The sequence below is a fragment of the Mixophyes fleayi genome, chromosome 2, assembly GCF_038048845.1.
Source record: "Mixophyes fleayi isolate aMixFle1 chromosome 2, aMixFle1.hap1, whole genome shotgun sequence".
In the NCBI taxonomy this organism is placed as follows: domain Eukaryota; kingdom Metazoa; phylum Chordata; class Amphibia; order Anura; family Limnodynastidae; genus Mixophyes; species Mixophyes fleayi.
In genome coordinates, this window is record NC_134403.1 from 202,998,261 (window position 1) to 203,070,349 (window position 72,089).

The 72,089-nt window shown below is 39.6% G+C and overlaps 1 protein-coding gene across 1 annotated transcript; it reads left to right on the plus strand.

Moving 5' to 3' along the window:
• Window positions 1-4,536: 4,536 nt before the first annotated feature.
• On the plus strand, window positions 4,537-59,939 carry NCMAP (non-compact myelin associated protein). The gene is made up of 4 exons (XM_075195372.1): window positions 4,537-4,901; window positions 48,085-48,174; window positions 50,099-50,183; window positions 58,027-59,939. Exons 1-4 carry the CDS (start codon window positions 4,853-4,855, stop codon window positions 58,160-58,162), a joined length of 360 nt encoding a protein of 119 aa, XP_075051473.1. The 5' UTR covers window positions 4,537-4,852; the 3' UTR covers window positions 58,163-59,939.
• Window positions 59,940-72,089: the final 12,150 nt, after the last annotated feature.

A 72,089-nucleotide genomic window follows, 5' to 3' on the forward strand; every position in this document is an offset into this window, starting at 1 on the left:
TAGGCACCCCGGAGGTCAATTTTAGAAAAAATGGTGGCTGATTTGAGTTGGTCAAATAATACGGAAATCAGAGGAAGAGGATATGTATTCTTGACCGTGATTTTATTCAAACCGCGATAGTCAATGCAGGGCCGCAAGCACGAAGAAGCACCCTGCTCCCACAGGAGATTTTTGAAGGCCGAATGAATCCTTTTTGGAGATTCTCCTTCACGTATTGTTCCATAGCTTGAGTCTCAGGAATAGAGAGAGAGTATAAATGACCTTTAGGCAACTTAGAGCCAGGAATTAGGTCGATTGCATAATCATACTCCCGATGAGGAGGGAGAGAATCTGCCTTTTTTTTAGAAAATACATCACAGATTTCTTGGTATGGAGCGGGAACAGGTTCCAGGTCAGGCTGAAGAACTCGGAGAGGTAAAATCAAGCAAGTAGACGAACACTCAGGACTCCAATGAAGGATCTCCCCCTTCTTCCAGTGGATGAGGGGATTATGGCTTTGAAGCCAAGGATACCCTAGAATCAACGGAGCAGAGGGGCACGAGATCAAGAAAAATGGAATTCAGTATTAAGGGCACCCAGAGACAACTGAATAGGAGGAGTCTTGGCGAGAATTTTGCCCCCAGATAGGGGATTACCATCCAATCCATACACAGTGATGCTTGTTTTCAAGTTGATGGAAGGAATTCCGAGTCTGAGCCAACTGGATATCCAAGAAGTTACCCGCTGCAACACAGTCAAGGAAAGTGGAGACATTAGTTGATTGAGGACAAAAGACTAGACGTGCCAGAATCAGAAGGGAGTTTTCTGAAGAGATTATTTAGAGACCTAGGCTCACCTCTTCTCCAGCGCCTAGGGCTTGCTGTTTCCGGATTATTAGGGCAGGCCCGGAGTAGATGACCCTTGTTGCCGCAAAACACGCAGAGTCCCAGAGAGCGTCCTCATGAACGTTCCTCATGAGAGAGATGGTAGGCACCTAACTGCATGGGCTCTGGAGCGTCCAGCAGAGTGAAGTAAGGAACTGGCGGGGAGCCAGAAGGAATACATCCATCATTTTCTGCTTTTCTCTCCTTGAACCTATGGTCAATCTTAATTACCAACTGCATTAGGTTTTCAAGAGAAGTCAGTGTAGGGTACTGCACTAATGCATCCTTTATTTGCTCAGAGACCTAGGCGGAATAGACTCCGGAGAGCAGGGTTGTTCCATTCACTGTCCGTGGACCATCGCCTAAGCTCAGTGCAGTATTCTTGTAAGTGCGTCGTCCTTGTTGCAGGGCTCTAAGATGAGACTCTCTCGAGGCCACTCTGTCTGGATCATCATAAAGAATACCCAACACATTGAAGAAGGTGTCAAGTGACTGCAGAGGGGGACTTGTGGGCGGAGGCCGAATGCCCAGGACTAAGGATTACCCTGGAGCAGGGAGATAATGATGCCGACTCTTTGCTGCTCAGAGCCAGAAGAGCGTGGTCTCAAGTGGAAGTAGAGTTTACAACTCTCCTTAAAATTGCGAAAAGAAGCCCTGTCAGCGAAGAAGCGATCAGGTAGATTCAATTTGGGCTCCATTGCAGGACCTGAAGAGCCTTGCTGGGCTTGCGAGGCTCTGGAGGCTTCTTCCTGGGCACACAAACGTTGAGCCAGGCTGTGGACCATTTGTAATAGGGTCTGGATCTGGCCTGCCAGGACTTGGACTGGAGAGTGGTTCGTCCCGCTTTCATCTATGGAAGCGAACTCTTCCAAAACTTCACGGTCGGTTATAATGTTATGACTATCAGTATGATCATAAACTTGTAGAACAAGATGGAGAGGTCTTCACCTATAGCAGCCGCCTTTCCCAGTAGAGCTTGACGCGCTCACAGGTACTCGGATGCCCCCAGGTTTTATACTCAGAGTAGTACAAGTTTATGAAATGTACCGTAGCAATGGAAGGTGCATAGTCAGGAAACAGGCCGAGGTCTCAGGTCCGAGTCAGATACTGTGGTCAGGAACAGGCAAGATGTCAGGGCTGGCAGCAAACAAGGAGAGTCCAGAGGTCAGGGGCACAGGCAGAGAATCAAAGTCCAGCAAACGAAGCTAAAGGTCAAACATGGGTAGATCAATATTAGAAGATACAGACCAGAGGAGCTGGTCAGGTAACAGAAGCTGCAAACTATAACCTTCAGGGAGGCTAAGCCCTACCTGCTTTTTTTACACAGATGAGCCAATAGAAAGACAGCCCCCACACATGCAGAAATCAGCCCAGCAGGCTGTTAATGAATGGGTCCCTTGATGCGCACGCGTCCGGCTGTCAGATTAGCTGGGCCATGGCGATGAGAGAAGGAAGCGTCCTGGCTGTTGCCCTGGTAACAGCCGGGATGTGTGGGTGGAAGTGACGTCCCGGTTGTCATGGTGATGGCCGGGGCGCCAGAGAGAGACATGAGCGAGCCCCGGTGGGCAGAAGAGCCGCGGCTCATGACATTAACCTTATAAAAACTAGATACCATCTGTAATAAATTTTATAAGAATTTTCTTTAATCAAGTTAGAGATAGAGAACCTATCCCTAATCCTGATCCACATTTCATCATCTGTAGGGGTCCAAGATCTAGCTCCCATTCAAGTTCATGTCCCAACGAGAATTCTGCAGCAGCAGATCTACATAAATAGTAGAGAATGGAGCTCATACTCTGTCTATAAGAAGTATAACAACATAGTCTCTAGATAGGGGTTAGGCCCCGAAGCAATGTTTTGTAAGTTGCAACTTCGATCTTACAATTTCAGGTTACTGCCGACCACAGAATTTGTTTCTTTAGTTTAAGAACAATGGTCACAATACCAACACATCTTCCTGAGTCACCAGCTTATAGTTTCCCACTTCTTTTTAATGAATCACACAGAGTAATGATATGCTCCTATTAAACAATTTTTTTGCTCTTAGCTTAGTGGCATACTGCCACTTTCATTAGTAATGTGCGCTGAGCGCAGAAAGAGCCAGGTGGCTACTGATAATGTGCCCCTAGGATTTTATAAACATGTCTCTACTATGTGACTCATCCTTTAATACCGCTTCATGCAGTACTTTAAACTGATCATGTCAAATATAAGATACTTTTTTTTTAATCTTCTTGATTCTTACTGTTTTGCACATCCAGTGACTGTTCATTTATGAGCACATTTTTGTAATTCATTGCTTCTAGGCCAAAACTGTTATATTGCAATGTTCTGTGTTTTCTTGTTTTTTCTGTTCTTAAGAAAAGATCAAGGGCTAGATTTACTAAACTGCGGGTTTGAAAAAGTGGAGATGTTGCCTATAGCAACAATCAGATTCTAGCTATCATTTATTTAGTGCACTCTTCAAAATGACAGCTAGAAACTGATTGTTTGCTATAGGCAACGTCTCCACTTTTGCAAACCTGCAGTTTAGTAAATATACCCCCAAGGCTTTCTATGGTGATGCACCTAGATCAAGAAAATGTTCAAGTTATTTTCTATATCAGCTGCAGAATAGGGCTGCATGGCATTTACTGCACTAGGTTTCACTGGCCGATTCCAATAGTGACACATCTGATTCTATCACAAGGGTTCAGTAAAGGATCTAGTTATTGCCAAGAATAACCTTTGCCTTGCTTCCAACTATTATTAAGTGTGCTGCTACATTATGGGCCACTTATCTAGTAAGATCCCCAAAGCAGGGCCATAATTAAGGCTGTATGAGAGGATGCAACACTGTTTATGAATATTTTAGGTTCATTTGATTAAAATTGAGGGCTAGGGAGGTGGCATCTTTCCTTCTCGTGCCAGGCGCCACAATTTTAAGTTACGACTCTGCCCCAAAGGACAAGGTCAAGTGTTGCCACTGTACCCCTGACCACATGAATGACACCTTTGAATTATGTCCGTTCACATCTCTAAGTAACATATCTTTGTGAGAATTGTAGTATGGCATTTCAGGGCAAAAACTGTCATCTTCGAACTTCAAAGTGTTTCTCTCCTCACTTCCTATAACTACACAGACATATTTTAAGGTGGAATGTGCTTGTTATTGAGAGTGACTGCCTTTGTCAAACCTTTCAAAATATACAGGAACTTGCTTAACTCATACTTGTGTGTGTACATGCAGTATTTTGTGCAGCTGTATTATACATACTACCACATTTTTGGACTCACAACAACACTTATTTTAACATCATTTTTATTCATAACATGCTTTTCTGTTCTCTCAGCCACCCTGCCTTTTAAATCTGTGATTCTAATAAACATGGTTCTATTTTTAATTTAGAAACAGGAGAGGTGCTTGTTCAACCACCAGTCTGGAATTCGGCTGAACAAAAAAATGCCACAAATATCACAGTTTTACAGGAACAAAGAAGTGTTTTGTAATCTCACCTATAATAGTAACTGAGACTTTTTGTATAGAAATGTATAAACTGTTGTCTGAACAGTGGAGCAAGTAAACAGCATAAATTTTAGTAAAAATCATGACAGTTTAGCAATGATACTGTAAGCGGCATGGGGTGGGTCTGTGGTTCAGGCAATTACCCAGAGGGAGGTGGGAGTAGAATCAGCCGTCTGTCTGCAGCTACTGATTTACAGAATACACAGTGGACAGGAGTGAAGGAGGAGGAGAGAGAGATTATTAAAGAACAAAAAAAGTCATAGTACACCTGAACAAGGAGTGGTTGAGCCTGAAAAACAGGATCACATTATAGTTTCAATATGGCGTTTTAACAAACTCTGGTGAAAAGGCACTTCATATAATCTTTTACTGATATTCAGAGACTGCCATCAGAGCTTTCACATAAGGGCTGAACACTGGGGATCATCATGTTGAAAAGGAAGAAGTTGTGTTGAGTGGAAGCATTAAAAAAAAATCTCTCCCTATGTTTAGAGAGGTGAGAACATCAATACGCCTGCTAGTTGTAATTGGAGGTAAGTTATCTACTCTGTTTTATATTGTAAGATTTGTACTGTTATTACACTTTTGTTCAGTATGAAACCTGTAGTATGTTTTATTTTATTGTAATCAGTTTAAAGAACCTCTGACTTTATGTTAGTTATGGTAAAAACAACAATATCTACTCATTTCTCCTGAGACCACAGTGCCTTAAGTGTAAAAATCTCTTTTAAACAAAACTTCCTGGTTATAGAATCTAGTTAGCTTTCTTGGGACATGCCCAAGCTTTAATCACTGTGTATTACTTTTAGGAAAATAGTGATAACAATTCACAATAAGGAATGGTCTATACATATCACCCTTGTTGGATCGGATCATTTACATTCTATGGAGAAAGTCTAGACAGTTGTCATCTATAGTCTTGAATAATATAAGTTTCTAATAAAAAAAAAAAGGCTGTATGAATGTGTGCATTGTAAAAAACAAACATTATTTTTCTCTAATAACATATTGTGTAAATGTTTATAATTTTTTTTTAAAAAAGAAACAAAATTATGTTTGTTATTTCTCTTTGAAATTGTATAATATTTAACTTTCATTAAGCATAATCCATCAAGAGAACTGTGCTGTTATATTGTGATACATTACACCTGTTTTGCTTTATGCTCAAAATTATTGGCTATGCTAGAAAATCTCCAGGAAGTGTGTGTCCTCTATCTTAATAAAAATATAACTTTGACACCTGAGGAATAATACAGATCTACCCTATTTAATGGAACAGGCTGCTTATTTATTACTATAAGCTCAATAACCATAGCAACCTATCATATATTTGCTTTAATTTGTCTAACTTACACTAGAAAATGTAGGGTGACCAAGCTAATTGGTTGCTAAGAGATGCTGCATATTGGCACTGATATTAAATAACTCTTATTGTCTCATGAAAAACAAATATCAGATGCAGCAGCTATATGTAGTGTGTGAGGATCATTTATGAATGGATAGCGCTGTGCAACCCAGTCCTGTCTGCGGTTTTGCGCAGTTGCGTAGGTCTCATAGCCACCACGGAAGAGCCTTCTCTGTAAGGTGCTGGCTTTTATACATATGCAGTTGTATTATCTGCATGATGGACAGATCACATTCACATCCATAATAATTTAGGAACAACTGTACAGATGGAGGATTATAAAGGTGTTAAGACAAGGTTTTTTTTTTTTTCTGCGTTCAAGATCATTTAAAAGCGGTACATAGATAAACTTGAATTGCACAGAGATGCAAAACATTTGGCAGCGCCATAACTAGGGCTGTGCGACAGGGGCGACCACCCAGGGCGCAACGCTAAAGGGGGCGCAATTTAGGAATATTTTAGGTTAATTTGGTTAAAATTGAGGGCTAGGGGGGCGGCATTTGTCTTTCTCGCCCCAGGCGCTAGAATTCTAAGTTACGGCTCTGCATTTGTGCCACATAAATCTCCAACTCTGAGGGGGAGATGACCATGATTTCATTGCAGCGCTGTAACACAATCTCAGCACACAAGACCTGTCTAACTGGTGCTACACAGCAAATATTACAAAGTTGACGCTTGAACTAAAGACGAGCTTCTGCTTTCCATTGCAAAGAGAATATTAGAATTTCCTGTTAAGAAATCAGGAAGATTTCAATTTAACGAAGAGCAAGCAGAATTTTGGCAGTGTTCTGACTTTTTAATGAACAAACTGCACTCTTATGTCTAAGGGGAAGTGTGGGGCAATCCGTGCAATGGTCACACAAACGGTACATTCATACACATTGGGGTCTGGATCTAGGCTTAGGCAGAAGGTGCAATGGCAGTAATAGAGATGCAACCATTTTCATTGTGACATCTGTTTGAAAATAACCCCCTGTATAGTTTTTGAGGCATTAACTCATTCCTTGTAGTTGACAAAGTGTTACATAGGACAGAACTATAAACAGTGCCTTCATTAGGTTTTTATTTAAGGGAAAATGGGTTTCCAGGAACAATTTTGACAATTTTACGTTTCAGTGTCAATAAATATCCCTAGAAGATAGCTTCACATTTCACAAAAGTTGTTTTATATGGGGGAAGTGGTTTTCCAGAGAATCACACAGTTCACTTTCATACCCCATGCTATACAGGCTGTTTTCCCACATTTGACTTCCCTCTCAATTGGTCTCACTTAATGAAAAACATGTTGCCCTGTAAAGATCTTCAGATGAATTGAGAAGATTCTATAGGTTAGGAGAAAGCATTTGGGTACAATCAAAATCATTGCCAGCTGACAGTTTTCTGGTCTATAAATGGCATTTTAAGAGTGGTTCAAGTAAATTAACCCTAATGCTGACTTCAGAAACTAGCAATATAGAGACTGATATAATGTATTTTAGTTTCAGAAAAGTAGATGCTAGTGTACGTGTGTATATTGACATGTTTTTTTTTCTTGGTTATAAACCTAAAAGTACTTTGATCCCAAGTGTCACTAGAGTGCATCATTAAAGATAAGGCAAAATGGTTGCCTATTGTAGATATGAAACTGTGCAGACGCATTTAAAACTGCTCAATAGAATCTGTAAACCAAGGGCTAAACATTCCATTTATTGTTGTGTTAGCGATATGTTGGTGTTTTAGATTTTGATATAAAAATAGACTAGTAAAAATGGACTTATCTTGTGAGTTATTGAGTTATTGTGATGTAGATTGATGGACATTTTTGGACCAAAATTTCTCTGTTCCACCTTCATCCTAAAAGATCTCTGCTCTCTGTATTGATTGCTTAGAAAAAGTCTCCATTACCTTCCGATTGGCTTCCACATTTATAACAACATTAACCCTGTAGATTATTATGTGTTTTGTGCTTTTGTGCGGATATGTAGCTATGTATCCAGTGATTTTGTGAATATTTCTAAACACAAGTTAAAAGCCTAATTTATATAATAAACTAAACCTTAAGCATCCATTTGAAGTGATGGAAGATAAATGTGGTTATGAAACGTGTTTATACCTTGCATCCAACACTTCCATATGGACTTCTAGTTATACAACCTTATGAGGAACACAAAAATGGTTGCTGTGTACCAATATATCTTAATATATAAAGCCACAAAGGCATCACAAAATGCAAAGTGGATATAAGTATTTAGCGTTTTAAAGCAATGCAATCACTTTTGGTGTACAGTGATGGACATGTAAATATGTAAGGGAAGAAGGATGGGTAACAACACCTGCAACTTGTTTCAAGGATATGTTTTTGTAATCTGCTACAGCATGCTGAAACTTTTTCAATGATGATATTACCACAAATTAAGCGACGTGTCTATTTTTTCTATATACCGTTTTTCAACATGTATAAGACGCCCCCATGTATAAGACGCACCTTAATTTTGTCCCCGAAATTTGAAAAAAAAAATATTACAGTAGCTGTCAAAAAAGGCAGGAAGAGTGTAATGGCCGGCTGCTCTGATTGTGATCAGCACACTCTCCCTGCAATTGCCCCCCCCTGCTGCCACTCTGCCTGGATCCCCGCTGCCACTCTGCCTGTCCCCTGCCTGCTGGATCCCCGCTGCCACTCTCTGCCTGTCCCCCGCCTGCTGGATCCCCGCTGCCACTCTGCCTGTCCCGCGCCTGCTGGATCCCTGCTGCCACTCTCTGCCTGTCCCCTGCCTGCTGGATCCCTGCAGCCACTCTCTGCCTGTCTCCCGCCTGCTGGATCCCTGCTGCCACTCTCTGCCTGTCCCCCGTCTGCTGGATCCCCACTGCCACTCTCTGCCTGTCCCCCGCCTGCTGGATCCCGACTGCCACTCTGCCTGTCCCCCGCCTGCTGGATCCCTGCTACCACTCTGCCTGTCCCCCTCCTCCTGGATCCCCCCCGCTGCCACTGTAATGCTGCCCCGCTCCCCCTCGATTCCCCCCCCCCCGCTGCCCCTGTAATGCTGCCCCCCCCCCCCCTGCATCCCCGCTACCCCTGTATAAGACGCACCCAAGTTTTAGACCCACAATTTTTGGGAAAAAGGTGCGCCTTATACATGGGGAAATATGGTATTTCTGGAAAGTATTGCACATGTCAATGTAACTTGTCATGTTGTTTAATGTAGGTTCCTTTATGAGACAGTTAAGGCTCCCATGCATATGTGTGACCAAATTGAACATATAATTATAAAGTTACACTATTTTGGCTACACATGTAAGCACTTGTGGTTTCCACAAGAAAGGTCTTCCCCAAAATAGATCTCCACACAGAACAAATTTCTACTATAGCTGTTCTCCCCAATTTCTAGATTCTCCTCTCCTGTTCTGGTAGTTCCGTATCATATCATAAATGCTCTGGACAATGCCTAAAAATCATACTTCCAATCTTTCATCTTTGCTCAGGCTTCTAACCCCAAACACCTTTTTAATGCTGGTATCTTTCCAGAATCGTTCAAGCAAGGAAAAACCATACATGCTTCTTGAGGCGTTTGCCTACACTCGCCTCACATACTTCCTTTCTTTATTTTCCTCATAAAAAATATCTCCTAATTCGACCTTTCTTCTAAGTGCAAGATCTGCATCTCTCAACCACTGCTCCCATTCCTGGTTACAGGATAATTTTCGGCACCTACTGTGGAATTCCATTCCTCACACAACAAAACTTTCCTCTAGCCTTCAAACCTTTTCCCAGAAAATTCACCTCTTCTGGCAAGGCTATGACATTCCCAAACCACCCTTTTTAACCTCCCATGGCTATTCAATGCGATCACCAGCCATCTATAAAATTGCATGTATTCTCAACCTTCTGACCCCTATATCAATATTGCTTTGTGACTGATTCACATAGCCCCACTTAGCACTATTTCCCTTTGCAATCTGGCTGGCCCAGTATGTAATATTTGAAACTTAATGTATCAAACGCCTATTTTCCTATAGCTATATCCAGTTTTGTTTTATTACTGAGTTTGTACCCATTTGTAAAACATTATAGAATATGATGATGCGATATAAATACATAAAATACTTAATAAAATATATCCCTTTCTCTCATTCAGTAATGCTATATTATTGTAACTCATTTATATTATAATACATAAATACTTGCGTGAATATATATATTGTACTTTAATTACTTTTCACTGGATTCCATTTTGATAGTTTTAACTTTGTTATACTTTTGGCTTAAGGGGGGTGGAGCTTTTGTCATGTAATGTATCATGTGACACCATCACTTGCTTGGAATGATATATATCCTCAAGACTTTACACAGTTTGATGTAATCTATGAAGTTGCACTCTTCATAGATTACAGTTTGATGTAATCTATGAAGAGTGCAACTTCTCCAAAACATAAAATTAAGGCTTCTAAAACCATTGTTTGTATTGGTCTATCTCTTGCTCACGTGATCTGTGTCAGTATATTACAGCTTACTTACCTATTTGCACCAGAATAGTAATAACTCCAGTGGTGTACACATTTTATCTGCTTAATATGTTGCACAAAAAAGTTTTACATTGTTACTTTTTTATTCTTGTGGATATTTTTTAACTGTTGCAACTGTGTCTCTTTTTTACTGTTGATTCTCTCCTTAACCCTTAATCTGGAAACACACTGATGCAATTATCGTGTAGATCACGTAATAAAGGATAGTTTTGATCAGATATTGCATTAGTGTGTATGCTCCCACCATCATGTGGAAGTGTGCATGCATTCAGCACCAGCAGTATAGTCAGATATCTATAGAGAGTACAAAGTCACAATCCTTTCAGCAGATTGTTATGAAAGAAGAACATCACAGATCTGAAGGTAAATCATGTAGGTGCATAGACATAAATCTGCATGCTCATCGGGACTTTCAGTCGTTGGTAAAATCTTCACAGAAATCACATCTGAAGTAATTTTCTATAGTGTGCACCCAGATTTAGTCTCAAAGCTCCGTTACTATCTCTGTGCAGCAAACATCCTTTTATCAAACTATAACTAACTGTTATCTAAAGTCTAGTTAGCATAAGCCAGGCTGCAAACTGAATGGATTAAGTTATATATTAATGTGAAACTTAGCTACCCCTGTAAAAACATAAGTGAACATGTACACACCAATTCCATATCAAGAAAATTAAGATCAAAATGTCAACTGGGCGTTTTATATTTGTAATGTTAATAGCAGTTCAGTGACTTATATTTAAGCGCATAAAGCAAAGAACAATACTTTTTTTCATGCATATAAACAAAACATTCAAACACTAGACACAACTTCTGTTATATGCAGAGGAGATGAGTTGGTCATATTGGATTTGTTTTATACATCCAAATACCTGACATATGTTGCCAACAAATTCATCCATGTATTTTGCCGGGTCAACATGATGCAAAGAGAAAAGGGTATCCTGTCTATTTTATCCTCTCCATCTCCATGTTGCTGTAATTTATTGTCCCCCTAGATCAGTTTTCCAATCCCTTGGCAACTTTGCTGCCTGGCTCACTTATTTCCTATGCTTTGACCTGCCTACTCTCATACTATGCGATTTCAACATTCCCATTGATAATCCCATTGTCTCTTCTGCCACTAAACGTCTTTTACATATCTCCTCCTTTAGACTCTCGCAGTGTACCTCATCTCCCACTCACTGTGATGGGCACTCCCTTGACCTTGTCTTCTCCCGCTACTGCTCCATCTCTAGTTTCTCCAACATAGCCTTCCCACTCTCCAGCCACAACCTCCTTTCCTTCAGCTTCACCTTACCTCATGCCCTCCCCCCTGCACCCAAATTCACACGTACACAATGAACCTAAGTAGTCTTAAACCAATCCACTTCTCATTTTCACTAAAACAGCTACTTTCTTCTATGACTACATTGTCCTGCCCTAATCAGGCTGCCTCTTTCTATAACAAAACACTCACTTCAGCCCTAGACAATGTAGCTCCAGCTACCACACATAGGGGTATATTTACTAAACGGTGGGTTTGAAAAAGTGGAGATGTTGCCGATAGCAACCAATCAGATTCTAGCTCTCATTTAGTTAGTACATTCTACAAAATGACTAAATCTGATTTTTTGCTATAGGTAACATCTCCACAAACCCGCAGTTTAGTAAATATACCCCATAGTCTCCGATGAGCTAACCCCCAACCATGGCACACCAAATAGATGCGCTACCTTCAAGTGTTCCCACACTGCAGAGCACCACTGGAAGAAATCTCGTTCCTATCGTTCTGTCCTCCACTATAAATTCATCTTCTCATCTTACAGCACTGCCCTTTAAATTTCCAAACAAACATATTCTAAATCTTTAATATCCACCCAGTCGTCTAACCTATGTCGCCTCTTTGCCACCTTCAACTTGCTTCTCTGCCCACCTGCACCTCCTTTCCCTTCCTCCCCCTCACAGCCCATGATTTTGCCACCTACTTCAAAGACACCATTTGACAAGATATTTCCTCATGCCAAATTCCACACACTCAACCCAATCTATCCACCTTCCTCTTGACCCTATTCCCTCCCAACTTTCCTGATTCCCCTCCCTCCACTGCATGCCCACCTTAAGCTCACCTCTTCAACTTGTCTCTCGTCATTGGCACATTTCCAGCCTCCTTTAAACATGTGCTCATATCACCATTTCTACAGAAATCACTCGATTCAGCCTCTTTTCAACTACCACCCTATTTCTCTCCTCTTTGACTCCAAAATTCTTGAGCGATTGGTATACAACACGTGACTCACTCCTTTCACTCCATTCTCGACTCTCTGCAACCAGGTTTCTGCAATCAACATTCTAGTGAAACTACTCTCACAAAATTGATCAATGATATAGTTACTGCTAATTCTAAGGGTGTTGACACAGTTGATCACCCTCTTCTAATACACAACCTTCAGTCCATTGGCCTTTGTCACGCTGTTCTTTCCTGGTTCACTTCCTGCCTATTGAACTGCTGCTTTAGTGTTATCTTGCGGAACTAATTTGCTCATTCAGGTCCTCATTTAGAGGCGGACGCAATTAGACTAAAATTGTAAGTGTAAATTGCATACTCTAATTTACACAGTATTTAGAGTGGCACTAATCTTAAGATCCGTGCTACTTAGAATACTGTGCAAATTGCACAATCACGCCTCTTTATCTGCCTTATGGGTCAGTCTGTAAGTGTATCATGCTCAGCGGATAATTAAATAAAAATAAAATAAATAAATACATTGTTCTTCCTCCCAAACAACATAAGGGTTAGGGTTATGCTGTTCGGGACAGGGTACACACCTTTTTATTTAATATAATTATTCTTTACAAAGTCGGAGTGCAAACTGAGACGGATCTTTGGCCAAAAGTACTTTTTGCGCTGAACAAAAGGTCTTGCGTCCGACTCTACATGAGCCCTCTAGTCTCCAGTACCATCTCTACGCTGATGACACCCAAAGCTATCTCTCTTCCCTAATCTTTCCCCTTCTGTGCTATCTTGTGTAACCAACTGTCTTTCTGCTATCGCCACATATATGTCCAAACGCTACCTAAAACTCAACATATCCAAAACATAACTCATCATCTTCCCTTCTTGCAGAGTCACCTCAAATATCCTTCACTATCAATAACACCACAATTTCCTCAGTCTCCCAAGCCCGCTGCCTTGGTGTCACACTTGACTCCGCCTTCTATTTTTTTCCTCACATCCAGACTCTCTCCTAGTCCTGTCGACTCCACTTTAGAAACAATGCCAGAATACACCCTTTTCTTACCTAACATGCTGCTAAAACTCTTATCCATTCTCTCATCATCTCCCATCTTGACTCTTGCAATCTCCTACTATATAGCATTCCCGCAACCCATATATCCACACTTCATTCCATCCTAAAAGCTGCTGCAAGACTGATCTTCCACTCTCACCACCGCTCCACATTTGCTGCACCACTGTGTCCTCCAGATGCCAATTCAAAATATTCACCCTTCCCTACAAAGCCCTGAATAACACCACCCCTTCATACATCTCAAATTTCATATCAAAATACTCTTCCTCCTGTCCTCTTAGATATATCTCACTCCCGACTACAAGACTCTCGTGCTGCCAACCACTTATGAAATTCCCTACCATCCTCAATCAGGTTTTCCCACAGCCTTCAAATCTTTAGACACTCTCTGAAAACCCATCTTTTCTTTAGAGCTTACCTTATCCACGATGATACTACTCACACTAATGCACCCTGACAATTGTCAATCTCCACTCTGAGCCACACTCGCTCCTCTTGTTTCAGCTGTGCCCTCTTTCACTTAGAATGTAAGCTATCTAATAAGCAGGGCCCTATATACTCTTTATTTTCATGTCTGCATTAATGTTGTTTACCTTTTATATTATGTATTTCTTGTCTCCCCTACTGCGCGGTGCTGTGGAGCACTGTAACACGTTACAAATCTACGACAATATATAATTATGATAATAATAATCTTGTGCTGTGTTTATCATTCATCCACGGCCTGGACAAAACTGTTCAGGTGGGTTTGGTGGTGAAGGGGGACCGGGGTGAGATTAATGGCTCTATGCTATTACTTTTACCTTTTTGTATTATGTGGTGGAGGGGGCAATACAAATGCCTGGGAGCATATCTTAGTATATGATCATCATAAAATATTATAATGAAGTTTAATAAAGTTTAACAGCAGCAGGAAGGACAAAGATGCCTGCTGTTGATATACAAGGTGCTAATGTTAGCAAATCAGTGTTTCAGCTCTTTTTTTGTGTTTTTCTACTTTGGAAATATACTTTTTTATAGGGAATTTTGTTTTTACTGAAATCTTTGCATGCAAACAGATTATTAAAAACAGATTCATATTTTTTTCATAAACACAAATTAAAGGACGGATTCAGTTTTATCAAAAAATATTCGCACAATATTACCTACCTATCTCTCCATCTAGTGTCAGCAGATCCTTCTATTGTCTGGCTGCTCTTCTCATGTTGCTAGAAACGACCATAAATAATACTGAGCAGTTTAAATGACAATCCTCTTGTGACATGACACTGATTTTCTCAACCAATTAATAGCAACAGTGTCAATAGCACGCCAACTGTGCTGCTCTACTCTCCTTGTCCTGTGAATCAAGATGAAGTTTTGGGATCAAGATCTATCACTAGTGAATACCTCTAACCAGGGGATAAAAATAAATCACTGGGAATACAAGTCAATGCCCTCTGTAAGCCCCACTCTGCTTTCATCAGTATGCATGGGAACCACACATAAGCAGTGAAGACCCGTCTTGGATTTCACTTCTGGAGCTGGAAGCCCAAACAGTGCTTCACTGTCATATGCAATCCCTGTGCATGTTTAGAACAGCCATCTGCTGCTCCAATCTGCAAATCCCTACATTGGCTCCCCATTCCCTCCAGAATTCAATGAAAACTGCTCAACCTCATGTACAAAGCCCTTACCAACACTTCCTCTTCCTATATCTTTGCTTTTGTGTGGCGTTACACCCCAACTCGACCTTTCCACTCTGCCTCTGACCTACACCCTTACTCCCCTCCAATAACTACCTCTCACTCCAGCCTCCAAGACTTTTCTTGTGCTGCTCATCAGCTTTGGAGCTCCCTGCCTCGCCCAACCAGACTTTCAACCACCATCCAATCTTTCAAGAGCTCTCTCAAAACCCACTTCATCACTTTTTCCATTCTAGACTACTTGCTCCACTCCCGTGCCCACTCGTGTCCCATTTGCTCCTACTGTCTCTGCTTTCCCCCCTCCCTCTAGACTATAAGCTCTGACAGGCAGGGACCTCTCAAACTTATGTCTCATGTCTGTAACCTCTTTGTCTACCTCGTATGAACCTGTTTTTTTTTTGTTTAATTTCTTGTGTGATTGTTTTGATGTTATGGTTAGTTTGTATATAGGGAATTTGTACTTGTGTGCTACTTGTTTGTACTTTTATGACTTTTACTTGTTTCACGTGTTTTTCTATTATGTCTAATTGGTATTCATGCATGACGACTGTCCAAAGCTGCAGAATTTCTAGTGCCATACAAATGAACAATGAAGATGATGATGATAATTAGGCAAGTTAGGTTGCAGGGACAAGGTGATTATTAGGAGAATAAGGAAAATAAATAAAAATTCTGTAGGGCTTTCCCTGTAGAAACATAATAGTGTGCCTTGGTGATACTGGTTAATCTATCCCCCAGTCATCATCATCAGCCGTCTTCATTAGTTTCTGATTTTTAAGTTTTGTTTTTCTTTAATCAAACCTATCATACCTATAAATATTTTGAAGGTTCTTTTTTTCAATCAGAAGTAGGTATATGTTATTACTGTAATCCTAAACTGTATTAGAAGCAGGGGGATTCAAATTATTTTCCTCTAACCATCAAGTAGGGGAGACAGAAAGGGAGAAGGATAGCAATACAGGGATGTTTTTAGGTGAGAGGAGAGGGGTGGTTCAGAAGCACTAGGCATGTCCCAGTCTAAGACATCCATATCCACATTGTGATGTGGCCCAGGCCTAAGAAACCACAGAAATAAAACAGGATCCAAGTTCAGACACAGAAGACAATTTTAATGTCAGCCCCGGTTCAGCAAAAGTCAGGCTTACCCAGCAGCAAATCAGTATAGAGGAGGATAGTACAAATACAAAGCCAATGTCAGGACTGGGAGTTAACAGACAAAATCAGGAGCAAAGTAGAGCCAAAACACGAGAGAACAACAAGTCACAGCACACCCAGATACCAAACCTATCACAGGCACAGCACAGCATGTTCTCTAGATATATTGACTCATAATCCCTATCCATTACTCACAAGTATGCACATGTCGGGGCATCCCAGTACGGTAGGTCATAGCACCAAATGCTCATCATACAATCATTCATTGCCTGCAATGCATGTGCACCAACCATCTGAACCCAGCGAATGGTCAAATGCATCTGCATTGGAGTGACAAATCAAATCTATAGCCACAAATCTGAAGTGAATTTGCAAAACGTTGTTATTAGGTTGCACTTTGGGGGAAAATCAGCACTTATGAGTGTTGGGCTGTATTTCAGCTTGAAAACAGTTGATATTTCACACACAGTCCTCGCTATTTCCCTTATGTGTTAAGTGATTATAGATGTGGTTACCTAAGATTTGTTGCAACAAATGAGTCAGAACCGGGTGACAGAGTTCCTGTGTGATAACAGTTGCAGTTGCTCAAGGTCTGATATAATAAATTAATCAGAGTTGTGTGTGAGTAAAGATTGGCTGGGATTCCTGTTGTAGAGAACAGAAATGTTTAAAGAGGGGTTTTTTTTCTATAAAGTGTTGCAAGTAAGAGAAGACAATTAATTTCAAATAATCTTAAAACACCATTACAGTGTTGCAACTCGAGATGAGCAAGTTACTGTGAAAGTTACAAGCCATTTTACAAAGGTGTAAATACAACATTTTTTGTCTGTCTTTCTACTTCATTTGCCCCTGTGATGTCTGACTCTGAATTAATTGTGTGACCGATATGCTAATTGTTTACTTATACACATGTGATTCCTACTTTTTGGGGGGACCCAGGTGAGAAGAGTGAGAGGAGGAGACAGGTATAGATTGAGAAGGAGCAGTTGGAAATGTAGGAGGTAAACCAGGGGAGGGTGATGTCACGGAAGCCAATGCAGAAGGAAAGTGTGGTCAATAGTGTTAAAAGCTGCAGAGATATCCAGAAGGATGAGCAAGTGACTGTTAGTTTTGGTGAAAAATAAAGGACCTGATTCATCAAGGCAGGCATACTGCGCGCAATGTATGTATGTTTTAAAACGCCTGTAAATCAGGAATATGTACGCCAGAATTCAACAAGGAATGGATGTGAAGATATGTGCGGTGATGAAAACAGGTGAAGGTCTTCTGTGCTCTACTAGACAAGACACTGCGGGATACATCCAGTATATAAATGGAATATCAAATGATAAAAGCAAAACAAACAAAAACGACCTATTTAACTAGTGTCACTTAAAACATTAAAAAATGAAAAAGTGTTTTGCTTTTTTCATGAAATACATTAGTATGTTATGAATGTCTGCTACAAGGCCACCATCAGTGTGGTACAGGGAATACAGCAGTATGGGGCCCAACAGCAGATTGGGGCCCCGCCAGACCTGGGCCCAAACAAATTTAGTAGTGGAGGTGGCCTCCGAAGTGAATTAAGGAAGTTAGCGAGCATCCTTTCTAGGCAGCAACTGCTCCTGAGATGTGAGAGGTGCTGTGGGGAGAGACCTATGCGCGTAATTAAGGATGCGGCAGCGGGTCCCCTTGCAGGCAGCATGTCTGCCACTACTCTCAAGATGTCAGGCCCCACAGTTACCACCATTTGCTTCAGAGCCGCAACAAGACGGAGCGGCTTCAGGCAGAAACGCTGACGTCATGTAATTATTAACGTCACAGAGCTGTCAATAGAGAGGAGTCGAAAGGAGATAGTAATAAAGTTCAGAGAGGTAAGTAAACTACTGCAGGGTTTAGATGAAACCGGGTATGAGGGGTGACTGTAGAGAATGGCGGAGAAGGCTAATGTTGGGTAAAAAATAATTTAAAAATGAAGGTGGACCCTGGATGTTACATTTGTACTGGGCCCCACAATTTCTGGTGGCAGACCTCGTCTGCAATACATACATTTTTACAGTTGCTCCTGACTGCAAACACATATAATATAATGCATACACAGCCGTCAATATTAGTAAACGGCACTTAGACCAAACCTGTAGCTGGAGCAAGAGATGCGGCTGAAAAACAAGTACCTGAGAGATGCCCAGAGTTTGAATCAGACACTGCTGGGTGTGCACGAGATTGGCACACCTTTACTATGCATTGAATACAGGCAAATGCCCCTTCCCTGCCCTGTTCCCTCCTTGAAATCATAGGCTGTAGTAAGTGTCTTTTGCGCTTAAAGCTGAACTGAATGTGGCTGCATTCTGTGGTGTATGGTCTGGTTCTGAGCGCGCGCAGAGTGATTTTGCAGATTGTACACATAAAATCGTTGTTTATGTCCCTTGATGAATCAGGCCCAAAAACTCAAGGGGGTAAATATATTAACATGCGGGTTCTTCAACACCCGCGAGTTCAGCGTCTTCGGCGATTAAATTTAAAGCGGCGCTGCATTGTAAAGGGAAACTTCCCTTTACAAGGCAGCGCCGCTTTAAATTTAATCGCCGAAGACGCTGAACTCGCGGGTGTTGAAGAACCCGCATGTTAATACATTTACCCCCAGGTCTCTTTAATAAATTTTAATCTAGGTGCAAAATTTACATGTAACCACAGCAACTACTTAGCTTTTATTTGTCTAGTGCAAGTTAGACAAAGAAAGTTAGCGACTGAAAGTTTGCGCCTGAATCATAGTTGCCTGCTCTCCCAGAATGTCTGGAAGAACTCCTGGAAGTGTAGTAACTGGCCTACAAGGTGTGAATGGTATAATCATTGTGTGCGGCAACAGTATTTTCACTACATCTCTTTCTTGCCCCTTTCCATTTGAAAAAATGAGGCCTCAACACACTAGTCCTCAACACACTAACAGCTGCCAGAAGCTCAATAATGATAATAATAATACTAAGGTAGCAAAATAAAATAAAGCAAACTTTCCTTGGTATAAAAGTAAAATCACAAGCTCTACAGACAATAATATTCATAATAAAAACACAAGGTACCTGTGATTATATTTAATCCAGGAGAAGGTCAGACACATTTTAAAGCAAATTGAATAGTTTATATAGATTAAGACTTCAATCATAGAAGTTGGACAATTTGTTTGAACAAATGGATTGGGGGATTAAGGTTTAAAACAAAGACTTTTTTAAACCTTAATCCTCAAACCATATCTGTAATTATAGATGGGACATTGGGATGTATGGGTCAATGCCAGAATCTGAATATTCCCAAAAGGTTCTTATAATCAGCGGAGCAATTTAAATCAAATTTGCATAATGAGGAAACAGGATGGGAGGATGGGGACATTTTTTAAGAGGACAGATTCCAATGAACTTCTGAGAAATTTTAAACTGGGTACACACTACAGAAATTTCGACCAACTTTTTATGCAGAGCGATTTTACATGCGATCAATGATCCGATCGCTCGGTCCATGGACTGCATACACACTAGCCTTGTTTAGGACGATAAAGGGAAGAGCGGACGTCCCTTTAGCGACTTTTTACAGCCATGTTGTTGTGAGCAATGACTGTAATTTCGTACTCACTGTTGTGGAAGTTTATACACACTACACAGCAGAAACGAGATTGGACCGAAAATATTAAACAGTACGACCAACCAAATGAGGCGATAATCGTCCATTTGAGCAGACTTTCGACCATCGTGTCACTGCACATACTGACCCGACTTTTGAACGAGCGGTCGTATGTCGGCTGTTTGAGCCGATTATTGGATGAAAACAGTGTAGTGTGTACCCAGCTTAAGCTATTTGTTTTGCAATGATGGTATCTAGAGCTCCTTAAGCTATAGTATGTGCATTGCTTCTAAATCCACATGAGAATGAGAATATTAGCTGTTGTGTTTCCACATCTAAAGACACTCTTATCTAAGGAAGGTCTTTCTATCTCACATATGTACAAAGATCAGTCTTACTTTGTTTTGTTGATCTTCCATATGTATGTTCTACATGCTGTCCATGCACGGTCATATCTGGTAATTGGGCTTGAACAAAATGTAAACAAACGTGTGTCTAGTTCACCACCCACATAGGTGACCACACTGAAGAGATAACATGAGGCCTAGTTAGAGCAGGGCACATTTTCTGCTAGTTATTATTATTATTACCATTCATTTATATAGCGTCACTAATTCCGCAGCGCTGTACAGAGAACTCACTCAACATCAGTCCCTTCCCCATTGGGGCTTACAGTCTAAATTCCCTAACACAGACAGACAGACAGAGACAGAGAGACACACACACACACACACAGACTAGGATTAATTTGTTAGCAGCCAATTGACCTACCAGTATGATTTCGGAGTGTGGGAGGAAACCGGAGCACCCGGAGGAAACCCACGCAAACACAGGGAGAACATACAGACTCATTACAGATAAGGCCATGGTCAGGAATTGAACTCATGACCCCAGTGCTGTAAGGCAGAAGTGCTAACTAAGTTGTTTTTGATCCACACATACAACAATTTGGAACCAATTTGGCTCGTTAAACAGACTGATCTCCAGACCCAAATTACTGCGTCTGTGCAGCATAATATGTATAGAAGAGAAGGATTTACAATCATTTATCTTTTCTTTAGTATGTTACAGTATATTGAAGGGATTAATGATACTCCATGTATATAGTATATACCATTGTGTGGTTCTTGAAACAAAAGAGTTCTAGATCTCACTAGATATACAAATCACTGGTTAGCTTCTTGCTAAATAGCTTAATAGTTGAGATGAAGCAGGAACTAACAGGCATGTGGCAAGAAGCTGATCTCTGTATTGCAGATCTTATTCTATATTTTTATCACTGCTTATCTGACATTATCAAAAAAGCTGAAATTTACAATTACAGAAAATATTGTGACAAGTTAATATACAAGCTGCATATCTGTGCATATCTCAAAGGAGCCATTACCACTGTACACTGCAAAGGAAAGCTGATAGTTGTGACTCATTAACCTGGTTGGATTTTGTACAGAGTCTAAACAGCAAACTGAAATATGGGCATCAGAAATGGAAAGTGTATGACTACAGTGCTGGTCATGCAATAAAGAAATCTTATAAAGTTCATTTATTTATCTATTTACTTCAAACATACTTTCAGAACATGTTTTGCAAAATGCAGCAAGTCACAAATACATGTATTAACCATACTTGCCTACTTTTGGCAAGTTGTATCTGGGAGAGGGGCGTGTCTAGAGGGCGGGCGTGGCCACACGCGTCATTTTGATGACGTGATTCACCGTGAATCGCGTCATTTTAGCCCCGCAATTGCGGGATGCGCAAGAAACTTGCCAGCTCTCCCGGGAGTCCGTGAGACCGACCCGAAATTTGGGAGTCTCCGGGACATTCCGGGAGAGTTGGCAAGTATGGTATTAACTTTTGTGTACATATAAAACATAGAGACATTTAGCTAGGACTTTATCCTGACATTTCAGTGATTTTTTTTTCTTGAGAGAATGCTAACATATACTTGCAGTATTTTATTGAACTCTTATCACATACGTCTATGGGTGCATTTAGGCGAGTGCTAACAGGAAGTTTGCTCATGTCTGTATAAAAAAAACACAAGAAAAACTAAGATTATAGATTATTGTACCAGGGGGCTCATGTTAAAGCAGAAGTCAGTGTAACTCAGAGAGCAGACCAAAAGACTGGAAAAAATCTCATGTCATTTTTATGGAATTTCAATGTGAACTGTGATCTTCACTTCTGCCGGTTTAAATCGGATTCAAGTACTGGTGCAGCAACTGCATTATGTGTTATGGCGGTTTTGTCATGTCTTATTTCCATGCACAATGCAACATAAAACATATAGTGACATCGCTCACTGGAATGCGAACCAATAAATTCTTAGTTCTAATATATGATCTGTATTGGGGCTAACACACACACAGAGTAGCAGATTATGCGGTAGATGGGGTAACCACCTAGAGTACTAAAGTCGCCTCCTTTGCCCAGTTGTACCTGCAGGGGACTGATATACTGAAATACTATGGGGTCTATAAATCAAGCTAATTTGGCACTTAAAAGATGCGGAAATGGCTGTTTCTGCATCTTTTATGTATAGTTGCCATGCATCATCATCATCATCAGCTATTTATATAGCGCTACTAATTCCGCAGTGCTGTACAGAGAAATCACTCACATCAGTCCCTGCCCCATTGGAGCTTACAGTCTAAACTCCCTAACACACAGAGACAGAGAGGGAGAAAGAGACTAGGGTCAATTTGATAGCAGCCAGTTAACCTAATAGTATGTTTTTAGAATGTGGGAGGAAACCGGAGCACCTGGAGGAAACCCACGCACACACAGGGAGAACATACAAACTCCACACAGGTAAGGCCATGGTCGGGAATTGAACTCATGACCCTAGTGCTGTGAGGCAGAAGTGCTAGCCACTAAGCCATCGTGCTGCCCACGACTAACGAAGGAGATTTCATAGGCAAATACCGTGCAGTATCACAGTCCCCGTAGATTAATATGGGGACTGCAATGTTCTGCAATGCATGAAGCTTTGAAAAGCTTTCCATTGCACCTGTAGTTTTCTACGGGATTGTGCTAAAGCCTCTCTGGCTTCCTAGAAACCGATACCGTGGAAGTGCTGTGCCCGGCCGCATTAAAGTGCCGGTAAGCAGGAAAAAGTAATCACATCACAGGGGTCACTTCGCCTGGGCTCCCAGAGTAGCCCCGGCATGATGCATTTCAGCGGTACATAAATATGCATCACTGCGATCTGCAGCGAGGTATATTAGCTGGCACCGCATTTTATTAATGCATATACCCCTATGAGAGGTGGGAAGGGGTCAAAGCAGATGTCTCATCCTCTACCAGCTCTTACCCTTCTGCAGTGTTTGGTGGAGACAGTATCATAGGGCTGCACTGCTGCCATGTGTGGTCTGTGCACAGGTCTAGTGAAGTCATCAGCAGGAGCCACAACACAGAGTTATTTCCCACAAAGAGGAGCAGCTGTGTGAAAGGTTGTGAGAAAGACTGAAGCTCTCCTCCACTGGACACTGCGTATGGGTGTGTGTGGAGGGAGATATGAAAGTGTGGAGGTAGTGGTGCTGGAAGGAGAGATTGATAAGGGAAAAGTGGGACTCCACTACATGACCCTTCTTGTCACAAATTGATGTGGTGATGCCACTTTGTATCAATGTTGAGAGTCTCCATGTGTGCACAGGTCACCCCAGGTCTAGGAGGGGAGTGCGTGGGCAGCAACAGATGAATTGCATTTTAATAACATTTTAATAACAAAGGTTGGAAGGTTGGTTTTTGCTGTCCCATACTGATATCTTAATATTTCTACTCTGAAACAACACTGGGTAAAGAAATCACTATTCATCGTTGCTGAACTGATCAGTGTTCAGGAGTTTTCTGTTGACATCAATTGCCTAAACCACCAGATTACTCAAATTTAACGGCTGTGATTTTTTTTTGTGGGGAACCATAAGCTCACCTACTTACAGGGAAAACATGTTCCCACAAGAAGGAATCCTAGATCAACAAAATGCATAGATAAACCTGACTTTTGCATTTACCTTAACACTGGACTACCAGGTCCTGCTAGATAATTAAAGGTACAACAAAAACATGTTGATATGTTCTTGTTGGTAATGTTTAAAATACTCTCTTATATTACAAAAAAGTAATCTTGAATGATAGGGTTCACATCCATGGTACACTAAAGGTGAGCTGTGTTCAGCTACTTACTGACACTTCACATCAAATAGTGAATTATTCTCTGTAGAGAAGTACACAGGGAACATTAGGAGCTTGTTCACACCTATGTACTGTTAAACCGCTTTTCAGCTGCTAACACCTCAAAAGCACGTAAAAAAATGTATGATTAATAGTATGATTAGTTTTTTTATTGGCTCATTCCCACCATTGCATTCCAGAATATTAATACCGCTCCCATAAGTTATTGTGTACTTCCAAGACAATAGATTGAATTGGTAAGAGAGTAAACCGTAAAAAAACAAATGAAAACATCTTAGAAATGCATCACTAACATATGCATAAGATTTCAGGTGGTTTTACCCTTTTTTCCAATGTACAAGTGTGAACGAGCCCTGTAAGGCACAGCGACAACTAGAAAATGCTGCAAGGAGTTATTTCTTATGATCAACACATTATTTTTGGCATTCGGCAAGTAATTTACTTCCTAGCAGATTCACTGCGAGATAAAGAGTTTATTAATTTTCAAACCTTTGCCTCTCAATTTATAGGTATGACTCTTGCATGTGCCGTACTTTATAAAGACAATAACAAAAACATAAGTAACATTATAGCTGAGCTAGTGACTTAATGGTCATTTTGTTTTATTGTATCACTATGTGTGTGTTTTTTTTTAGCACTAAGCAGATGATGTAGATCAGAATTACATACAATATCACAAGATTTTACATAAAATTACAGAACAAATTTAGTACCTTTCGAAAGAGAGGCCTCTATTTTCTGTCAAAATATTACAGGGAGGCGATTCTTTGCCAAATCAGAGAGAGTATTCATTATTTAAACAGTACTCCACAGCTGTATTCAATTGCTGGGTGTCTTTCACAACCCACTTGTAAAAAAATTCAGGAAATTTGATACAAACATAATACAAAAATGTTTTCCTGCCCTGCAAACAAACTTGCGCCTTCTTGATTCAGTAGCAAATCTTCTACATCCTCGGTTAAGCATAACAGTGTACTTATTCACAAGCATAAATCATTTTAAATAAGAAGTATTTTAGCTATATAAACTGATGTGAGATAAGAGCTGTGTGCGCACAGTAACACTTGGATTTACATAAGAGTTTTATTTTTTTAATATCACATGTTGATTTATTTTCATATTGATCAGTAGTGTTGGTTGTTGGTTTCTTAACGGGACAATTCAATTTGGGCGTTTTTATTCTAGGAATAACACGGCCTGCGCACTATTACCGTTACTTTGGTAAAAGAGCACAGTATTACCGTTAATACTATAATTTTAACGCTGATTTGGGTTATCTGGGTGAAAATTACGGTATAACTGCTATTAGCGCTGTGTTATTCCTTCACGAATGTGGCCGAATTGAATCATCCCTACAAAGTGTCTTTTCAGATACTAATAAAGATATTTTTAACTTGTCACTAAAGTCACTGGGGGTTATTTGCTAACATAACATTTAAGTGCACATGTGCATTAATGCATAGCAATCAGGCTTTTGCTTTCATTGTTCAACTTGCACTAAACAGATTGATGCCAATTGCTGATAGGTTACTATGGTTTAGTGACATGTGTAACTCAATACAATATTTAGTAAATAACATATATCACTATGAGCAGATACAATGCTTGCTTGGGAAGATCTTGCTAGCAGCATTTACCCCAAATCATAAGTTTTTCTAATGCCTTTTACAGCTTAAGCTTGTGCATATAAAGTGTTCCTATTTTAATGGGAAACAAGGACACCCATTTCATGGGATTACTATCCCCTGTGAGAATACAGGGGTTAGTATACAGTTGTGATCTCTGTGATTTGGCATTTCAGTTAGATGGTTAAAGGTGAGGGTGTAATTTATCGAGTTATATAGTAGCAGTGGCGCACGCAGGGGGGTTTCTGGGTCTCCAGAAACCCCTCCCCTCCGCTAACTAAGTACCCCACAAAGCGGCAGGGTACTATTCAGCAGCCGCGGTGCTGTCAAAGAAGCGTCCATGGCGGTCCTGTATTACAGCACCGCCACGGACGCTTCTTTGACAGCGCCGCGGCTGCTGTATAGTACAGAGCTGCCAAAACGCAGCTGCAGCGCTCTCAAGTTTTTTTTTGGGGGGTGGGGGGGAAACCTCCCCCCCTAACAATCCTGTGTGCGCTCTTGAGTAGTGGCCTGTGCATAAACTAATGTGATCAATCTATTTAAGAATAATATTAGTGTAAAAGTATGTAATACAATGGGAGTATGTTTACGTTTAGTGCACTAATTATATAAACAGATCATATGTTTCTTATTGGGTTCAATAATCCATGTTTTTTCTCTTCTCTATTTCTATTTTTGGAGAACAGAACAGATGCATTTAACCAAACACCTATGTGCATTGATCCAATATGTATCTGTACATAAACCAGTAGTACAGTACGATGCCGTACATATATGTATTCCCTGCTTAGCAGCACTGCACATAGAGCAAACATTCACACCCCAATCTGCATGAAACGGACCATTTTTCCGGTTTCTTTATGTGCCCTTTAGGTCTTTAACATTGCAGTTCCCGCAAACGGGTAGAAAAGGGGCAAAGTCTGAATTAAGTATTGCTTTCTCCCTCCTTCTTCATTAAATGTAACTTTTCTTAATTTTTTTCCATGAATAGTACTTTTCATGCTCATGTTAATTCATTTAACATTGTAAAACACAATTTAATTGTGTTTATTTCAAGAGACATATTTAGAATGGTTTATTTCTGCTCTACCACTTATGTGTCTTATATTGACCCTGGCCAAGGACACAAACCCCACTGAAGGTAGCAGTTACCACTTCTGAGCAGGTATTAAAATCAATTTGTCTTGCACAGTGCAAAGCCTTGAACACATAAAAAATTGCTCCATGTCTAGTAAACCAGATCATGTAAAACAAAATCTCATTTCTGTATCTCACACTGCATATGATTCACAATTGCAACTGGAATGTTATGTACACAGAACTCCACGATTTGCCCATCTCTGCACATACATTCAAGCACGACAGGATGAGGTCTGTAAAAAGCTACAAGCAGTTTAATGATACCACGTAAGAGGAAAGTGGCTTCTGTTGCACTATATTACTATTTTGTAAAAGATTGAATAGGATCCTGGGCACTCAACATTACCAAAAGGTCATTTTATTGTATTGCTGATACTTCACTTCAACAAATATTAATGGCATACTGAACTAAAACAAATGCTGTATACAGAACTAAACAAGTGATATTTATTATTCTGTTATCAAACATGTATGTGAATGTGTGTGAATACATTTTTTGTAGTTAACATGTAGAAACATTTATGTATCTATTTTTTTGAAGGCTGCACGGTGGCTTAGTGGTTAGCACTTCTACCTCACAGCACTGGGGTCATGAGTTCAATTCCCGACCATGGCCTTATCTGTGTGGAGTTTGTATGTTCTCCCCGTGCTTGCGTGGGTTTCCTCCAGGTGCTCCAGTTTCCTCCCACACTCCAAAAACATACTGGTAGGTTATTTGGCTGCTATTAAATTGCCCTTAGTCTCTCTCAGTCTGTGTGTGTGTTAGGTAATTTAGACTATAAGCTCCAATGGGGCAAGTACTGATGTGAATGAGTTCTCTCTCTGCACAGCGCTGCGGAATCTGTGGTGCTATATAAATTATTGATGATGATGATAATAAATTAGTGAGAGCAACCAGTATTTAAGCTGGTATTACTTTTTAGTACATATGATTAAAACTTCCATGAGCCTCAAACCAAAATAACAATCTGCATTTTCAGACTAGTTTGTCTGCTTCACTTAATTCCTGTAAAAAAAATTTTTTTTTTTTTTTTATAAAAATAATAATAAATGTATTTGTTATAACAATAACAATTGAAATAAAAATTGGAAGGCACCTAGAAGACCTATTTTATTAATAGAGTTGAGAAGCTACACCTCTCCCTTTCCCCCATCCCACCTTGTTATCCCTGTCTTGGTGTTGTTATATAATGCTGGAAAAGAAGTAAATTTGTAATTTATTCCTGATTCCACGAGCTCTCCGACCATCCTATTCAAATATCTCCTAGCGCTCTGTGCACTTGTATGGTTATACTTTAGTAAGTAGTAGAAGAACGACTTGTTACGGGTACAGGTTCTATGCAGTTACTTTATCCCAATTGATGGACACCACGGTTAAAAAATATAAAAAAGAGATAGCGAAGTTGTCTGCCCACTCAATCCAATGTCTCTTTGTTCTCATTATGAACTGCTTGCTTACAAAAGAGAAAGAATGCTGCAGAAAGACGTCAGAGGAAAAAATACCTGTCCGCATATGGGCATTCCAGCTTAAAGCAACAAAATATGGACTGGGACAACAAGTAACCCTGAACTATTCATTGTGTGTAAATGCAACCCGAATAAACACAAACACACACACACACACACACACACACACATACATACACACACACACACACACACACACACACACACACATCCATTTAATATATTGTGAGTCACTTACAACATGCAAAAAAGTTGGTGAAACACTTATATTTCATTTCAGCTGGACAATATGTGGCAGTCCATGGCAGCAACGCGACAGGTACATTGTATTGCACCTAATTCAGAGAAAACTTAAATAAACACAATGGTGTCAAGCCTGATATTAGAGTGTACAAAAAGGGGAACTGACTAAACAAACTTGCAGCCACATCCATAAATATCTGCAGAACTGTTCCAAAGTGGGGAAAGGCCGCATGTTTATGGGCCTGATTATCCAATAGGCTGACTAGGCTGCAGTCTAGGCAGAAAGGCTTTTTTAGTGGGGGGAGGGGGGGGGGGAAGGGAGATGCAAAATTGGGAAAGGGAGATCTATAAACTGAAATTATTTTTAAAATATGAGAGAATATTTGTTCTGGAAAGTAAAAAGTAAACAAAAAAAATAAATGAAGATAGGTTTTCTTGCAATATTCCAGTGGTAAGGGCTGAAACCAACAAGTTATCCCTGGGCGCGTGAGGATAAGCGAGCAGGAGAGATAAGGATTGGCGACAGGCACAGGCGTGACTGCCCGCTCAACCTTCATATCTTCACGATCAGTGGCGCTCGTTCATGCCTCTGTTCTGACTTTAATGAAAGTGAAACAAGTGACAATGATTGCTGTGACCCCTTTAAAAAGGCTAATGGAGCAGAGTTTCTAAAAATATGGAACATAAACATTGGTGGGGGGATGGAGTGAGGGTGAGGGAAGGCGGATTTTAAATTAGGGATGGTTTGGTTTTACCTACTGCGTGTATTAGACTTACGTGGAAGGTGAGGGGGTACTATGAGCTTATTAGCCTAGGGCAGTCTGAACCTTTAATCAGGCCTTGCCTGCTTGAAGGTGGCATAAACTGAGATTTTCCTAGATTAACTCGATGTATAGTTGTAGAAAACAATTATACACTTTGGACCTCATTTAGAGTCGGACGCAAAGTCTGTTTTAGGCGCATCCAACAAAAAAAACACTATTACGCATGTGCAGAAAGCTCCAAATCCACCTGCAACTTGGATGCAATTAACACTTGCGACTCACTACGAGAGAATGGGCGGAACGCGGAATTGTGAAGGTGTGACCATGTAAATACATCCTAGTCGCAGTGAGGTGCAACACACGTCAAAAAAGGGATAAAACAGTACGGTAGGAATTAGGTGGCGCAAGCAGTTAGCTAGCTGCAGGAACTGCTCGCAGCTCGAAAGGGTATTAAGAGTGGGACGCAACTGGGGTTGCTCACCACTCGTAATACCCTACCAAGCTGCGGCACACTCCCACCCCTACACTTCTTGGACGGACTTTCCGTCCGACTCTAAATGAGGTCCTATATGTGCATGCTCTATGCAAATAGCACACAGGTATGCAATGTCCATGTTTGCAGTCTGTCTTCAGGATGTAAGTGACCTCTCATGTCTATGAAATCATTTTACCATTAAAAAAAGACATCTTGGTCCTAAGCTGGTGCTCTGAGAGTAAACGACTTGGCTACTACACCAATGCGTCAGTTACAACTCTCTGTTGACCCTTCCACAGGTCACTGTAACTGCCAAAATAAAATAATAATAAGGGGTATGGTATTACAAGCTGGACTCATTGAATCATTCTGGAAAGGAATTTAATATCCCTGGGTAAGGGAGTAGCGAGGGGTCTGTAAGTGGGATGATAAAAGCTCTTTTATGTGCTTGGCAGGAGCACACACCATGTTTGCCAGAGTTACACTGTAAGGCTGGCTTCATTTACTATATAAAAGGTTTCAGTAGCAAAGACATTCCCAAAAACAAAGGTATCAGAGAAATGAATTAATTTACATTCTGAACATGGAAGTAATTCTAGGACTCAAGAGTTCATGCTCTGTCCTGGTAATCTTGGCAAAGTCACATGACTAGAGATGAGCTAAATTTTCAAAACCGCTCATGAGAATATTCACCTCATTCCACAGAATTGTGTATGTTTTTCTGGAGGAATTTGGACAGCGCAAAATCCTCCTATCATTTGCTGCAACTTCACTCATTTATAGCTATTAGTCATAAAGTACTAATATATATGTGCTAATTCTTAAATATAGGTAGCATGACAGTCGCCAATATGTTTGATCTGTGGAAGGACAAATAACTTGTATGTGGCAATGTCATGGGTGTATTCCACTCCAAGGTGCACACCCATATTGTCACACTCAACATCAAAAACACATTTAAAATATAATTTATATTAACTTGCATTTAAACAATTTATATCTTTCCTAATATAATTTTTGTAATCCTGTCATTGGTACTTGGTGACATCACCTGCTCAATAGTTACTTATGGCTTTATATTATAAAGAACAAAATATGTCTCTTCTTCAAGATAACAAAAATATCATTTGAGAAGTGTGACCAGTAAACAAACCTTTATGTAAATTGGTAAATTTCTATAGCATATGTAGTAATAAGCATACATACAGCACATAACAGGTCACTTATGTGCCTTAATTACTTATCAATACATGTAAGCGGACAGCTGTAGTGCATTTCATATAAAGGACCTTTATCAAATACAAAGGAGAAAGCAGGGTCAGTGCTATCATTAAGCGAACCTAGGTGGTCACCTCCGATGCAAATGGTTAGGGGCACGTAAAACACTGGATGAGCAAGTGTCACATATACAGTGTATTTAATTCCCCATGGCACCCCCACATAGATCACTGGTCACTGGAGGATAAGCAGCCAGCAGCCTCTTACCTGTATAGCTGTCGGCTGCTGCTGTTACGTCACAGCCCAGCGCCATACTCCTAGGTCTATGGCATGCAAGGCAGTCTGAGATAAAGAAGATACCCACCTCCCAACTGCTAAGATATGAAGCAACTAGGGGGTTGCCAAGGATGGATGATATCACCACTAAGGAGCAAATGGGCGCCACCTCCAAATGTAGAAGGGGCTCCATCTAGGGTGCCCAGAGAGCTTCCACTTGTCCTAGGATAAAGTAATACATTTCATCATAATTCTAGTGACCCATAAGTTAATAAAAGTTGGTAGGATCATAGTCTGATGGATCACTGAGCCTCAAGGTAAAATAAATATTTTTAGCTATGTTAGATTCAAGGGTTATTTACTAACATTGCACAAAGGTGGAAATCTGTACTAAAATCATAGCAGTCAATTAGCAATTAGCTTATATGTGTGACTATGATTTTAGTGAAGATTTATACCTTTGAGCAGTGTTATGTTAGTAATTAATTAATTCTTATATCATGGTATCGCATTACTAAACTAAAGTCCCTACAGAAAAAAAGTTGCTTCTCAAAAAGCTGACCGAATGAAGAAACTCTACTTAGTGGACATGGTCAATAATATGTAAATCAATTACTGGGAGTCTAAAACAGACTTGACATGACATCAGTATTGTATTTCCATTGTGCTGCAGCTGAAATCAACTTGCGTGAAATGACAAACAGATACATGGTATTAGCAGGACTGCAGAGCAAAGCGGCCGGATGTTTAATCAAACATTTGCATCCTCAGAGTAATTGAGCAAGACAGAAAGAAAATGAACCCTTTCCTAGCCTTGTACGCCATGGACCGAAGCAGAATGAGGATTGAACACAACGCATATCAACTCTAGATGTGAGACAGTACCTTTTTCTGACAGGGATAAATGAAGAATTGACGTCATAATTCCTAAGCTATTCTGTCAAAATTGACATCCTGCAACTACTTTTTATAGTACTCTGGGTGTGGTCACCAACTGATGACACACTTACTTTACCCCACTATCACACAATAACAGGTAGATGTCACACAGCAGCCTCTTTTGATAGAGTCTGCCACATTAATAACGCTTTCACAATATTTCTGGCAAATATTAAGCTACTTTTCTTTTAATATATCATTTTAATATTTACAAATGATGGATAAAGTATTTGAAAAACATTTGTTATTTTTTCCCTGCTGGTTTTTTAACTTTTAAATTCTTTCCATAGTGACTTAAAGATACAGGTTCAAATGGTGCCTCTTACCCTGTTTGGGTAAGAGGCACTTATACAACCAATATTGGTAAACTAACCTGGGCCTCAAAAATGTTTGATACACCAGAAAATGTTCACATTGAGCTTGAGATCACAGTGCTTACATGATCTGACCGCCTACCAGAAGCCTCAAACCTCCAGATTTGGTTACCCACATGTGTGGCCAAACTGGTAACTGATCGTATTGTTTGACACTTGGGCCAAACAATAAGATTGTCCCACGTGGCCTCTTAAACTGGGTACACACTACAGAAATTTCAACCAACTTTTTATGCCGAGCGATTTTACATGCGATCGATGTTCCGATCGCTCGGTCCATGGACTGCATACACACTAGCCTTGTTTAGGACAATAAAGGGAAGAGTGGACGGCCCTTTAGCGACTTTTTACAGCCATGTTGTCGTGAGCAATGACTGCAATTTCGTACTCACTGTTGTGGATTGGTCGGAAGTTTATACACACTACACAGCGGAAACGAGATTGGAACGAAAATATTAAAACGGTACGACCAACCAAATGAGGCGACAATCGTCCATTTGGGCAGACTTTCAACCATTGTGTCACTGCACACACTGACCCGACTTTTGAACAAGCGGTCGTATGTCGGCTGATTGAGCCGATTATTGGACGAAAACAGTGTAGTGTGTACCCAGCTTTACTCGCTGCCATTATTTGGACACTGCATGCTCCACATGTAGATAATGTGGATGGACAAACATTTTGTTTGCAATAGCATATAAAACAGTAAAGGCTTCATACACAAGCTTTATCAGGATTAAAATGCCATATGGGCAACTCACATGTTCTTTAGTGGAAACGCTTTTTAAACATATTACCGATGTCAAGGACCAAACTTGAGGCTTTTGGATTTATCATATTCCTGTACCATTATTGGTATGTAGATTGTAGGAAACTGTGATAGTGGAGGTAAGAAATGTAGACTTTAGGCATTTAATGCACATTACATAAAAATGCAAGCAATTGACATATAAATAGCACAATGTTCTGCAAAAGTATTCTAAGCATTTCCATATTACTGAATTTCAACTAAACAGTGGTGACAAGTAATTTTCTCCCTCAGGGGTAAGATGTCACAATGTCTTTTGTTGGAGGACGTATAACATATGAGTCAACCAGTTCATATTGTACCTAAAATACTCAGTATTTGATGTTGACTGGCATTTATATGGAGTTATTGAGTTTTAATTATCACCTTCCTTGACCTGAGACTTAATTAAAATTGTTTGGAGTTTTTTGTATAAATCTGGTTTAATCACACTCTTCCATGATATGTTGCTAGTGGTAAGTGTGATCTCTTACAGTTATGAGAACCAGTGATTAGCAAGAGCATCACAAACAAGATAAAATATATGGATCACAAACAGGAAAAGCATTAGGACCCAAGACTAAAGCATTGGTTTGTATTCATGAAGGAAGAATTAAGTTGTGAATGTTCCATGCAGACATAAAAAAATAAATTAAGGGGACATATTAATAACTTAGGCCTGATTCATTAAGGATCTTAACTTAAGAAACTTCTTATTTAAGTCTCCTAGACAAAACCTTGTTACAATGCAAGGGGTGCAAATTAGTATTCTGTTTTGCACATAAGTTAGATACTGACTGTTTTTTCATGTAGCACACAAATACTTGATAGCTTATTTGTACACTGAAATTTAAAGTTGATATTTGTGTACTACATGAAAAAACAGTCAGTATTTAACTTATGTGCAAAACAGAATACTAATTTGTACCCCTTGCATTCTAACATGGGTTTGTCCAGGAGACCAACATAAGAAGTTTCTCAAGTTAAGATCCTTAATGAATCAGGCCCTTAGTTTAAAAATATATCAAAGCTGTTGAATAAAAGCCAGGCATGCATTCTCTTGTTTCTTCCACCGAAGACACCGTTCCCTTGAAGCACTCTATATTGTTTATATTGTTGTATATTGTATATTGTTAGCAATGTGGAAAATCCCACATATATATTATATGCTTATTTAGAAAAAAAATGTTTGCATATATTTATGCCAATTTGTTTAAGATGAAGATTTACAAAAAATAATGTAAAAATAATTCCTTTTTAGAAATAGAATATATTTTGCCTTAAAGTAGATGCACTTGGTCATCTTTGTGAAAGGGGATTACTTAGGAAGGAGTAAATAGTGCCAGGAATAGAAAAGTCGATGCAGCATACAAACATATTGAATAATGATAATAAGATACAGTTTGAGCAGTATGGTTTATTACAGACTAAAGGGCATATTCATCAAGTCAGTCTAGGTGAAAGTTGGAATAGAAACCCAAAGGATAGGAAATTAGTCAGTATAGAAGATAGTTCTGTAAATTAGAGGGAATTTCCCAATTTATATAAAGAGATAAAAGACCACTTTGAAGAATAGTTGTCAGTATAAAATATACAGTTAAAGTACATTGAGTAGAAACACAAAAAGACCTAAAGTAAATTGTATAAAACTCTGATATATCTATCACAGTTAGAGCATCAAAATCACCCATTAACCCCTTAGCTTTATTTATTTGCTTCTGCAAACAATTAATGAATCAGGCCCTTCATGTAGAACTAAAATTCTCCATTTTCTTTATATTATTAATCAGGACAGTAGTATGAGCTGTATAACAACACCATAGCCTTGGGGCAGCCAAGGGAATGTCCCCTATTGTTAATACCCAAAGAAGCACATGCAGATAAAATAAAATATAATTTATATAGAATAACAGAGAAATTAGTTTAACCTACAATTGAGAGAGAGAAAGAGAGATTGACATTACTATACAATTGTACTATACACTCATATCCATGTACTAGAGGTCAGCTTTAACACTAAGGGGTATATTTACTAAACTACGGGTTTGAAAAAGTAGAGATGTTGCCTATAGCAACCAATCAGATTCCAGTTATCATTTATACAAACATACAGTTGCACATTCTACAAATGACAGCTAAAATCTGATTGTTTGCTATAGGCAACATCTCTACTTTTTCAAACCTGCAGTTTAGTAAATGAACCACCAAGTCTAAGGTAGTGCTAAGTGTCTTTTGAAGTAACATAATGTATTAAAACAGATAATAAATGGATCAGTGAATCACCAAGGGCTGTCAAGCTAATTAGTGTCTGCTCATTGGACAAATCTCAAGTAATGTCTAAAGAATTAAAACATTTGTGTGGAGTACATGCTCTCCTCAGATCCTCTACTAGATGGAGGAAGATCCTGTAAATAATCAATCCCCTCCTCCCCAATATTGTTAGCAGTATTGATTTCACTAACCTTGGTAAAGTCCGACTGAATGTTATGAATCTTGCGGTCTGGTGTAATTTCATAATTCAACAAAATCTACATCCTTCATAATCACATGCTAAAAATTATAAGTGTGCAAATGCAAACAAATCTTACATAGCACAGTTCTAAAGTATGCCCTACAGTCACATACACTGGTATGTACTCCACACAAACAATGGCTCACTTCATCAGGGGGATAAATATTTAACCTGATAAACAGCCAGAATTTAAGAGGCTGTTTTTTTGTCCTGCAAACTTTCAAGCAAATGAAAAGTTTGACTTCTTTGGCATAAAATATGGAATGTTAAAAAGTAAACTTTTAAAATAAAATAAGATCATTCATCATTCTAATAGGTAATAAAGGATAATGTAAATATAAGTAAATATATGAAGCAACCATTGTTCTTCAACTTCCTGTCTCAGTTTAAATATGTCCACTCCAATATTTTAATTTAGAATCATATCCTCGAAATGATAATATTATTTTGTATTCATTTTCATTTATAGTTGAAAACACAATATGTAATGATGAGCTTCTGTGCAGTATTAAAGGTTAATTGATTTGCAGAGAACTATATTGTTGCAACAATGAAAATAATAATAATAGTCTTGTCTGTCACCAGGTTGTATTGTAATGAGTAGTGAAGGGAGGTGAGTGTGAGAGTTCTCACGGTTATCTACTTTTTAGAAGATTGCATAATGAGAGGTAATGGGCAACCTAATACTTGGATACCAATAAATCTGTTGATAACTAATGACGAGTGTGGTGTCCATTCTGGAGGGATATTCTGGGCAGCACGGTGGCTGTGGGTAGCACGGTGGCTTAGTGGTTAGCACTACTGCCACACAGAGCTGGGGTCATGAGTTCGATTTCTGACCATAGCCTTAACTGTGTAGAGTTTGTATATTCTCCCCGTGATTGTGAGGGTTTCCTCCGGGTGCTCTGGTTTCCTCCCACACTCCAAAAACATACTAATAGGTTAATTGGCTACTATTAAAATTGCCCTTAGTCTCTCTCTGTCTGTGTGTGTATATGTTAGAGGATTAGATTGTAAGCTCCAATGGGGCAGGGACTGATGTGAGTTCTCTGTACAGTGCTGCGGAATTAGTGGCGCTTTATAAATAAATAAATGATGATGATGACATTGTGACAAGGAAGATGCACACATGTACAAAATCACTCTGCACTCCTTAACATAATAATCATTGTGTGAAAACACTTCCTTGAAGTCTAACATAGCTACCTATCCAGTTAAAATTTGCACAAGTCCAGTAAACTTGAATATAAAGTAGGTCTTTGAACCCACAGAGTTCACCTGCATATAGTCCTTGTTTCCTTTTACGGCTCTTAGTTGCCAACATGGACAAAAAAAAATTCCAGGTTCATCTCTGGTGTGAAGTCAATGCAATTGGCAGACATGGGAGAGTGACATGGCAGAGTGCAAGGGGTTGTGGTTATGCAGATTAGTGGTTGAGGCTATAATAGTGTATTATCCTAACACATAATCATGCAAATAATTTAAATAATAGCCTTTTTATTTTTTATTTTAGATGATTAAGTATATAAGTGAAAAATTATATTCTGTAAGTAGCAACTATACTGTCTAGATGCCAGTGCCAAGTGAGGGATGCCATTGAGACTCTGTCATCTAAAATAAGAAAATTCATCAAAATATAAGCTTACATGCCATAAGCACAATCTAGTAATATCCTGCAATAAGCAAAGGATATGCACTTTGCCAATAGCAATGCCAAGCAAGATCTAATATAATAGCAATAATGCACTTCAAATTGTAATAAACCAGTGATTAAATTATACCGGTGATAATGATTGCAAGGCGTTAGTATATCATTGCAACAATTTCGAAAATAACAAAACATGTAAATTTACTAGCAATTAAACCCAGAAATATAGGATATGCCAGAGTTATGTCCATCCAGCAAGCTCTAATAAACCAGTATCTTGATTCTTGGGCAGTAACTTCTAGACGAAATTCTGTATTTGCAGCCAGGGATTTGAGTTGTTTGTCAGCCAGGGCTTCTTCCTTGTGAGGTTCCCATAAAGGCCCTTTGTGCAATACTTTGGAGATTGTGAAAGCACGTACCCATTAACGTTACAGCTACTGAATTTTTAAGCTTGCTCAATGTTACAGTTTGCCTTGCAGTAGCTTCTGTGATTGGTGCCCTTATAGTTTGGCAACTGTAAGGGCCTGATTCATTAAGGATCTTAACTTGAGAAACTTCTTATTTCAGTCTTCTGGACAAAACCATGTTACAATGCAAGGGGTGCAAATTAGTATTCTGTTTTGCATGTAAGGTAAATACTGCCTGTTTTTTCATGTAGCACACAAATATCAGCTTTAAATTTCAGTGTACAAATAAGCTATCAAGTATTTGTGTGCTACATAAAAAAACAGGCAGTATTTAACTTATGTGCAAAACAGAATACAAATTTGCACCCCTTGCATTGTAACATGGTTTTGTCCAGGAGATTGAAATAAGAAGTTTCTTAAGTTAAGATACTTAATGAATCAGGCCCTAAGTTTGGAGGTTCAAGCTGATCCAGGCATTATAGCTGCAGTTTCATACGTCTTCCATTTCTGTACAGTGAGCTGTACCTATGTTCAAGGGATGTTCAATGTCTTTGCAGTAGCCTTCCCAAGATGTGTGCCTAAACTGGGTCCAGATTGCCTAAGTTTTGTTTTAAGATGCAGAGGAGTTTCTTAAAATACAGATCATACTATCTCATATACGTTCCAAATGTTTTCCCTAAGAGGTGGATGAGGGATAATTCAGATTTTTCTTCAAGGTTGCTATCATGTAAGTGATTGCACTGAGCATATATCTAATAAATGTATTAAATGTTTAGGAAGATCAGGAATGGGTACAGTAGTAGTAATAATAAAGTATACTTTGGATAGGGTGGCACATTAGTATCTGTGATATTTACGATGAGGTTCCAAACTTCAGTCCAAATTTTTTTATGGTACTACAGGTCCACCATATATGAATATAAATGTACCTGGTTACTGACAACCTCGATAGCATAGGGGATAAACTCTCTGGAATATATTATTTAATCTAACTGGGACTAGTTACCAGCAATAAAGGAGTTTATATGTGGTTTTTTAACACGCGCATTAATGAAGGCCTCCTTAACTCCAATCCATATATGACCTATCCTCAACATTTACCACCTCATTTAAGTATTTTTCCCATTTAGACTCACAGGGAGCTTTCCAATCTGTTTCACATTCAGAATCAGTGGTACCAAAATTTGAAAATGTGTTAAGAGATAAATACTTTTACAAGACATTATAAGTCTTTAAACTTATTTTCACCCGCTATAATACTTTAGAAAACCTTGGGCGTCCCTGTTTTTTTTTTACTTCAAACCTGTAGAACCACTGGGGACCCTTACCAAGGACAATTGTACCAGGTTTTCCCATAATTCAGAGCATAATATTTTAAAATGACTGAAACACATAAAATTCACCCACCTTTTTACACTAACCAATGTATTCTCAGAATATTCATTAACTCACTCAGCAGTACTCCTCATAGTGACTGTAGAAGGCATTCAGCAATCATTTTATTCTGTATCACTAAATAGCAGTAACTATTTTATTTTTCTTTCTATAGAACTTTCTGTATACTGGGTCCACAGATAGAGGATTCATACCCTGTAGAATTTTATCAGTTTAGCACTATGTGATGTTTGTAAGCGTGTACATTAAGCTGAATATTCTTCTTTTGGTATCTGAATGTTGCTATGTATGCTGTGTAATCTGCATCTGTTGAACTTACCAGCTCCCTTTTTGTCTGCTTTAAATGTTGGCTTTACATATATGCATTTTATGTGAGTATATGATGGCAACAAAGAAATTTTACTGTCCCCCAAAATTTGGTGAAATTATATAGCCATTGAACGCAAGTGTATGCAATTAATCTTCAAGCGGAAAGGACACGTCTGACAGTCTACGACCTCACAGGCATAATGGGGAGGGCAAGAGGCTTATGCACAGTCAATGTACAGTTAGGGCGTACAAAGTTCGAATGCACATAGCAGCATCCGATTCAAGCTATGGGCTTCTCTAAGGTACGCGTTTTCAGTCTTATTGCTTGCACCAGCTACAGGTTTGGTGTAAGTGCTTAGTGATAGTGATGACGGTGGTGTACACATGCTAGAACATGTTTTTGCAATGAAGAGCAACTGTAAAATTGCATGTTATGTAATATAGACATTAATAACACCATGATACATATAGTTCATTGGGGAAAAAAAAGCAAAAAACCCTTTTTTTAAGTTTTCCCATGAAAGACAAATATTATTAACAGGTGATAATAATAATAATATATTTTTTCTGTGCATTCTGCTGGAACGTTATATTCCACATATGTATTGTACGTATCATGCAGTGTTTTATACAACAAGTGCCATATACGCAGAGCCTACCTACACCCATATTCAGCAAGAGACGTTTCTTCAGATCCGCATCTAGCTGAATACGGACAAGCGTATGCCCGAATTCCGTGCATTTTAAAAACAAATGCACAATGCGTTAGTTTGATCTGCCTTAATGTATCAGGCCCTCTGTGTTTCAATTAGTTGGTATTTGGCAGTTGATATTAGAGCTTAAAGAATCATCATCATCAGTTATTTATATAGCGCCACTAATTCTGCAGCGCTGAACAGAGAACTCATTCACATTGATAGCATCCAATTAACCCACCAGTATGTTTTTGGAGTGTGGGAGGAAACCCACGCAAACACAGGGAGAACATACAAACTCCACACAGATAAGGCCATGGTCGGGAATGGTCCTGTGAGGCAGAAGTGCTGACCACTAGGCCACTGTGCTGCCCATGATGATGAAGAGTTAATATTGGTATGATTAATCTGTCATGGAAGCTAAAAGTTATATACATTTTTATTATTTTGTGAAACGCTCCCACAAGTGGCAGAAAGCGACAGTAATACTACTAATATTGATTGAATGTATACAATTTAGGTCATTTTAATGACAACCTTTCTGTAAAATCAATACAGTCCCTTAGCATCTGTTCAAATAGGAAATGAATGTAAGTAGTAAAAAAAAAATTTATCAATATAGGTAGCTAGAAAATTTTATGTGAGATTTAAAAGAGTAATTGAGGAAATTGTGTATTATTTATTGGATGTAAAAACAATGTCATGTTTGCACAAGAGAAACTAAGGTATGAAGTGTTTTATGGCTGGTGTTTCTTTCCCAGTGTGTGTTCTAATGCAGAGCCTCACTATATGTTATTGAGCAAATATAATGAGCTTTTTATGGAGGCCAGCAATGCTATATGAACATACAAGTAGCACGTCAGGTTTTTCAAGGGCTCTTTCCCTAAGAAAACTATAGCTCATTAGAACTCCTGGTGAACACTCCTGTGCTGTGCATTATATTTCATAACCATGGAAGAGATTTGGAGAAAATATGGTATGGAAGAGGAGCCTTAATGGCATATAGACACAGCAGTAACTTTCCAACATTGGATAAAGTAAGAGTGTATAAAAGCAAGCATCTTATTATGCTAATTAAGTGTAAAAATCCATATTACAAATTTGGAGCTTGTGAAGGGTCCTCTGCTTATGTTAAAATGCTCATTATCACCACCAGACATGTAACAAGAGCCAATCAGGGGACAGCAGCTTCAGCTACTGCAAATGGCAGCAACAATGAAGAAAACAAACTTTAGTTCCCATGCTTACAAACCCTCCTAATACATAGGACAAATAGCACATTCAATATCCAATGGTCTTCTGCATTATTGACGCTACGAGAGAAACTCTGCAGATGAGAAATCCCATCTACGGTGTCACTGCTAACATTTATCTAGTCCTTATTTGCCACCCAATTTGCAGCTGACATTACCTATGTTTTAATTGACTCATTCTACTCTTAAATATCCCATTGTGGTTACAGCATTACAAGCTTGGGTATGACTTAACACTCCAGTAGTATCCATTAACAATGTAAATCAAGCCATAACCATAAATATTGGATATAACCAGTGTCTGTTCACAGTTATAGTATTCACACCTTATGTAGTCTTCATTAGGCACTTCAACCACATTCATGTCAAAGATACACATCACTCCAGTTATTGTCTTAGTAAACATTCTACTTCCTATACCCTCCACTATGCCTGTTCCATTAATTGTCCTGTGTAATGTGTTAAAATTAGTCTTTGATTGCAGCTGTATGTAACTAATCAAGATAATTTGATATTTCTTGTTTATGTAATTGTGGTTAACTGTAGTGTACGTGGTTGTGTAATTGGTATGATTAAAGAACATTAAGGGCTTTCATGAACCATTTTACAACTGTAATGGAGATGATCATATATACATGGCTGGAGCTAACACCCTTCTCTACTATTTTACTGGGAAAGATAAGTGCTTGAAAAATACCAAGTAGGAAAAAGAGAAAATGTAAAGAAAAAAGTAAATACATCTTTAAAAAAAAATATATATATATATATATATTTTCTATGATGCCTCCTAAACAGTGCTGCCCTAGGCATGTGCTTAGTGTTCCTGTATATTTAATAAAGCCTTGTAAATATTGCCCAATTTATAATATATTGCCCAATTTATAATAAGATCATCTGCATTTTTCATTTTTTGTTGCCTTATGGTTAAAAAAAATATTGGAACGCGTCTGCATCTTTGTAGTACTAAGGGATTACTTTACAGAGAGCTCCCCAAGGTACATATAAAATTAGAAATTGATTCTGAAATATGGATATCAATCCAATTCATATTGAGGCAATACTTGAGGTAAGTACTTATTGGAGATATGAAACAAGTATCAAGAAGGTTCACCTATTAATGTACAAAAGTGCAAACACTCAGCGCTATTGCTACTTTATGACAAAATGTGCCTACTTTTGTGAATGTACACCCATATTTTCAAGGAAGCGCCAATATGATGACATCTTTGGGGCTTCAAAATTCAGTATATTCATATGGCAGAAGCTGGCCATTCCTTGCTGAGTGGGGGCTAGGCTATTGAGTGCACCTATTATTGCACCCATATGCAAAACCCAAATTTCAAAATGATATAAAGGGTTGGAGAATTTCCTAGAGAGAGCACAGTCTTTACTCCATGCAAAAAAACTTGATTTTTTTCAACACTTCTGTTGCATAAATTGGATTTCATACCATGGGAAGAATTTTGAACAAACATTTTGCAGAAAAACACATTTCTAGGCGCAGTTTGAGCAACGGTCAAGATAAAAAGAACTACTTTCATTTGGGGCACTACCGGGGTTCTAGTATTGTGAGGTACAGTATTTAGGATCACATATTAGGTCACATATTGGTGACAAACTGTCACGAACGCCCAGCCTGTCCCAGATAGAGCAATCTGAACAGCTGGCCGTGACTGGCATCACCTTAGTCACTTAGCAATGAACCAGTGGCGGATCCAGGGGGGGGGGGGATCGGGGCGATCAGAGCATCCAGGCAGCACACTGTCCCTACCTGTCACTGCCGAACGGACCTGCACATAGTATGCAGCCGCCGGCAGCCTCAGATGTAAAAAGGGGGCGGGGCCTAAATCCCCCCCCCCCCTCAAATCGCCCCGGGTAGAAGAATTCTCTAGATCCGCCCCTGCAATGAACACACCTTTTCTGCCACCACAACGGATTTATTATGGTGTCCTTACATTTACCAGATGCACTTATTAATGTTTCACACTTAAATCACAAGCAGATGTAGCATCCCTGGGCTTTTGTAAGTTCACAGAGGATCACAGAGAACACACTAGATTAAATTTATTAAATCTGATAAATGTTTCCAAGGTTTAGTTACAAAAATTAATAACAAGACATACAATATATTGCACAAATATGTTTCAGAAAATAATATAGGACATAAAATCAGTGTCACTACTTACTAGTTAACACCTGGGGGTAATTGTATCATACCCCGGTTTTCTCAACTCGCGGGAGATCGGCGTTTTTGCAGCTTAAATTTAAAGCGGCGCTGCCTTGTTCCCTTTACAAGGCAGCGCCGCTTTAAATTTAAGCTGCGAAGACGTCGATCTCCCGCGAGTTGAGAAAACCGGGGTATGATACATTTACCCCCTGGTGTGTGAGGGAACACAATTGAGAAGGATGGGACATTTCAGTCTTGATAGACCCCCCTCATGAAAATGCACACGTTATTGTCTAAGGTAGAAGATTTTAAACCTTTCTCCACATAGCTCTCACCCCCACCTTTGGAGTTTATCTGTCAATAAGGACAGATTGATCTCCCAGATGTCACAGGGCTTTCGAAGTGAGCTAGGGATGTTCTGAGGTCTGGAATGTTCACAGGACCTGATTTCTCACCTTGCTCGTTTGGCTTGGCTGGTCAGGTCTACATCCTCTGCATACCAAAAAAAACTCCTCAGAGCTGCTTATCTATTTCTGGATAATTCCAAAAGATTAATGACACTTGCATAGGTTCAAACTCATATCATTTAGCAAAGTACACGTTGATATTACATTACAAGGTTACATAAAATATTCACATTGTCATACATGAATTCAACAGAAAATAACAATCAGTCACTAGATATACTACAAAATCGTCACACAAACACAGACAAAAATTCAGAAAAATATAACTTTTATTCAGGGCCATCTTTTCCATTGGGCACAATGGGCAAGTGCCCGGGGGCCGCACGGTCAAGGAGGCCCCATAGGCAGGGCTCTTAATTAGAATAAATAATCCTGCAAAAGAAAAAACCTGCAAAAAAAACCTTCAAGGGTCACTGAGCAAGTACATCTATCTATCTCTACCTCTATATATCTATATCTATATCTGTATCTCTATACATTTATATCTATCTAATAAATCTAATATATAAATGCTTAGTGGCGTCTGTCTGTCTGTGTGTGTGTGGAAAGAAAACACCAAGTTGCAGCGCCACCTGCTGGGCAGAGTTATACACTGACCTACTAAATTCTTAGTGTGTGTGGGGAAAAAATTTCAAAAAGGGCTGAAATTTGGTAGGGCTCAAACTCATTTTCGTGAGGTAATTTTACCTCATGAACACACATGTGTAGAGGCGTGTGTGTGTGTGTGTGTGTGTGTGTGTGTGTGTGTGTGTGTGTGTGTGTGTGTGTGGAAAAAACTATTTTCTCAGAAAGGGCTCATCCAATTGACCTGAAATTTGGTATACTGACATTATTTGACAAAAAAATTAGAATAGTCAAGTCAGTTAACTTCCATCATCCCCCCTTCCCCCCGTGGGAGGGGTAGTAAAGGCTAAATTTAAGAGTTGAGGGGTCAAACTCATTTTCGTGAGGTAATTTTACCTCATGAACACACATTAAAAAGGGCGCTTGCGTCGGGAAGTAACGATCTTCCCCTGAGGAGGCCTGGGCTAGGCCCAAATGCATGACAAGAACCTTTTTAAGACCTTAATTATCTTGATTTGACTAGAATGCATGAGTATCATGCACGGGTTAACTTGTATGTATATATATATATATATATATATATATATATATATATATATATATATAGGCATATAGGCATATAGGCCCTGGTGCACTGCTTTGCCCGGGGGCCCATAATGTTGTTAAGATGGCCCTGCTTTTATTCTATACCCATAAGTAATACATAAAGCTAATCTCAGCAGTATTTTTACGAAACATGGAAAAGATAAATTATTGGAGAGGATGGTCCTAAAGTGCCATTTTTACTTTTATAGTTTATTTTCTGGAGGCAGATCTAAGGACCAGCGCACCTTAAAGTGAGTTTGACTGCCACTCGTGCAAATTAATGAGCTGTATGGGGATCCACGTTTTGCAGATTGTAAATGAGCCATTATGAGTTAAGCATTTCTGTAAAGATGAATATGTCAAACAACTGACATGCCAAGGTACTGCCAGTCAATAAATCTAAACGGGCCATAGTTTTCCGACATAAAATATTGGACCACAATATTCAATAAATACATGTAAATGATAGAGTTTTTAGTGTTATTTTTAATCATATTGTCTATATACATGATTAGAATATAAATGATACCCGGCGATAGCTAAAACTGTCCTAAGGACTTTGATAAATAAGGAGAAGCCCTATCTATGGCAAAAGCTTCTGTTTTCAATGGAGAAAAAGTCTTTCTCCCTACCATAAATAAGCCCCTAAATCTGGTAAGTTGCTAGGATATGGTGTCTGCTGTGTATACAGCATCTGGGTGGATTGCTTGCAATGACTGGTTAGTTTACTACCTGCCCAGCCCTGCATGCATTTTTCTGAATTTCATTAACACAATTTTTTCGCCTACTTATTTTTCTTTCTTGCTTTTTGAAGCTATAGAATTATTTGATTGCTTTTATAGTATTGTTTTGAGTAAGAATATTAAAAAAAAAAGTTAACACACTAACAGAGCTCTCATTTCAATGTTGCCAGTGCATCTAGAGGCAGTCAATGTGTCCATGAATGGACACATTTGTAGGTGTGAATTAAACGTATCAAATCAAAATATACTGTATATACTGAACTGGTGCACAAATAAATGCAGCCTGCACACACTCCCAACACAGTCACACCAGACTGTAATAGATTAGAATACCACACAAAATGAAAAGCACTGAGAAGAAAGAAGTACAAACATCAAGGTGAAAGATAATTCAGTGTTCAGGACTGTCCACATATTAATCAACATCTACATTTCTCAGTATATTTGATTATATTTGGACAGTCCTGAACACATCTTTCATCTACTCTTATTTTTGTGTAGTATATTGGTAGGTGTATCTAACTATGATAAGGGTTTAGACAAAATATCCTCAAGGGTTTACAAAATATTTGTTCACTACATGCTCACAGGGGCACTACTTTCACAGTGCATTGTAGGGTTTTTACAGTTTAATTAACCAATTTAAAAGCAGGTCACATGTGTTAGGCTACTAAAATAACAGACATCTTAGAGAATACATTGTCATTATCTGTAATTTAAAGGACCATTCAAACAGATTTGACCATGTACAAATAAACCCCAAACGTTTACCTACAAAACTTCAACACAGACAAATGGAAGTTCCTACCTTCATCATCATCATTTATTTATATAGCGCCACTAATTCCGCAGCGCTGTACAGAGAACTCATTCATATCAGTCCCTGCCCCATTGGAGCTTACAGTCTAATTTCCCTATTATAGACACACACACACACAGACACAGACAGAGAGGGAGGGAGTAAGGTCAATATTGATAGTAGCCAATTAACCTACCAGCACGTTTATGGAGTGTGGGAGGAAACCCACGCAAACACAGGGAGAACATACAAACTCCACACAGATAAGGCCATGGTCGGGAATCTAACTCATGACCCCAGTGCTGTGAGGCAGAAGTGCTAACCACTAGGCCACTGTGCTGCATACCTTATCTTTAGAAAAGTGTCAAAAAGCTTACAATGCAGTCATTTGAGATTCTGGACCATTACTGGCCCTGCCCCGTTATGAATATAACAATTCGCACAGCAATTTTCGGCACAGCAAATCTGCAAACCCGTCACTTAAACTCTACCTGCTCAGTTAGAGTGGCTCTACTTGCTCTTTAAAGAAAATATGACTAAATACAAGTCGCGTCTTTGAGGAAAAAGAATATTATAAGTTGGGCAACTAAATACCTTGATTCCTAAAATTTTGGAAGGTATACTAGAGAGTGTATATAGCAAATGCTTACAGATATGACCTTTGGGTCAATTCTGCAAATTTAAGCCTTATCAACAACTCTGGAGTATTCATTGGACAAGGTGGTGTTGGAGATTGGGAAAAGAGGTTTACAAAAACGATGTAGGTTAAAACCAGAGGAATACTGCCTGTTATGTGCAGTTAGTGTCATTAGATAAGTAGGATGCACGTTTTTACAGAACATCATACTTTTTACTTAGTGATAAATGAAAATTTGACTGTTGATAAACTTATGGTAAAGAAGCAGGGTGTTTGCTAATAAAAACACCTAATAACATGTTAAATTTGATTGATTTTGTTCTCAGAAGGAAGAAGTTGGTTCTATGCCATAGTCTACAAGAAATACATTATTTTAAGGTTATCTATACTTTGTTCCTTTCACACAGTTGTCATGGCAACGGTACCTCAATTTATGAACACAACACTATCTCCAGGAAATTCAACAACAAAGTCGCAGGAACAGATTCTTTATCAGAGTGAGTATAATTATTAATTGTGAATTTGGCATGATATCAATTTTGTTATCAAAGTTACGCTCAGTAACATGCATTAAAATATGTAGAACAAAACTTCTCAGACTAATAGCGAATAATGTGAAAAAATATGAGTAAGTTATTTAGTCAGGTTTTGGCTAGGCTAGATTCAACCTGCTTTGTAGCGTCTTTGATTTATTGGTTCTAAAAGCTGGATGTGTTGCTACAGAAATCTGGGACTCCCATGTGACATGGACATTGTTTAGCTCAGAAGTGCCACCTCTTGCTTCATACTAGATGTTGTCCTATAGCCATTTTACGTGGCCATTCTTATTATTCCTGATCATTTAAATGAATCGGGAGTCTGAATTTTGGAAAAATAAGCATTTTGATTTCAAGTGGATGGCCACCGTTGGACAGGCCCAGATATTAATGGACACCTACTTATGCACCTTTTCAGTAGTCACACACATGGAACCACATAGCTACCAGACTGCTGCTGTGCACCATCATGCGGAGGGGAGAGTTCAGTGCTGTCAGGGAAAACTGGGCAGGACATTCAAACACCTGCTCAGAATGTATATAGTGAATGTGAGTTCAGCTTCCTACATGCCACCTATACTAGCAGCTAGAACTAGTTGGGTCCTCCAATTCTGACAGCTCTCTTCTCCCTGCTGGCTTGGTGGTGCACAGCTGCCTCCTGGAGTCAGGAGGGGTCCATGTATACTCAGCATGGATCCTTAAACTGGAGGAGTTGCCTAAAATGGGAGACCCCTTTAAAGGCACAAACATGGAATTAGCTGGGGAAATCAGTATGCATACTTGTTGCATTGGGAATCCAATGATTTATCACATGCACCTTTTTACATCTTGCTGCTTCTAGTAAGAAAATTGGCTTCTCATAGAGCAGACTAAAAACTCCTTTACGTCTAATAACCAGGAGAGATCAATGTACTTATATTTTATAGCACTAGAAGACAAGGGTCATATGCATGCAGAGTCCTCACCCCCCGAGAGAATGTGAAATCCCGGAGAAGTGACATTTGTATGAAATGTTGAGGTGCATTTATAAAAAGTGATGCATAAAAGGAGCTCTAACCGATAGGAAATACTTATAGACATGTTACACTAGGGTATCAGTACCCACTGTAATTGTTTTCATGTCAGTGATGTCTGTGTGTCTCCATTTTTCAACTGCACGTGTAGACTGAAGCTGTGCTCTTTAACAACAGAGCTTCACCTAAATGGAGTCTTGAACAAGTGGCATGTATGAACATTGTAAATTTGTAGACAGGCGGTTGTTACCATAATCCATCTGCTCTAGTATGACAGAAGCTTCACATTACTACTCTGTTCTGCTGGAAATCCATGTTTCTTCCACCACCTCTCACTCTGTGACTTCAAGCTTTCTTTAATTTCCAACCTTACATTATGTCCCCTGTCACGTACTGCCCTCTCCTCACTAACATAGTCACAAAGACCAACACACTCTTCTATTAAAATATGCAGTGAGCATTCCAATGATTTCATTGTCCACACGTTGGTCTATCACGGACCCACTTTGAAAAAGGATACACATGGAAAAACAGGACCCTAGTGTGTGGTTTAAACATGCCTCATTCAAATTGGATTCCTGTTCTTGTATAAACTATGTTCCATACAGAAAGTTACAATATATCTTTTTAATGACCTGCTATATAAATCAAAGTTCATATATCAAACTTGTTTTTAAGTATGTCAATTCTGACAATACCATTACCAAGTATGCACTTCAGTAAGGGTATTCAAGGCAAAAACTATACAACCACTTTAACTGACCACTATTTTGTCTTGGCTGCAATCCTTTAAGATGACTATTCATTTTCATTGCATGTATATGATGTCTTATAAGAACTGCTGACTTGCTTTGCTTTCCTTTATCTTTCAGGTGCTGGTGCAATAGTTGCTGCTATTGTGGTGGGTGTAATTATCATATTTTCACTGGTGCTTGTTGCCCTCAAGATGTATAACAGGTAATAAATCAATCAAATTGATTAGATTCGTGATTTCTATGTATTTACATGAATAAATGTTGATGATATAAGTATGTACTTGTACCACATACAGTGAAACATACAATAACGTCTAAGGCGGCTGCTAGGGACAGCAGGGGTCATCCCAAAAAAAAACTTGTAGGGCCATATCCATCTGAAATTCAGCATAATATAGAGGGCATTGGTTGTCACTATTCCTTTCTCTGAAGAAATATCATCATGTAGATAGAAGCTGTGGTATACTCTGATCAGCCACATTACAACCACCTGCCTAATACTGTGTAGGTCCTCCTCGTGCCACCAAAACAGCTCTGACCCGTCGAGGCATGTCCTGTAATATCTGGCACAAGAACATTAGCAGCAGATTCTTTAAGTCCTGTAAGTTGCTTGAGCTTCTTTTTCCAACACATCCCACAGATCATCAATTGGCTTGAGATCTGGGGGATTTGGAGGCCAAGTGACCACCTTGAAGTCTTTTTTATGTTCCGTAAACCATACTTGAACAATTTTGCAGTGTGGCAGGGCACATTATCATATCGAAATAGGGAATACCATTGCCATGAAGGGGTGTACTTGGACTGGAACAATGTTTAGGTAGGTGGTACGTGTCACAGCAACATGCACATAAATGCCAGAATCCCAGCAAAACATTGCCCAGAGCATCACACTGCCGTGTCCAGCTTGTCTTCTACCTGGTGCCACCTCTTCCCAGAGTAAACAATGCATGCATACCTAGTCATCCACATGATGTAAAAGAAAATGTGATTCATCAGACCAAGTCACCTTCCTCCATGGTCAAGTTCTGGCGCTCACATGCACATTGCAGTTGCTTTCGGCAGTAGACAAGGGTCAGTATGGGCACTCTGACTGGTCTGCAGCTACGCAGCCCCATATGCAGCAAGCTGTGGTGCACTGTGTGTTCTGAAACCTTTCTATCATAGATTTAAAAGGAAAGAAAGAGACTGTCACACCAATTGCTAAGAGTTGAAAACCCCTTAATTATAGCTTGATATATATATATATATATATATATATATATATATCAGTCCTAATATTTTATATCTGGGGGTGCTACTGTAAACTTAATCGATATAATAGGAGAAAAAGAAGTTCTTTAACATAAGGGCACTATTAACTCCACATTCAGTATATACTGTGGATCAAAGGAGCATACGATTAAAACTTAACTTTTATTTTTGTATGTAAAATTAGCAAAATATAAAATAAACAATAAGTGAAAGTGTCCAAACAATGGTGAAATAAAACTGGTGTATGCACCTGTTATTTTTCGTTATAATATATAGAGGAGCTTTTGCTTAGTAACATTCAATATTATAAGCTACTTCTGTGCCAGATTCCAAGAATCACATTATATAAATAAATAGCATTATATATTTCCTTTATCTCAATATTAGCTTATATATAATATTCTTCTCAGCTTTTTAGTGCATATATAGAAATATAGTAAAATTCCCCCAAGCTGTCAGTTGTAGCAATATGTAGCGCCGCAATACAGTACTTGAATTGTTATATATTCAAGTCGGTAAAAATAAATCACTTTATTATATAATATATTTTATTTATAATCTTTTAGATTAATATTATCCAAACACTTTTTATGTTCCCAGTTTTGGTGTTGTAGAACTCTTACACATGTCACATCAATAGTTTGTCATCACGTTTTATATATTAATCTAAGAAATACATACTTTCTATTAAGAGTATACACTCACCTATCTTATTAGATTTTTATAAGTAATATATTAGATATATATATATATATAACATATAACTGCAAATGATAAGCATCATATATACGATTTAAGCCATGGAAGGAATATTAATATGTAAGACACAATATTTATTAGCAACTTGAATATATAACAATTCAAGTACTCATTGGAATTCATTTGATTCATCCTTTCAAACTGTATTTAATATTATGCACCTTCCCGAACATTAATCATACATTATGAGCAAAGATATGTCCGATATTAAGGTTCCCAGGAACAATATTGGACCAATCACAGATACAGGGAGGCGGAACTATAAAAACACATTTCTATATTGGAAAAGCACATTGTCAATCACAATCACACAGCCTCTATGTTATTGGTGAGCGCCACCGTCAGCTGACGGGGGGAACTGCTTTTAGACTATATAACAAATGTCAAATCAAACCCTCAGCTTGCCACTAATTAAGCAGACTTAGCAAAATGCGCGTCGGCGTCTTCGCTGTCTGCACTCAATCCTACTTTAACTCTGAAGCTGCTTACATTCTTATGCTCCATTAAAACCACAGCCAGTTTGGATCCGTAGCCAGGCAGATAGCAATTCACCCTCCATAGCCTGCCATGTATTGCGGCGCTACATATTGTTACAACTGATAGTATAATTCCCCCAGGCTATCTCTCTATATATGCACTAAAAAGCTGAGAAGAATATTATATATAAGATAATATTGAGATTAAAGGAAATATATAATTCTATTTATTTATATAATGTGATTCTTGGTATTTGGCACAGAAGGAGTTAATAATATTGAATGTTACTAAGCAAAAGCTCTCTATATATTATAAGGAAAAATAAGGGGTATAGACAGCAGTTTTATTTCACCAATGTTTGGACACTTTCACTTATTGTTTACTTTATATTTTGCTAATTTTACATACAAGAATAAAAGTTAAGTTTTAATTTTATGCTCCTTTGATCCAGAGTATATACTGAATGTGGACCTTTCTATCATAGCCAGCATTAACTTTTTCACCAATTTGTGCTACAGTAGCTCTTCTGTGGGATTTAACCAGATGGGTTAGCCCCATGCGAATCAATGAGCCTTGGGCACCCATGACCCTGTCACCGGTTCTCCTTCCTTGGAACACTGTTAGTAGGTACTGACCACTGCATATCAGGAACACCCCCCAAGACCTGTTGCTTTGGAGATGCTTTGACCCAGTCATCTAGCCATCACAATTTGGTCATTGTCAAAATCGCTCAGATCCTTACACTTGCCCATCTTTCCTGTTTCCAACACTTCAATTTCAAGAATGGACTGTTCATTTGCTGCCTAATATATCCCACCCCTTGACAGGTGCCATTGTAACAAGTGTGGCAAGAGCCCGCTACTGCAGAAGCACACGCGAACAACTTCTTCCTTTTTATGTAGTTTTATTGTCAGGATGGTAAATGTTTTGACACCATACAGATTTCACAGCAATTCTTGGAGACCCTAAACGCTAGCTAGACATAGCTCAGCTCTCTCAAGACCAGCCAGCTTCCTCAGCGTTGGTCTCCGTGCACAAATGATACAAACAAGCTTTTATGCATGATACTCCTCCCCAGGGCCGGACTGGGACTAAAAATCAGCCTTGCCATTTAAAGCACACAGGCCCACGTGTTGTGGGCTCCATGCACTATATTGTTGCACACTGTTGCTGGCGCAGTACAACATGATGTAGTATGAGTGTGTGTGTGTGGGGGGGGTATTTATTTCTCCTAATGACCCTCAACATTACATTATTAGCACCCCAATTACATCAATAAATACCATGACAATACATTATTAGTACCCAAATTACAGCAATAAATAACCCCCCACACACACTCATACTACATAAATCACCCCCACATTACAGCAACTGGCATCACACCCCACATTACAGCAACCGGCATCACCCCCAACTTTACAGCGTCCAGCATAACCCCCCACATTACAGCATCCAGCATCACCCCCCCCACATTACAGCAACCGGCATCACCCCCCACATTACAGCATTCAGCATCACCCCCCACATTATAGCAATACCCTCTCCTACTTATTAGCAATACTAAGCCCCAAACACACTACAACATATCCACCATACTACAGCAATACCACCAACTATACAGGCGCCACAGTAGGAAACAATGTTTTGCTTTTTTCAAATCTCCCACAAAATAGCAACAACGAACAGAGTACTTACACACACATATAGGTAACAGGTACCCTTTTCCCTCAATTAAATAGTAATGGCAAAATTTTCATGAATCATTCCACATGAAATAAAACTAACGTATATCTAAAAAAAACATAACTATTGAATGATCAGTTGAACCCACACGGCCGCATTAAAAGTATTTCCATCTACAGCAAAATGTCAGAGAAAAATATTTTTGTTTTACTACAGTAATTGGATATGCGTCTTTTCTATTCATTTTAAATAACACAGTATATAAATTAAGGGGGATAGAGGAGGTGGGTGAGAAATAATTGGATGTGATCCATCAGTTTGATTAGATAGGAAACATTTAGATTATTTACCTGGAGACGTCTACCCCCTTGACTCACAGGCAGGGCTGACAAGAGGAATTTTGGGCCCCGATACAGCAACTTCTTTGGGCTCCCATCATATTCAACAATGAAAGACTTGCCTTTGGCAGAAGTTCATATGATGCCACACCGTAGTGTGCCCAGTTCATAATATGCCACATTGTAGTGCCCCAAGGTCATATTATGCCACATAGTATTACCCTCAATTCATATTTGGTCATGCAGAAGTGCCCACAAATCATATTATGGCATAGTAGTGCCCCCAAAACATATACCATACAGTAGTGCCTCCAAATCATATTATGCCACAATAGTGACCCCAAATAACATAATGCCATAGTAGTGCCCCCAAATCATTAGTAAAGCCCAGACAAAAACTCATTCACAAATAAAAATTGGTACAGCATATCAGATACTGAGTGTGAGTCCCAAGAGCAGCTTAATACATCATTTACAATTCAAACAAAAATAGATATATTGACACAATTACAGATAAAATTTATGACAAGCGATGTTTTTTCCTCTTAATTAAAAATCTCCGTACAGATAAATATGCAAAAAACATTACAGCGCAATAATGAGCAATACATAGTGTTAAACATTATTGGATACGCTGTAGTGTCCCCAGTTCAAGAAAGGATGGTTAAAAACATATTGCACACGAGAAAATATATGAACTTACCTGATTATGGCATCCTGTGTTCTGTTCTCCTACTGGGCGCGCTGGGCGAGGAGGGATCAGCAGCTGTCAGCTTACACAGCCAGTCGGGAGCAGGAATAGAGGGCAGTGGTCGAAGCAGAAATTTAGGAGTGGGGGTATAGAAAATATAAGTGAATGGAGTATGAAGGCTTGATTTTTTATTTTTTTTAACACTTGTCCCCTCTGTGCATTTCCATTCTTCATTACTACTTGTGTTTTATGATAGCTGCATCCCTCACATTCGAATTCTTAAGATGTCTCTCCCTTTACACTTTCTTTTACCTATGCCCCTGCACCATGTTCTCCTTAACCCCCTGCACCATCTTCTCTGCTGGCTCTCACACATCTTCCTGTACCACCTACTCCCCTGGCTCTCTCACACATCTTCCTGCATCCTCTACCCCCTGGCTCTCTCACTTCTCTTCCTGCACCCCCTACCACCCTGGCTCTCTCACCCCCTCTCCCAGCGCCCCCTTCCCCTAGCTCTCTCACCCCCTCTCCCAGCACCCCCTTCCCCTTTGGCTCTCTCACCCCTTCTCCTAGCACCCCCTGGCTCTCTCACCCCTCTCACAGCACCTCTTCCCCTTTGGCTCTCTCACCCCTTCTCCTAGCACCCCCTGGCTCTCTCACCCCTCTCACAGCACCTCTTCCCCTTTGGCTCTCTCACCCCCTTTCGCAGCACCCCCTTCGGCTCTCTCACCCCCTTTCCCAGCAACCCCTGGCCCTCACCCCCTCTCCCAGCACCTCTGGCTCTCTCACCCCCTTTCCCAACACCCCCTTCGGCTCTCTCACCCTCTCTCCCAGCACCCCTTGGCTCTCACCCCCTCTCCCAGCACACCCTGGCTATCTCACCCCCTCTCCCAGCACCCCCTGGCTCTCACCCCCTCTCCCAGCATCCCCTGGCTCTCTCACCCCTTCTCCTAGCACCCCCTGGCTCTCTCACCCCTCTCACAGCACCTCTTCCCCTTTGGCTCTCTCACCCCTTTTCCCAGCACCCCCTTCGGCTCTCTCACCCCCTTTGGCTCTCTCACCCCCTTTCCCAACACCCCCATCGGCTCTCTCACCCCCTCTCCCAGCACCCCCTGGCTCTCACCCCCTCTCCCAGCACCCCCTGGCTATCTCACCCCCTCTCCCAGCACCCCTGGCTCTCACACCCTCTCCCAGCACCCCCTGGCTCTCTCACCCCCTTTTCCAGCACCCCCTGGCTCTCTCGCCCCCTTTCCCAGCACCCCCTGGCTCTCATCCCCTCTCCCAGCACCCCCTGGCTCTCTCACCCCCTTTCCCAGCACCCTCTGGCTATCTCACCCCCTTTCCCAGCACCCCATGGCTCTTCCACACTCTTGAACCCCCCCCTCCGTGCACGAGAATGAGGGCACCCCCGCGACCCCCCAAAAATCGCGGCACCCCCGCGACCCCCCGAAAACCGCGGCACCCCAGCGACCCCCCATCCCCCCCCCCGAAAATCACGGCACCCCAGCAACATCCCCCTCCCCCCGAAAATGCAGCGACCCCCCGAAAATCACGGGCACTCCCCCCCCTCCTCTTCAGTAAAAAAAAACAAAAGAAAAACAGGAAACTCACCAGTGTAACAGTGCACAGCATAACGGGGGAGGGAGCTGAGGAGCGCGCAGCAGAGCCACCAAAAAGACGGGAGCAGTCGGGCCGGCCCATCCAGCCATCGGCCCTTCTGGCATTTGCCAGAAGTGCCAGATGGCCAGTCCGGCCCTGCTCCTCCCCCAGCCCTAGCTTGATGGGCAGGTGACACACCCACCTTCCCTTTAAGAGAAAACGCCCATCACTGGCTCTGGTTTGCACTAACAGACACACCCTGTCTGTTTGCTGAGAGGAAATCATGTAAGTTAACAAACTTTAAACTATACATAAGTCTTCACTTGGTTTAACCGAAATCTAGGTGCATAACTGCGCCAATGTCTTACTCTGCTTGTATGTTTTCTCTGCATCTTGTCAGATAAATGCCTCCCTTTGTTACACAAGATAATCACTGTTATTCTCTTCACTTGTCAGTGGTTTTAATATTGTGGCTGATCGGTGTCCACTTTAATGTGTACCCAGTAGCTTTTACATTGTTGTAAATATTTTTTTTTTCTAGCATTATCTTTCTTCATTAAGTAGAAAAAATTAGATTTGTCTAGGGTCACCATTAAACTTCTTAGTAACAATGGCCGATAGCAGACACCATAAAAGATCTTCCACCTTTGCCTTAAGTGTCCTTGGAAAAGAGACCCTTTTTCACAGAGATGTGCCTCTTTCAAGTGAATGACATGGCCATGGATCTCCTGGGTTAAAGTAAATGTAAAATTAAAAGAATTAAAAAATACCGTCCTTAACCGAACCTAAAAGCCTAATCCCAACTCTGCTTTAGCCCCTGAACATATCCCAACCTTTAACCTTGGCGATAACATGAGCACAAACAGTAATCCAAGCAAGTGTTCTAACCATAAACATAGCTCAAAGTCTAAATGTATGCTAATACTAACAGAACACTGAATTGTTGCCTGCAATCCTAGAAATGCAAATGCTTTGCTTTCTTGAGAAAACGCAATACACTCTACTTTTATCATAGAGTTACAAGTGACAACAAGTTATTTACAAGGTGGCATGGGGGAGGGAGGGTATTAAATCACAAATGAATTTGCTTGGCAAAGGTAACCTTTTTTAAGAATTGCTAAATATAAAATATATAAACAATTAGCATCTAGTATTTATGTTGAATCAGCTGACCTATGTATTTTTTGTTTGTTTGTTTTTTAATAAATATATTTGATGCATTTTGTTACTCTATAATGTAACAGGCGCGCACGGACGGAGAGGGAACTGGGAATGAAAAGCACCAAAACTACACCAAGCACACGAGGTAACCACAGTTCCATCAGTCAACCCACATCTCTAACATCTGTTCCACCTGATATCCGCCTTGAGAATCGATGACCATGCTTCGGGAAAATGAAGTTGTGCTTTTATTTGGATGACGACTAAGTTAGTTTCTGACATTGACTAAAAACCTCCAGAACTGCGTTAAATCATGAATTAAAAAATGTGAGAAAATGGCTCTGTTTTGGAGACTATCCCTGCATTAACAATGCCATCATGGAATCAGTAAATTTACATTTTCTAAGAAATCAACTGTTGTATAGGAATTCAAGAAAGCCTAAATGATATTGCCTGGATTGTACATATTATGGCAATAGAAAGCCTCATTGCACGAAAATCTCTTGTACTTTTTCTCTGTTAAGTGTCTTGTGGTTATGCAAACCAAGGAAGTGAACTGTTAGACTGGGGCACATTTCTGTAAACATGACTGACCTCTTGATGGCTGTTTTATATATATATTTATATTTATATATAGAAAGAATGTTGAATGTAGATTGTTGGATATTTTCTTTCTATTAATCTGTTGTCACCCCACAACCTTTCATCCCACTGTAGCCATTCATAAGAACTGTGTTTTGCAAACCCAGAACAACAATGTAAGCAAAACCACCAGTATAAAGTTGCAACTGGGGTAATGAGCAGCATCTCAGGAATGTGAGTAATTAAATGACACAGAAGTGACAATCATAGCCTAATCTTAACTTGCTCCCCTCCCCTCAATGGAGTATGTCTATCATAGACAGTGACACTCTGTAACTATATCATTTTCAGATGTATAGATAAAGGTGCAGGGGTTTGCAACTAATGAGGCATATTTATACCTCCCAATTATCCCAATTTAGATGGGAGTAATGCTAGTGTCTGGCCAGTAAGCACTTTTGTCCCACCTGGTGCGGAGGATGAGTGCACATACCTGCCAATGGAGGGTGTGGCAATTCAAAGTTAAGAGTTGGGAGAGAGTATGGGCTGCCTAGTGATTTGAAAGAAGCACTGGCTATTCCCCACCCTTCCCCAGTGTGGCATGACTATGACCCTAACATTCCATTTTTCTCAAATACCTCTGGAACAATGTTAGGGGGTATGTACACACTTGCCTGCAGTAGACATACATAAGGGGGTGCATGATTCATTTGGAGTAATGTTTTAATTTGTAGTGCATTTCACTAATGTGACAGACATAATTATTGTGATATTACTCTGACAGGTTTAGAGTAGTGTTTGTGCAACCTTTAACACTCCCACTGTTGCAGTACTGAATGTCCCTTGATGATTAGCAAACTTTGCTAAGGATCATGGGAGATGAAATTTGGTAACAACAGGCAGCCAACCAGAGTCCATCTTATTGTTGAAAATTATAGTGTTATTTTATGGGGGCTTTTTAAACGCCAAATACAGGTGTCATAAAGACAGTCACCACATTTATCTAAAGATAAAACATCATAACACAGGGTTATGTTGATTTGGAAACTAAATAAGGCTGAATTAGTCTCTTACCTAGGTAAATGGAACCTGTTTTCAACATGCATCTGGAAAAAATTGTCATGTACTTTTAACAGGGTAGCCTGGAGCCAATGGTTCCAGTAGCAAAAAAAAAATAGCTTTGTTAACTGATTAACACATTCATTGCTTGAACATTTAAATGTCTTAAAAGGCAGTTCTAGCATTGAATGGGTTAAACTCAGGGACTATCTGCAAAGCCCAAACTGTTGGACATGTGATTGTTAGTTTATTATTAGATAACAATGCTGCTGTCATTCCTTTTGCATGTTGATGTAAAATGCTGTACATTACAATAAATGCTCAGTGGTTGAAATAAAGTTCTCAGCTTACTGTGTATCCTGCAGTGTCAATTCAGTGTTAGGCTAGATACACACTACAAAAACTTTCAACCAATTTGTTATCACTAATAATTTTACAAACGACTGAAGCTCCAATCAGTCTGCTGATACATGTGTACACACTAGATACGATTTAGGCTAGGTACACACTGAAGAATTTTCCATCAGGTGCGTTATCTCAAACGATTGTACCTACAACTGAAGGTCAGATCAGTCTGGCGATTCATGCATACACACTGACACAATTTACCTTCAGATCTGTGCTCTTCCATCTGGTCCTCTAGTCTTCAGAGAATGACAGCACAATATTCATTAATTCACTATTGTCACATTGTCTCACTGATTAAAACCGCCTTGTTATAGCTATCCACATGTCCTAACGAATTTCGTTAGCTTCTGTGACTCTGAATCAAAACATTCTGTTACAGAACGAACAAATTCATTATTCCTTCTACAGCACTCTCTACATTTATTCACCGGGACATTCATCGCTAGCATCGGCTGAAAAGAACACTCTGTAAACTCTATGGAAATCGTGAGCATGAGTGCACACACACTACATGATCGGTCGGTGATTGGTCGTAAAAAATATTTAACAGTACGACCAACCAAATGAAACGATGATCGGCCCTTTGGGACAACTTTAGATCATTGTGTCACTATACACGCTCACACAATATCTGACCAAATGGTCGGATGTCGGCTGATTGGAGGTTTCATTGGTGCAATCATTGGGCCAGTGTGTACCTAGCCTTACCTTAAGATCTGTGCTCTTCATCTGATCATGTGGTTGTTTAGAGAATGACAGCACAATATTCATTCCTGTCAAAATGATTAACCGCCTTGTTATAGCTATCCACAATGTCATTATAACTTTCGTTAGCTTCTGTGACTCAGTCTCAGAACGAACGGATTAATTATTTCATCTACAGCACTGTCTACATTTATTTACCAGGACATCATCAAATTAAATAAACTGACTTTTCCACAATATCATTATAAATTTCGTTAGCTTCTGTGACTCTGAAACAAAATATTCAGGCTCAGAACGAATGGACAAATTAATCCACCTACAGCACTCTACAGTTTCAACGGAACACCAGCTGATGTTCATTGCCGACATCGGCTGAAAAGATCATGACTCTGTAATCTCTATGGAGATCGTGATGGTTAGTGCATACACACTGCAGGATCGGAAGGCAGTTGAAATTAGATTTTTAAACAGGACGAGCAATCAAATGATACAACAATCGGTACTTTGGAACGACTCTCGTTCATTGTGTAAGTATACACACTAATGCAATACCTGGCCGTTTAAATGGTCGTTTATTGGGTGATTGGCCCGATAATTGGTTGAAACACCTGTACAGTGTACCTAGCCTTAAAAAAATTTAGGGGTGAGAAATAAAAAATGGCTGCGAATCTTAAAAACAAGCAGCAGATTGAGTATTACATTTCTGCATTCAAAGCAAATGTTTCAAAAATACCTAAAATATGTGTGAGGAAGACAGGATTAATTAATTATTAATGCAAAAAAAATGAGTTGGGGGCATCAACAGCTTTAGAGGGATTAAATCTTTTAGTGAACAATCAATAGAGAAATTAATGGGAGGAAGTAATGTTCAATAATAGCTCCAGGTGAACATCTGATAGCAAATGGGACATTACTCCAACCTGAGAATGGAGGTAGTGAGATGTCTCAGATTTTAACCAACAACAACATTCTTCTACTAAGTGCTAACCTGCATCCAATAAGGCTAGGTAGAAACTTTTTATTGTAAACTTAAAAAATGTTTTTAGAATACATGTCAAAAACTAGCAACATTTATAACAATAACATTTATTACAAATGTGAGATATAATACTTTGCACAATCGTTATTCACAGAAAAAAATAGGTAGAAAATTAACAACTGGTATATCTATAGGAAACCCATTGTCCCAACTGGTAATAAGTCCCAGGATTTATAACTAAATATCATCTTGGTGGAACGGATAAAAAAAATTCCATGTCGAACAGTTAGTCCCGATTATTTGTAAATCTTCTAGGAGTCACCATAGAGAAATGTAATGCAGCACTAGTGAGATCAAGGCACACAAACAAACACAGTCCTATCAATCATCAGTTCTGAAGCATAGAATATGCATCAGTCATTTAAAGCAGCTTTAAGCATACCAATATAGGGTGTTGCAAATTGAATAAATGAACTGTTGGGATATACACTTTATCAATACCCATATGCAATCTGCAACTCAAATATTTTATACCTCCTTTACATACCAAAAGAGGGCACTGGCATTTAAAATTTATATCTAGGATACTGTTCCTATACACACCAAAACAGAGTGTTGTTTTTTAAGAACAACAGCTGAGATATTTAATTAATGAATGTTCCCATTAAAGGAGCACATGCAAATAAAATCACAGTAAAGTTGACTTTCAAATAATATATTAGCTCAAGTAAGGATTGATCGATTCAACATTAACAGAGCAGGAAGAAATATATATTGAATATTTGTGTCCTTACTTGCAATAAAGGGGCATGGAAGTATAATAATACTACTAATAACTATAACAAGTCCTCACTTTCTAACACAGTAATACAAACTAATGTTTGCCAGCTTATATGAACAGATCACAGGAGGCCGTTTGAATATAAAAGTACTAAAAATGTATTAATACAACAAGTGTGAATTAGTGATATACAATTCACAAATGGTAAAATAATAAATAAAAATAAAGATACTCAGTATTTCATAGGAACAATCAATATGCTTATTATTACATTTTCCACGTGCCGAGAGTGGTAAATAAGAATTTTGAAATGATTAATATGGTAATGTGAAACATTCCAATTTGGAGTATGGATAATAAATGAATACTTACCATAAGGTACATTAAAAATTCTCCTACCTACTAAGGGGTTGAATAAATTTAAATTTATTTAGAGCAATTTTACACAAATTTCTACATACATTTTTAATATAATCACCTCCAAGTGCAATAGAGGTGAAACTCTCAAATACCTATGATGTGAGCTAATTAAAAACCTGTACCGATTGGTCAGCTTAACTATAAATACTGGATACAATGCTTCAACCTTCTGATGGAACTGCAAAACAATTAGTGACATGTATGAAGGTATTCTTATTTCCTTGTACTATCTAAAGTGCAGTGTCGGACTGGAGCATGAAGGGCCCACCAGGGGAATGCAACGGTAGGGGACCATAAAAAGGTGTGTGTGTGACACAGTGCACTGCTGAGGGGGCGTGGTCAGACACCTGAAAAATCACATATTATACTTTTATGCATAATAATTTGCCCAGGTATCACCATGTTGCATCTTGCCACTTCTGAGTTCTCTATCCTCTGAGAGTGTGTATGTTATCCTATTCTAAGAATCTATTTGTGTGGCCAGTAAATACAGTATTGAGCTCTTGATAAAGTACATCTTAGTGGTTATATATGTGGCCAGCTCTTCGTACCTAAAGACATGTCTCTTTTCCTCCCACACTCTAAAAACATAATAGTAGGTTAATTGGCTGCTATCAAAATTGACCCGTGTGTGTGTGTGTGTGTGTGTTTTAAGGAGTTTAGACTGCAAGCTCCAATGGGGCAGGGACTAATGTGAGTGAGCTCTGCGGACCACTGGTCTAATATGTATAAAGATAGTGTTGCACGTATACAAATATTGCGCCTCTTGTATCTTCCACATTGCCCCCTTACATCTCTCACATTGTTGTTCCCCCTCCATATCTTGGGGTGAGTCAGCGTTGCCTCCTAGTGGCAGCGCTTAGCCTTCTACAGGCGCTAGACCACCCTCTATCCCTATGATGTGCTCTCCTACCTGTTCTTGCATCTGCTGCTGGTTTCTTCAAGTCAGCTGCTGCTTGGCCAGATCCAGAAGTGTTGGGGTCCTGTTTGGAAAAGAGATAGCTATAATTCACCTCCTAGAAAGTAGAGCAATAATAATCAACATTTATTTATATAGCGCCAGCAAATTCCGTAGCACTTTACAATTGGGAACAAACACAGTAATGAAACAATACAGGGTAATACAGACAGAGGTAAGAAGGCTCTGCCCGCTATGACTATACACTAGACCAACCTAACCCCAACCAGCTCAACATTAAATTAATAGCACTCACGTTTAATAATTGAGCGCCTTTCACCCCAAAATTAAATAGTGTTTACATTTATGAATGTAAACACCTCCTTCCTACAAACCAGTCCCAACATTAAAATCATTCACTTCTAATATGTGCATATACTGCCCCGCCCCCCCAAAGCCCCAACATTAAATTAATAGGATTCCCATTTAATATGTAGACCTCCTACACACACACCAGCCCTGAAATTATTAGCATAAATAAAAAGACCTATTTCTCCCAAACAGTCCCATATTTTTTACAGACTGGGCACAATAAAAATATCAACCCCCCTATTTTTTTTTATATCTTGGGCGCCAGAACAGTCTCATCAACCTCAATCTCTATATTTTTTTTATAGATTTGCCTACAGTATATCAAGTTTAAAAAAAATAATTAGCCAGAATAGTCATCTAACCCCCCCCCCCCATAGATTTGATAGATTTGGTAGCTGGATTTTTAAGACAACCCTCACCCTCCTTGATGGGATTTTGATGAATTTATGTATTTTTATGCTCTAAAGAGAAAACTACATATATGAAAACTATAGTTTACTTACAGTCTCCGCTTTTTCTTCTTCTTTCTCTTCTCTGCTGACACTGCCTGAGCTGAAAAATCAGTCGCACCGCTGTCTCTGCAGCACTGTCAGGTGACTACCAGAGAGAGTGGATCCGATAACCTCCCCCTTGAACAGGAACAGGAATCGCAGGATCTGTAGGAGCTGCATGTGATCTGAGCTCCGATTGGAGGAGCTCATCACATGATGTTAGTGAGTGCTGGGGCTGTGCTGACCCTTGCATGCACCGCCCCAGCTATATCGTCGGCAGTGATAGTCATTGGTTTGGGGGACCTGGGTAGCAGTCCCTCCCCGCTACATTAAGGAGCAGAGCATTTAGGTGTTGGGGTCCACCGGTCATTTTTCCAGTACTCCGGTGGGCCAGTCCGACACTGCTTAAGTGTTATCCCCTTACTTGCATATTCAAGAGTAAAAAGGTACAATACTTGACGAACAGCCTTGATATTCCTGGGTGAGGCTAAGAATAGCTAGTTAACAAGTGTCCATGGATGGTTCAAGACTTTAGGAACAACCTAGACATTTGCTAGGACTGTGGTAACCAGATAAACCTCCATGAATGAAAAGAAGACTTGGGGCCTATTTATCAAGCCTTGAACCATGCAGAAACGTCTTTTTATGCATGTTTTAGACATTTTTAAGTATACAGTAGTGGCAATTTAACAAAAGCCTAACGCAGGAGATATCAGAGATATCTCCTGCATTAGGCAAGGTACCACACAATACTCCAGTCCCCACAGTACTCAATGGAGACTGCTGTCTGGGTACATTTATTAAGCTCTGAAAGGCTTAACCTTTCAGAGCTTGACCCCGATGCCATTCACTTCTATGGGGAAAGCATTGCAGGGGAGGGATCCCTGTCTTGCTGCCTTTCTACTGTCCCCTGCATTGAATAACAAAACTGACAAATGCTCATGTGTGACCCTAGGCTGCACATGCACAGTGAAGGCTCCACGTCAGAACCTGGAGTTGTAAATGAAATGAAGTCATCGCTGGGACAGCCTTTTACTGATGTACTGTCCCGGCATGACTTTTTTTGATAAATGGTCACAGTACTTCATCCCCTATTACTATACTGTGTATGTCTTATTTTTGCAGGCGGTCATAAATAGACCCCTTGAACTTTATATAGTTCATATTCCCATTTTTCTATAGAAAACATGGAAATGGTTATTTTAGTGCTATAAACAATACATGACATCCTTAAAGAAGAAGTCTACCTGTTTGTTTAGTGCAAAATAGACCCAAAAAAATCCAGTTTATAAATGTAACCTCTATTCTATCTAATCATTAGTTTCATACACTCTGTATCAGAGTGCATCCAACTAGGATCTCTTACTGCCAAGTCCATCTTCCTGGCATCACACAACCACATCAGAGACCACTGACATCAGTGGTATAAAATCACTAGAGTGAAAAGCTATTAGCAGTTTTAGCTTCAAAACCCAATAAGGTGTTGGGGATCAGACATATGCAGTTTACACCATGCCCCTTGTACGTGGATATTCCGCAATAAGGGTTGCCAGGTACATACACTCAGATAGAGAGACAAACATAGAAAGGAAATATTGGGGTTAAAGGCGACACTGACACATGCCAGTACTCAAGTGCAAAGAAGCAGTACTAGCTGTGACCAGTGCTATACCATACTTACCAACTTACAAAGTTGGTTTCCGGGAGAGATGGGCGTGATGGCGGCTGGGCTCCAAAATGTGCGTCATTTTGGGCCCGCCCCCGTGATGTCAGCAGGGGTGGGGTCAAATGCTGCGATTCACCGGGAATCGGGGCATTTGGGAGCTAATTCTGCCCACTTCACTAGGAAGTGGGCACTTCCTTGTGAAGTGGGCAGATCCGTGATATTGCCACACTCTCCCGGGAGTCCATGAGACTCTCGCAAAATGCGGGAGTCTCCCGGACATTCCGGAAGAGTTGGCAAGTATGTGCTATACTAACTTGAAACACCATGTTGACTGACAGAGCTGTCATCTCTCCTAGAAAATGTATTTATCTTCATTTTTGATATGCCTTCTGTTCTAACCTTATTCTCCTAAATGCAACACGCTTTCCTCCAGATATCTACATTTTCCTATCCGCTAATGAGCTACCAGAAGGAAAGCACCCACTCCTGTCATTTGCTGCATGATCTGGTTAATAAACGCCAGTCAGTTGCATTTATTGTTACTTCAATGAACCCAGCTTGGCAGCTGAGGTCCGCTGAAAGGAAAAGTAAACAATGAATCTAGTTGCTTGTAGTTACCAGATGTAACCAGCAGCAGGCTGGTGGTAATGAGAACTGCAACACTGGGGGTGAGTAAATAATCAGATCATATCTGTTTATCGTGGTTACTGCAATGGGTTCTGTACCAGAATAGACCATAAATTTTAATTGCCATCAGAATGGAGCCTGCTTTGTATTTCTGAGACTAAGTATGGCTCTGTTTTATACAGTTTCCACCAGAATGATTTCTGCTGTGTTTTCTTGCAAAACAATTGGCTCTGATTTGTTTGATTGCCACTATAAACAATTGCTTTAAATACCATCAGAATGGGGATTGCTTTAGATATATCCCACAATAATTGGCTCTGCTTTGTATGCTTGCCACCACAGGATGATCTTTTCTGTACACTTGCCAGATGATCTGATTTGTATACTTGTCAGCAGCATGGTCTCTGCTTTGTATATTGATAACCAAAATGGGCTTATTAAAGGCAGAAACATGACATCAGAATCTACTGCATGGCAGCCCCTGCTGTAGTGTCTGAAGCTGCTTGATTGATAGAGACTCAGTTGTGTTTATTTTGTTTTTAATTCAGCTCCTTGAATTGGTAAGATGATTTTCTAGCATTGTTATTAATTTTTCTTTTGAAGACGAAAAACAACATTTAATGCTTCTTGCTTCTACGATACTTAGGGGCATATTCAATTGTCGTCGGAAACGCTGATAATCTCGCGCTCCGTGCACTATTACCGTTATTACGGTAATTTTCTCGCTGGATTTCAGCTCGCAGCTCCCTGAGCCGTGAGCTGAAATCCAGCTAACTACTACCGTAATAACAGTAGTAGTTTTAACGCCGTGGAAACCAGCGACAATTGAATATGCCCCTAAAGGTTAGAATAGAGTAGAAACAATGTTTCAATAAAGTGAAAAATAAAATAAAACATATAAGGGGGAATTCAATTTGTCTCGTTACTGCTGAAAGTAACTTGGAATGCACACTATTTCCACTGCTACGTTAATAGTGCGCATTATTACAGTCAGTACGGTAATTTTTAATGTTAATTTTTTCTGTATTTTGATTTTCTTCGGCCCAAACAGAAATTCGGGTTAAAATGACAGTATTAACAACAATAGAGCGCAGGCCGCGTTACTGTCGAAAGTAATTGAATTCCCCCCATAGTAGTCCTGCCTGTCATATTTATTGTAATTAAAGTAGGTGAGTTAGAGACAAGTTTAATATACAGTATGCAAAAGAACACAGCAGAATACTTATTTAAAAAATTATGAATTTAAGAAAGTGAATGAAAAAAGTGTTTAATTGATTTTTAATAGCAAGCACAAGCAGCTGCCCAAAAAGCAGTGCTGTCCCTGGCAAAACGGTACTAATGATATGTAATACACAATTGGGTATTTTAAAAAATGGTTTGGTGCTCACTGGTGTAAGTTTACATTTTTTTATTCCCTTCCACAAACCTGCTACATTAGACAATTTTCTCAACACATATTCTTGTTTTTAAATTCAGTGTTGGCTAACCTGTGACACTCCAGGTGTTGTGAAACTACAAGTCCCAGCATACCCTTCCAGCAATAAGCTGCTATATTTTGGCAAAAGCATGCTGGGACTTGTAGTTTCACAACAACTGGAGTGTCACAGGTTAGCCAACACTGTACTGCTGCAATACAGACCACAAATAAAATGCTTACAATCACGACGAATTTCTAACTAGATTGCATAATTTACTACAATAGATATACATTGAACTTTCTGAGTAAACATCACTTTTACTGATCTACTCTCATTAAAAGAAAAACAAAAGGCCCATTGTAAAACTGGTATTGATCAGAAACATATTCTTTTTTTTTTATATTCGTACACAATGTAACAAATGCCTTCTATTATTATTATTATTAATATTTATTTATAAGGCGCTACAAGGCATCCGCAGCGCCGTACAGAGACAAACAAAATCACAATACAATGGGAGACAGCACAGTACAATAAACACAGCAACTCAGTACGCTCAATGCACAGCTAGAGAGGGCGGGGAAGGGGGAGGGAGGATCCGAAAACGACGGGGCCCAAGAAGGGGGGCGCAGAAGACAGGGAGACCCCCAGGGGGGAGGAGGTAGCGAAAGTGGCTAAGTAGCTGGAGAGCAGAGTTAGAAGTGGTGGAAACAGGAGGAGAGATGGCCCTGCTCACAGGAGCGTACAATCTAAGGGATTAATACAATCTTACAATCTTCTAGGCAAATGTTACCTGGTTTAGTTAGTCAGTGCAAAGCCTAGCACAAATTTAGTACAGTACAGAAGGCAAAAACTGTATAACCATAAGCTGTCCACTGTAAAATGGACAATAGAATAGCAGTGCTCTTACAGCCTGGAAAGTAACACCCTATCTAGTATAATGGGTGCCTATAATAATACTTGGTGACTTGTATGTTACTATAACAGGAATGTGACAATGAAAGCTTTGGTTTGTGTTCATATACGACCCCATGAACCACACACCGTAAAACACCTTGGTTTGACCACAATATTGGGAAGCTGAAGTGGGGTCTCAGGCTTGAATGACAATGACAGAACACTTGCATGGTAGAGGATAAGTTAAAACGTATCAAGTACACTAAAGAATACCAATCCACAATCATCAAGTGAATTTCAATACAGTGGATGAGGCTTTGCAAACCAACTCAGCTTTCCTGTACAGTGGAGGAGGCTTTGCAGACCAGAATGTCTACAGTCTGATGCAACCCTCTACCACTCAAGGTGCAATGAGTTTGCAATTTGCTTTGCTAATAAATTTGTTATGCCTGACGGCTATTATCATAAGCTTACAGAACTGAGGAGTAGAGGTCTTCACCTTTAGCAGCTGCCTTTCTCGTAGAGACTTGTTACGCTCACAGGTACTCAGATGCCCCCAGGTCTTAAACTCAACATAGTGTAAGCTTATGAGTAACACCGCAACACAGAGTAGGAGGTGAAGATAGGTGGTAAGGATGATCAGGAACAGGTCGGGGTCCGAAGACAGAAGCAGGCAGAAGTGTTAGGCCGGCAGCAAACAAGGGTATCTGAGTCACAAGCAAAAGGTTAGGACAACAAGCAAATACTTGAATCCAGGAAAACAAGCTAAGGGTCATACACAATAATCAATTAAATAAATGAAACAGAATGAGCAGGTCAGCTAAACAGGAACTGAACACTATAACCGGCAGGGAGGCGATGGCTTATAAATATAGATGGACCAATAAACAAGCGGGCTGCACAGCTGTATTAAATCAGCCTAGAGGGCTGTTAATAATTAATTAAACACATGGCGTCCGGCTGTCCCTGATGCTGGGATGCAGCGCCTGACCACAAAAGCGTTCCAACCGGAAGTGACATCCCAGTTGTCATGGAGACGGCCAGGACGCGTTAGCCAGGGACAATGAGTCGCGGCAGCTTGGGGCACCGCCGTGGCTCGTAACAAAGGTATTCTCCGTTCAGGCTAGGTTCCCATCAGTGCCATCAATTGAGTGTTAAGGGTCCTCCCCGAGTGTGGGAGGAAACCGAAGCACACAAAGAATTTCTGTGGACTGGATGGCACAGTCCTAAACTGATTCAAGTAATTTCTGACATACAGTGTTTTCAGGGGTATACTTATTTGCACCGGTGCCCTTGTTATGCAGCATTCAACAGGGCTCTATCCTAGCTCCTGTGCTAGGTCCTAAGAGCCCAATACCATTTATAAATGGCTGTTTAGTTGAACTCCAAGAGTGGATGAGTGCCTGTTGGCTGTGATTGAATCAAATCTTCATCCTTTCATCTGAAGAACATAGCCAACTGGTTCCCGCAGAAGATCTTCCCACACTCGTACATGCATTTATGTCCTCATGCTCAGACTACTGCAATGTACTCTACTTGTTTCTCCCATTTTGCTTGTACAAAATGCAGCAGACAAGCTGTTAACTAACCAGCTCAAGTCCTGTCACATTGTGCCTGTTCTGCATTCCCTTCACTGGCCACTTGTATGATGACAAATCTGTTTCAAGATATGGCTTATGGACATTCAAAGACCTTCATTACCAGGGTCCTTGGCAGTTACAGAAGCTTTTGATTATCTATATTCTCACTCGCTCACTTTGCTCCTTTGATGAAGGACTACTAACAATACCTAGAATCTCCCATACTTTATTTGGAGTGTAAGCTATTTTTTAAAAGCTATGTGGCTCCCACCCACTGGAAATCCATGCCTTGTACAGTCCACAAGCCCCCCACTCTAGATACTTTCAAAAAAACAAAATAAAACAACAAATGCTTAACTCTATTCTGTAGTTTTGTTAATCCTTTATATGTTTATTTTGTATCATGTGTTTTTTAATCTGCAACTACAAAGCGTTCTGAGCCCTATTGGGAAAAAAGTGCTATATAAATAATATTATTACTATTATTATTATTATTAGAGCGGATTGAACATTTACACCAGGAATAATTGTATTACTCATTTCAAAAGTCCTTGGAGCTAGCAAGGTTTAATTACTAATGTTAGGCAAAGTAATTGTAGTTAATCTTTTAATCAAATTATTTGTAAAGACAGAACAAATCTGTTGGTGATTCAAATGATGCTAGTTTTGAAGAGGTGCACTTTTGTGTTTTATTTAGCATTATCTGAAGACAGAAAAATGCTCAAGTTTTAGGTATAAGTCTCTCCTTTATACACACTCTACATGTCAATTGGATAGTTCATACCAAAACATTAATATATTTAGTAGGAAAACCTATAGTACCAATTTTAGCAAAACTGTAAAGCAAGTGAAAAAAAATAACAGGATCAGACATATTTTGTTCAGACTCCGGCACTTTCTCATAACATTGTCCATGCTGCAGCAATTGCACCTATGAATTGTATTAAAAGAAAAAGTTTCCCTCTGGTCCCTACATCCCCCCCCCCCCCCTTCTATTCATTACCCCCACCCCCTTCATACCCTATAGTTTTGAAATGTTAAAACAACATCTCTACAGTTTTGGACAAATACGCAATTATCTTCCGACTATGGTCAAACTATGAGAGTGTTTATGTGTCCTGCTGTATGTAAACACGTGTTATCTGTTATTGATTAACCTCTCGAGATTTTGTAAGGCTTTTTATTGAAAAAGAAAAAAGATGTTTCTAATAAAAAGTTTATAAAAAAAAGAAAAGGTTTCGGGGAGCATGGCTAAACAGCCAT

Excerpts from the sequence above, each read along its gene's own strand:
- NCMAP (XM_075195372.1), top strand. The coding sequence starts at position 4,853 with ATGTTTAGAGAGGTGAGAACATCAATACGCCTGCTAGTTGTAATTGGA. Across the intron at positions 4,902-48,084 it reads CCTGCTAGTTGTAATTGGAG|TTGTCATGGCAACGGTACCT; the intron begins GTAAGTTATCTA and ends CCTTTCACACAG. Across the intron at positions 48,175-50,098 it reads GGAACAGATTCTTTATCAGA|GTGCTGGTGCAATAGTTGCT; the intron begins GTGAGTATAATT and ends TTTATCTTTCAG.